A 72089-nucleotide genomic window follows, 5' to 3' on the forward strand; every position below is an offset into this window, starting at 1 on the left:
CAAGGACAGAGACTTAGACGTCTGCTGTGCGGAGTAAATCGACTTCCGGTTTCACTCCTCCAAGGCGCTTTCTTCCAGACTCTGCAGGGCTCCAGCTCCCTTTTCTTTCAACCACGTCGGCCTAAGTTATCGGCTACGACAACTGGGACAAGGTGTCCAATTGCAGTTTCCTCCTGTCAGGAACAGATGGCACGGGAGACTCCCCCGGGGGGGCATAGTCCTAAAAGGAGTTCACGAACTCTAGGATTGCAGGTTTTTTCGCTGGGAGGATGCTTAAGGTTACTCATCCGAATGACAGCTTCCCGATGCCCATTCCCGCACAATCTCTGTGAGTAGCCAAGGATATCGCGCCTGCCGTCTCTGTCAGCGAATTCAGTGTCTCTGAACCTCTATGCCATAGCATCAGCAGAGTTGCCCGGTTGGGCAGAATGATCCATACCTTAGGCGAAGGTCTTCCTTAGGATCATCGACGGCTTCACCCCCGGCCCCCCTCAGTCGATCCTTTCTTGTAAGGAAGGATCTGAGAGGGGATGTCCATAGTCGACCTCTCAGCCCTGATCAAGTTTGTCGTACAAACTTCGGCCAGCGTAGACCAGCAGAATCGATCAGACTGGTAACGAGGCGACAGGACTCCTTTAACCCTGGATCGGAAGGACGGGTACTTTCAGTTTCCATTCCATCCATCTTCCAGGGTGCTCGTCGAATTCAGCCTAAACTGCAAGTATTCCTGCTTATGATGCAGTGTGGCTATCCCGCCGTGGCATAGCAGGTTTGTTTCCCCAGAGAACTCTCCCTGCCTTCCTCTTGGCCGCTCAGGTGCAGACTTCCGCCTCCTCTGCTGTTTGGAGGGCTGGTCAACTCCAGTAGGCTCGGGTTTCGACCTTCTTCAGCGCCGGGAAAAGCTTCCGAATGCTGACCATGAGTGTGGGCTCATGGTATTTTGCTTGGAGCCTTCTCTTCCTCTGCCTCAACATCTGGAGTATCTGGCCATGATATTGAGTCAACCGCCTTACCACGTTGGAAACCCCGCTTCTCGTCCGTCCAGCGAGGTTAAGCAACGTCGGTACTTGGATGGGTGACCACCTGGGGACGCCAGATTCTGTTACCACATCCTCCGAGCCTTCCTTTCGGTTCACCGTGGCAAGACTGAGGAGAGTCGCAGTACCTGTTCTCAGTCAAGCAGAGTTTTCAGCCCTACCTTGGAACGTTTCCTAGTTCTTCTTTCTTCATTGACCCGTTTATAGTCCGAACGGTCGCCTCAGGATAAGTTCCATGTGGGGCGATCCAAGTTCCGGTGGCTTCAGGCAATGTTTAACCGGACTCCCTGGCCCTATGGGACCAGCGGAACTATTAAACCTACAATGGGTGTTGACCTATGGAGCCTCTTGATGGTAGTGGATATTCTCGTCCTTTCCCCACATTCTTGATGCGGTTCTCGGACTCGTCAAAGGAAAGGGGGGGGGGGGCATGTTCCGGTCCAGGCCTATGGTCAAGACCTGAAGGATACCTCTCCATCATTCAGGCAGGCTTAAGGGCCTTAGTCTGGCCCCTCTTCAGATCCTACCGCTCCTGCCAAGTCGCCCCGTTGCGTGTCGACTTCATGCTAACCAGCAGGGGACGCATTTTCACACCTTCACATCTTGCAGTAGAGATATCGGGATGATTGAGATTCTCTCAATTCCACCATCGGCTCTCTCATTCCAGGCAGGGGAATGTTTCTCTCAGACTATCCGAGCAGAGCCTCATAGAGAGAGTGTACCTAGGGGTCTTTGACCTTGGGTAACCAGCAAGTGCTGGTCTGGGGGACCTGATCGCGACAGCTTGGAACCTCAAGCTTCCGCTAGTTTTCCCCCCAGTCTCAGACCCCGAGACTCTGGCAAGATGCATTCCGGTGATGGTGGGACAACTTCGACGCCTGCGTCTTCCCTCCTTTTTGTCTGCGGACAATGGGTCTCAACAAAACCAGGTTGTCTGTCAACCTTTCAATGGGAGAGCTCCACTGGGACTATGTGCAGAACGGTTTCTGGACCCTCTGCTTCCCCTGACGGAACTCCCGGGAGAGCTTCTCCCACGGCGCAGACTACTCAAGCAACCACACTGCGACATCTCTCCCGAACCGGGGCGTCGCTTCGGCTTCATGCCTGGAGACACTACGCTTCCTCCTCTAGAAGAGACAACCCGCTACAGTCGCGGTACGGAGGTCGCGTCATCTGCGATAGTCATCCACAGGGGTCTCCCAGGCAAAGTGAAGAGTCTAAGGCGGTTGGTGCCGTGGGAGATATACTTCTTCCCGTGAGGCCTCTTCTCCAGCAATAACGGTCTTATTGCCTTTCGGCGGGAGGAAACTCCTTTCCGCTCTTGGCAATGAAGCCTGTCGCTCAGCCTTTCCCTGACCTTCAGGCTTAAAGGAATAACTTTTTCCTGCCCGCTGGATCTATCCTCGCTCATGCGAAGCTACGATCGTCCCTGCCCTAGTCGGAGGAAGACCTCCAACTTGGAGCATGGCTCGGACTTTTAGTCCTTTAAGAGATCTTCTCAAGACCCTTTTACGACAGGCCTCGGATTGTATTCCGCCCTGGGTCTTCTGCTCACTCTGGCCACGGCCAGTGTGTAAGCAATCTTCTTGGTCTCTTACTACTCCCCCCCTTTCTAAGGAAGAGGGGAAGGCAACATTCAGGCTCGCTCCTGAGTTGTTGGCTAGACTCAGAATCTGTGGGTCCCGACCCTTCGGTCCGATTCATTCAAGATTTTGAGTCTCCATTCTGTGTGTTATGTCCCAAGACCTTCTCTTTCTTGCCAGTACAGGAATCGAGAGGTTAGCGCTGGGAACAGCTGCAGTTTGGCCTCAGTTGCAGCCGATTTGGGAACACAAGGAGGACATGGGGGGAGAGTCACCAGTATACCTCTTCAGCCCGGACTCAAGGACATTCATCTCGACCTGTCTTCAGACCCTCCCCCGTCACGTCGCCCTACAGCACGATGTTGGATACATCGCAACGTCCCTCGCCTTCGAGTAATACTACTCTGTGACGCAGGTGCTACAAGCTGGAGTCTGGAAGCGTCTGATGACCTTCGCAGCCCGCTTCCTGCAGGGCGTGACCCACAGGAGTCTCGATACGTTTTCTATCGCTCTGTGGTGGCTACACAACAGCTGGTCTAACCTCAGGCTCCTTTTTGGACAGGTAGCAGAAGGTTGAGGGCATTGTTATCAGGTTTTAGTCTGCATGAACGAAAGAAGTATGTCTGGCCCTTACTTCTTTCTTCATCATCCCCTCTACGGGGAAGCAGCATCCTGGTCTCTGCATAGCTGACCTCGAACCTCTGCAGGTAAACCATGCTTCCTTGTGTTCCGAGTATTGAGTCAATACTGTCGCGTCCCCCATACCCTGACGAGGTGGTATTGGGAACGTCTTAACCCAGAGTTCCTTCTGGAACTCCAGGTCAACTGCCTAAGACGGGTCACACTTCTTCCTTCACACACAAGCTTACGTAGGCCACATGGTTCCTTGCGGTGCAAGGAACTTGTGAGGTGCAGGGACTCCTTTTCTCGAGTGCGACTCACTCGGATTCTGAGTCCCCGGGTAAAGCCAAAGCCAGTATGGCTGGGGACTTTCCACCCTTCCTAAGGGATAAGTCACCCTTTGTAAATAGCGTGGTTTGTATTTCGGTTACGGAACAAATGACAAATTCGAAGATAATTTGTATTTTTCCTAACCATACAAACCTTAGCTATTTACACATATTTGCCCGCCAGCCCTGTCCCCCAAGACAAGTCCTACCTCTAAGTGAAAGTGAGTATTCACCTGTGTGTGAGGGGGAGGAGGGGTAGCTAGCTACCACTCCCCTACCCCCCCGCTAACTAGCGCGGGGGTAATACACCCTCGTTAAATTCTAATGGCTCGCCATTTCAGCTACGCTAAAAGTAATAACCCTTTGTAAATAGCTAAGGTTTGTATGGTTAGGAAAAATACAAATTATCTTCGAATTTGTCATATCTTTATCACAGAACATGGATGGATGTATGTTAACCAAGACCAAGAATACTGCATATAATGATTTAAGCAAGTACAAAGCTGGTTCTCTTTTGAATCTTAAAAAGAAGAAGGTGCTTCCATTGTACAGAAAGCATAGGAGTACTGTATGTGAAATGCAGAGGATGAAGGATTGTTTTGTACGAGTGACACTGGGAGAAATACATCGCTGCTCATGGGTAAGAGAAGTTATTTTGCTGCTAATTTCTATTGGGATACATAGTTAAGTAATTGATTAACTGTTATGATATGGAAGAAATTTTAAGCCAACACATTATCAGAGTACATCAAAGTCTATTGTAAGAGAAATTAATTATTTATATAAAGAACGTTCTATAATCTGAAAATCATAATTCTCTATAGATAATGTCTTGAGTATTTAGATTTTGAAACAGAAATACTTTAAACTTTTCCTAATTATCTGCACTCAAACCAGGTATTTGTTCCGTAACCGAAATACAAACCACGCTATTTACAAAGGGTTATTACTTTTAGCATAGCTGAAATGGCGAGCCATTAGAATTTAACAAGGGTGTATTACCCCCCGCGCTAGTTAGCGGGGGGGGTAGGGGAGTGGTAGCTAGCTACCCCTCCTCCCCCTCACACACAGGTGAATACTCACTTTCACTTTTGGCTCGGACTGTGACAGACGTCTCTGTCTTGGTCCTCGCTTGGCAGCCATTGTCTGTTTTGTCTTTACTTAATCGCTTACTTTTCTTTTACTCAATATATATGTAAACATGTTTTCATGTTTGTATATATATTTGAGTATAGAAATAAGTAAGTTTCCTTTTCAGATGTGTGTGTGTAGTGTACGATATGTACGTGGAGGCCTCGGCAGTTAGGCCACCACGGCGTATTTTATGGGTGGCGATCGAGTTTGACTTATGTCTTTCTCTCTCTCTCTCTCTCTTGAGGTCGTTCACCCTTTTACTACGTGTTACTACGCCCTTGTAGCCTAGCTTCCTTTCCGTGTGGGGGGTTGCTACGCGTACGTTTGTATCAATTAGTTATGAATCTAATTGTAGTTGTTTTTTTTCAGCTTGTAGAACGATTCCTTTCAGGGTTTTCGTTCTTTCTTTAGTGTTCATTCATTTTTTTAATTACATAATTACATAGTTACATAATTATAATTGTTATAATTCTGTTTTGGTTACAGCTCTCCTTCCGCGAGTGTAAGTGGTTGTGAGGGCACGTGCCTGTTGTGTAATTCTTGTTCCTTTCCCTCGGGATTCCTCTTCGGAGCCTTCCCGGGGGAATGAATGTGTACTAATATTATTTGTTTTATTTTTTTTTTACAGTTACCGATCTAGTTCGTTTCTGTAATATAGCAACGGTGTGAGCTGTCTGGTTGAGTCCTGGGGATTCGGCTGTTGCTGCCTCCCCCCTTGTATTTTCGTCAGGGGCGTGTCTCCTTCTACTGGTAGTACTCCCGTGTCGACGGACAGCTCTCCAGTTCATTTTAGAACAGTCAGGAGGCTTGCCTCCTTGGGCGGATAACTTTCCTTCCGAGGGAAGTTTTTCCTGTCCAGGCTTGAGTTTTTCCCCTTTTGGGGGGTTCTTCTCTTGCCTTTTTTTCGTGCGACTATGCTCTTGGTGCTGAGCGGTCGCACCTGCAGTTTCGCTCAAGGGACTGGGCAACTGCAGGAGCTCCTCTTCGGAAGATTGCTCCTTTTAGGTCACTGGCTGACCAGTCTCTTCCTCGAAGTGTTTCTCTTTCGTTCGCGAGAGAGTACACTCATAGAGACTCCTCTTCGGAGGTTTCTTCTGTTGCTGTTGCTGTTGGCCTCCCTCGCCGTAAGGCCCTCCGTCCGCCTCGTCGTAAGGGCCTCTCATCTCCCTATAAGGGTGCTTGAGGCGCCCTTTTGGATCTCCGTTTGCAGCCTACACTCCTTTTTTCTCGATCTTCCGCCTTGGTGCAGATGGACAGCAGTCTGATCTCGTCTTCCGACGGGCAACGGTCTTCCCGACGGACAACGGTCTGCCCGATGGACAGCGGTCTTCCGACGGACATCAGTCTCCCGGCGGACAACGATTCCTTCGGGGCAAAGGGTTGCCCCCACGGGGGTTCTTCCCTTGCGTGTCAGGGTTTCCCTGCGCGCCCTTCTGCTCATCAGCGCTCTCCTGTTCGTCAGCGCTTTCAAGATGATCTTCCCTGCGGTTCCTGTTACGTGCCCTGTGCGCCCACGTTCGCCCTCGCGATCTAGAACTTCGGTTCAGGTCGGGGTCAAGGACTTCTTCTTTGCGCAGGCTTCCACGCGTAGCCTTCTGCTCGTCAGCGATCATCAGCTCGCCAGCGATCATCAGCTCGTCAGCGATCATCAGCTCGCCAGCGATCTCCGGATCACCCACGTGTGTTACAGCTGGCACGCCAACGTTCTCCAACACTTTTGAAGGAACATGGTTCGCCAGCTACTAGCTCACCTGCGCATGCTGATCGCCATCGCGCGACCCTCAACTGCGGATGCTGATCACCATCGCGCGACCCTCAACTGCGGATGCTGATCACCATCGCGCGACCCTCAACTGCGGATGCTGATCGCCATCGCGCGACCCTCAACTGCGGATGCTGATCGCCATCGCGCGACCCTCAACTGCAGATGCTGATTACGCATGCTGCTCCTCATCGCACAACCCTGAACGATCGCCCTCCTGCGGATGCTGATCACCATCGCACCCTTTCACGCGATCATTCACCTGCGCATGCTGCTCGCCATCGCACAACCCTGCACGATTGCCCGCTTACGCATGCTGCTCTTCATCGCACAACCCTGAACGATCGCCCTCCTGCGGATGCTGATCACCATCGCACCTTTTCACGCGATCATTCACCTGCGCATGCTGCTCGCCATCGCACAACCCTGCACGATCGCCCGCTTACGCATGCTGCTCCTCATCGCACAACCCTGAACGATCGCCCTCCTGCGGATGCTGATCACCATCGCACCCTTTCACGCGATCATTCACCTGCGCATGCTGCTCGCCATCGCACAACCCTGCACGATTGCCCGCTTACGCATGCTGCTCCTCATCGCACAACCCTGAACGATCGCCCTCCTGCGGATGCTGATCACCATCGCACCCTTTCACGCGATCATTCACCTACACATGCTGCTCGCCATCGCTTACCATCACGCGGTCATTATCGCCAGCGATCTTCTTCACCTACGCGGCAGCACGATCCCTCGCCGTCACGCCATCGCTTGCGTTCGTCGCCTCGGACACGTGTTCATTTACCTGCCCACTCGCCTGCGCGATCGCTCGCCTGCGCGCCCGCGCGATCGCTCGCCCGCGCGATCGCTCGCCCGCGCGATCGCTCGCCCGCTCGCCTGCGCGCCCGCGCGACCATTCGCCTTTGCGCAACCGTTCGCCTTTGCGCAACCGTTCGCCTTTGCGCAACCGTTCGCCTTTGCGCAACCGTTCGCCTTTGCGCAACCGTTCGCCCTCGCGCGACCATAGTTCGCGGCGAATTCCACAGCCGGTGGTAGCAGCAGGGACGCGTGCTCCTAGACGGCACTCGGGATCACCTCCATCCAAGCACAGGTTGGTAGTGCAGGACGAAGACAGGTCAGTACAGCATTCTTCCCCACCTTCTTTTCAGGCAGGTACCGTCGGGTCCACTCCAAAGGATCGCCCGATCCCTTTCACCTTAGCGAGGATTTCGGACTCTGTGTCCTTGGAGCAGCAGACATGGTTTGGTCCGCTGGCACGGGCGTTAATGAGGGTTATGAAACCAGTACTCGCCGGCCAGGGTAACAAACCAGCGGCTGTCTCTCCTACGCTGAAGAGAAAGAGAGGAGTGGACTTCGTGGTGACTTCCCCTAGGGCGAAGTTGGTTCCCAAGAGGTCGGTCTCGAGGGTCCCTTCTCCTGTACGAGTACTCTCTCCTTCTCCTGCCTTGGAAGGATTTTTGGCGGGGGGGCTTTCCGTTCAAGATTTCTCCATCGGACAAGGGGTGACTGCTTACCTCTTCCTCTGGGAGCTTACCAGGTTCTTTCCCTCCTCGGTTACGGCCCGAGGTTTGGTTCAAGGAAGCTACAGGAAGATCAAGGGTACTTTCCTCCTCTCGAGCTCAGACACCTTGGCCTTTCGTCGTTAAGTATCTACTTGCGGACAAGCTCGATGTTGTACCATCTGGACGCGCTGACTGAAGGCTTCCTTCGGGTGTCTCATCTGTGGAGGTCGACGACCTCAGACACCCTTCCATCCTTGAGAAGAGTTTTGTCTGTGCCCAAGGACAGAGACTTAGACAGCTGCTGTGCGGAGTAAATCGACTTCCGGTTTCACTCCTCCAAGGCGCTTTCTTCCAGACTCTGCAGGGCTCCAGCGCCCTTTTCTTTCAACCACGTCGGCCTAAGTTATCGGCTACGACAACTGGGACAAGGTGTCCAATTGCAGTTTCCTCCTGTCAGGAACAGATGGCACGGGAGACTCCCCCGGGGGGGCATAGTCCTAAAAGGAGTTCACGAACTCTAGGATTGCAGGTTTTTCGCTGGGAGGATGCTTAAGGTTACTCATCCGAATGACAGCTTCCCGATGCCCATTCCCGCACAATCTCTGTGAGTAGCCAAGGATATCGCGCCTGCCGTCTCTGTCAGCGAATTCAGTGTCTCTGAACCTCTATGCCATAGCGTCAGCAGAGTTGCCCGGTTGGGCAGAATGATCCATACCTTAGGCGAAGGTCTTCCTTAGGATCATCGACGGCTTCACCCCCGGCCCCCTCAGTCGATCCTTTCTTGTAAGGAAGGATCTGAGAGGGGATGTCCATAGTCGACCTCTCAGTCCTGATCAAGTTTGTCGAACAAACTTCGGCCAGCGTAGACCAGCAGAATCGATCAGACTGGTAACGAGGCGACAGGACTCCTTTAACCCTGGATCGGAAGGACGGGTACTTTCAGTTTCCATTCCATCCATCTTCCAGGGTGCTCGTCGAATTCAGCCTAGACTGCAAGTATTCCTGCTTATGATGCAGTGTGGCTATCCCGCCGTGGCATAGCAGGTTTGTTTCCCCAGAGAACTCTCCCTGCCTTCCTCTTGGCCGCTCAGGTGCAGGCTTCCGCCTCCTCTGCTGTTTGGAGGGCTGGTCAACTCCGGTAGGCTCGGGTTTCGACCTTCTTCAGCGCCGGGACTAGCTTCCGGAATGTGACCATGAGTGTGGGCTCATGGTATTTTGCTTGGAGCCTTCTCTTCCTCTGCCTCAACATCTGGAGTATCTGGCCATGATTTTGAGTCAACCGCCTTACCACATTGGAAACCCCGCTTCTCGTCCGTCCAGCGAGGTTAAGCAACGTCGGTACTTGGATGGGTGACCACCTGGGGACGCCAGATTCTGTTACCGCATCCTCCGAGCCTTCCTTTCGGTTGACTGTGGCAAGACTGAGGAGAGTCGCAGTACCTGTTCTCAGTCAAGCAGAGCTTTCAGCCCTACCTTGGAACGTTTCCTAGTTCTTCTTTCCTCATTGACCCGTCTATAGTCCGAACGGTCGCCTCAGGATAAGTTCCATGTGGGGCGATCCAAGTCCCGGTGGCTTCAGGCAATGTTTAACCGGACTCCCTGGCCCTATGGGACCAGCGGAACTATTAAACCTGCAATGGGTGTTGACCTATGGAGCCTCTTGATGGTAGTGGATATTCTCGTCCTTTCCCCACATTCTTGATGCAGTTCTCGGACTCGTCAAAGGAAAGGGGGGGGGGCATGTTCCGGTCCAGGCCTATGGTCAAGACCTGAAGGATACCTCTCCATCATTCAGGCAGGCTTAAGGGCCTTAGTCTGGCCCCTCTTCAGATCCTACAGCTCCTGCCAAGTCGCCCCGTTGCGCGTCGACTTCATTCTAACCAGCAGGGGACGCATTTTCACACCTTCACATCTTGTAGTAGAGATACTGGGATGATTGAGATTCTCTCAATTCCACCATCGACTCTCTCATTCCAGGCAGGGGAATGTCTCTCTCAGACTATCCGAGCAGAGCCTCATAGAGAGAGTGTACCTAGGGGTCTTTGACCTTGGGTAACCAGCAAGTGCTGGTCTGGGGGACCTGATCGCAACACCTTGGAACCTCAAGCTTCCACTAGTCTTACCCCCAGTCTCAGACCCCGAGACTCTGGCAAGATGCATTCCGGTGATGGTGGGACAACTTCGACGCCTGCGTCTTCCCTCCTTTTTGTCTGCGGACAATGGGTCTCAACAAAACCAGGTTGTCTGTCAACCTTTCAATGGGAGAGCTCCACTGGGACTATGCGCAGAACGGTTTCTGGACCCTCTGCTTCCCCTGACGGAACTCCCGGGAGAGCTTCTCCCACGGCGCAGACTACTCAAGCAACCACACTGCGACATCTCTCCCGAACCGGGGCGTCGCTTCGGCTTCATGCCTGGAGACACTACGCTTCCTCCTCTAGAAGAGACAACCCGCTACAGTCGCGGTACGGAAGTCGCGTCATCTGCGATAGTCATCCACAGGGGTCTCCCAGGCAAAGTGAAGAGTCTAAGGTGGTGGGTGCCGTGGGAGATATACCTCTTCCCGTGAGGCCTCTTCTCCAGCAATAACGGTCTTATTGCCTTTCGGCGGGAGGAAGCTCCTTTCCGCTCTCGGCAATGAAGCCTGTCGCTCAGCCTTTCCCTGACCTTCAGGCTTAAAGGAATAACTTTCCTGCCCGCTGGATCTATCCTCGCTCATGCGAAGCTAGGATCGTCCCTGCCCTAGTCGGAGGAAGACCTCCAACTTGGAGCATGGCTCGGACTTTTAGTCCTTTAAGAGATCTTCTCAAGACCCTTTTACGACAGGCCTCGGATTGTATTCCGCCTTGGGTCTTCTGCTCACTCTGGCCACGGCCAGTGTGTAAGCAATCTTCTTGGTCTCTTACTACTCCCCCCTTTCTAAGGAAGAGGGGAAGGCAACATTCAGGCTCGCTCCTGAGTTGTTGGCTAGACTCAGAATCTGAGGGTCCCGACCCTTCGGTCCGATTCATTCAAGATTTCGAGTCTCCATTCTGTGTGTTATGTCCCAAGACCTTCTCTTTCTTGCCAGTAAGGAATCGAGAGGTTAGCGCTGGGAACAGCTGCAGTTTGGCCTCAGTTGCAGCCGATTTGGGAACACATGGAGGACATGGGGGGAGAGTCACCAGTATACCTCTTCAGCCCGGACTCGAGTACATTCATCTCGACCTGTCTTCAAACCCTCCCCCGTCACGTCGCCCTACAGCACGATGTTGGATACATCGCAACGTCCTCGCCTTCGAGTAATACTACTCTGTGACGCAGGTGCTACAAGCTGGAGTCTGGAAGCGTCTGATGACCTTCGCAGCCCGCTTCCTGCAGGGCGTGACCCACAGGAGTCTCGATACGTTTTCTATCGCTCTGTGGTGGCTACACAACAGCTGGTCTAACCTCAGGCTCCTTTTTGGACAGGTAGCAGAAGGTTGAGGGCATTGTTATCAGGTTTTAGTCTGCATGAACGAAAGAAGTATGTCTGGCCCTTACTTCTTTCTTCATCATCCCCTCTACGGGGAAGCAGCATCCTGGTCTCTGCATAGCTGACCTCGAACCTCTGCAGGTAAACCATGCTTCCTTGTGTTCCGAGTATTGAGTCAATACTGTCGCGTCCCCCATACCCTGACGAGGTGGTATTGGGAACGTCCTAACCCAGAGTTCCTTCTGGAACTCCAGGTCAACTGCCTAAGACGGGTCACACTTCTTCCTTCACACACAAGCTTACGTAGGCCACATGGTTCCTTGCGGAGCAAGGAACTTGTGAGGTGCAGGGACTCCTTTTCTCGAGTGCGACTCACTCGGATTCTGAGTCCCCGGGTAAAGCCAAAGCCAGTATGGCTGGGGACTTTCCACCCTTCCTAAGGGATAAGTCACCCTTTGTAAATAGCGTGGTTTGTATTTCGGTTACGGAACAAATGACAAATTCGAAGATAATTTGTATTTTTCCTAACCATACAAACCTTAGCTATTTACACATATTTGCCCGCCAGCCCTGTCCCCCAAGACAAGTCCTACCTCTAAGTGAAAGTGAGTATTCACGTGTGTGTGAGGGGGAGGAGGGGTAGCTAGCTACCACTCCCCTACCCCCCCGCTAACTAGCGCGGGGGGTAATACACCCTCGTTAAATTCTAATGGCTCGCCATTTCAGCTACGCTAAAAGTAATAACCCTTTGTAAATAGCTAAGGTTTGTATGGTTAGGAAAAATACAAATTATCTTCGAATTTGTCATATTTTATAATTTAGCACTAGAAGTAAATTAGTTATGTATTTCATCAGAAAATATTTCCAATTTTTAAAATATTCTTTATTCATTTATTTTCTCCTTATCAAGGATCTCGGTGGTTGAAGGACTTGCGATATTAGACATGGCTTATTCAGTCTTGACACTTTTCAGTGAATGAATTACGTACTTTTAAATGTTGTTGTCTTGAATTTCTTCCAAAATATGATAATCCCTTGTCAAGTACCTACCAATGTTTTACAAAAACTATCTTGACCAGTTCTACATTCAAATGGGAAATCAGCTTTTTTGACATTTTTCAGTTTGGTGAGTGATAAACTTTGGAACTTTTTTCCCATAGTCAGATTTCATGACTCATTACCTTCTGCCCTTCTAAGTGCAGTTTCTCAATTCCCTTATGATTAAACAAGTTTTGTATTTCTTTTTTAGAGTATTGGGTTATATACAGTATACTATCAGCCTCTACTTAAGAGTTGTTTAAAGTATTACTTCTTAATTGTAACTGTGAAGTGAAGGCGTCTTAGATTAAGGACTACAGTACCTACCTTTTGGAGATGAAAGGTGTTGTGTCTTCCCTTTATCTTGAGTTGATTTATGTTTATGCATTTTAGTTTTCTGTACTTAATGCCCTTTTGATGTGTTTTTCACTTTCTTTTGTTTATGTAGGATCACCACATGGTTATAGCTCAATTGAATTTTCTACAGTGCAATGTTTTGCTGCATAATAAATGTATAAAAGCCTTAAAGGTAAACTACAGGGGAAATCATGTTCCCAAAAATTGTACTCCAATTATGTTATTAGATTTGCCGAGGTAAGTTTTCTTGATTTTTCACTAATAGGAAATCAAGGTAGTAGGTGGATAAGGGCACCAGCCACCTGTTGAGATACTACCTTGAGAGGGTAATTGGGACCTTTGACGGGCCAGGCAGTACTATATTGGATCCCTCCCTCTGGTTACAGCTCATTTTTCCTTTGCCTGCACATACACCGAATAGTCTGGCCTATTCTTTCCACATTTTCCTGCCCGCATACACCTGGCAACACTGAGATTACCAAAAAAAGTCTCCTTCGCTCAAGGTGTTAACTACTACAACGCATTTCTTCAGTGGCTACTTTCCTCTTGGTAAGGGTAGAAGAGACGTTTTAGCTATGTAAAGCAGCTTTTCTAGGAGAAGGACACTCTAAAATCAAACCATGTTCTCTATTCGTGGGTAGTGCCAAAGCCTCTTTACCATGGTCCTCCACTGTCTTCGGGTAGAATTCTCTTGCTTAAGGGTACACTTGGGCACACTATTCTGTCTTGTATCTCTTCCTTGGTTTTTTTTTTTAATTTTTATAGTTTCTTAAATTTTTTTTACTATTCTTGAAATATTTTATTTGATTGTTTATTACTTCCTTTGTAGTTTAATTACAGTATTTCCTTATTTCCTTTCCTCACTGAGAAATTTTTCCCTGTTGGAGCCCTTGGGCTTATAGCATCCTTCTTTTCCAACTAGGGTTGTAGCTTAGCCAGTAATGATAATGATAGTGTGTGTAGAAGACCAGTTAGTATGCTATAAGAGTTGAGCTCCTACCCTCGTAAGTAGTACTGTAGGTAGGCACTCTTTTTTTCGTTTTACAGTAGTCACCAAATTCTGATAGCCATGTCTGAGAAACTTGAACTGTATTTTTTAAATATTTAACTTAGCCGGTAAATATATAATAGCTGCAACTCTGTTGCTCGACAGACACATACATAAAAAACTCGCCAGCGATCGCTATGCAGGTTGCGGGTGTGCCCACCAGCGCCAACTGTCGGCCAGATACCACTCGATGTATACAAAACTTTCAATTTCTTCTCTGTCGACGTGTCGACAAGACGTACTTTACTCGCTGTTGAACCTGGAGTTTTTCCCATCATATTTGGTGAAGTACTTTAATTTGGTTTGAGCTTTCGCAGTACAGGTGCTTTTCTTCAAATAAATCCTTGAACTCTTTTTTGAATCGGATTAATTGTTGATGACTTAGATCGTTTTTGGAATTTTCCCTTGACTAATTCAAAATGGCTGACCCTTCTCAAGTTCCCAAGTTTCGAAAGTGCAATGCTAGGGACTGTCATAGGCGTCTTCCAAAGGCTTCTCTCGACCCTCACACTGTTTGTTCCAATTGTCGGGGTAAAACCTGTCAATTGGAAGATCGGTGTGAGGAATGCGTGGGCCTTTCGGAATTCGATTTTATCGAATTTGATAAATATACACGCAGACTAGAGAGAGATAGGGTAAGGAGAAGTTCTTCTAGGTCGGTAGATTTTTCCTCTCCACATGCCCCTGAACCTATTCCTTCCCCTGTAGTGGTTGTTCCTAACCCCCCTCCTAGCACTCAGGAACCGTTGATGGCAGACATGATGCGTGCTATTCATGCCTTGGGGGAGAGAGTTGAGTCTTTAGCAAGTGACCGAAATCAACTCATGGCGGACGTAAAGGAACTCAAGTGCCAAAGTGCCACGAAGGATAGTGTCAAAGTGCCTAGTGTTACGCAAAGTGTTGTGAACAGTGTTGCGCTCGAGGGTTCGTCTGTTCATGCCTGTCGTCCTCCTAGTCCGGGACCTCTTGCAAGCTCCCAAGCCCAGGGGAGAAGCAATGTCGTACGACTCATGGGTTCGAGAGGCCTTGATCAGCGATCAGACGTTCCCTCTAAGGTATCAGGCGTATCTCTCCAAGATCGCCCCTACCTAAGTAAGACGAGAGAGCCCATTTTTACCTCGTCGTCCGAAGGTGTTTCACGTAAGAAACCTTGGACCAAGGTCTCCAGACCTTTAAAGCGTAAGTCGGTCCCTTCAGGACAAGTCCAACGTCCCGGATGTAGCCACTGGGACAGTTCGGACCCGTTGCCGTCATCTGATGACTGCTCGCCGCCTAAGAGAGGCAAAGTTGTGCCGTCTCATTCGTTAACCCCGTCTGTTACCTCACCTGCTTCCGTAGACCCTAAATGGGTGTTACTGCAAGACATGCAGTCCAAGCTTGCGTCCTTGATGGAGGACTACAACGCCGAGAAGGTTACCGTTGAACCTACGAGCCTTCAGCCATCCAAGCGTTCTGTTGTGCGTCCTGTTGACGTGGATGTAGCTTTCTCGCGTCAACCAGTTGGGGTGGTACCTCCACCGATGCGACCCAGTGTGGATTTCCAGCCGCACGTTGACGTTAGGCAACGCACTGATGCGATTGGTGACGTTCAGGACGTTCATCAACCATCAGAGTTGACTTGTTTTGACGCGGTGCGTCAACCTCCGCAACCCGGTATGGTGTTGACTGCACAACCCAGACGGTCTAAACAGTCTCGGGTGGACGCTGTGCGTCCTCGCGCACCTGATATTGTTGACAGTTCCCAGACTGTTCAGCAGTTCCAGCCCTCTTAATGAGAGAATGCCTTGATGAAGTCATTGAGCTTCAGCACGGCATTTCATTCCCGTGCTGAAACTTGGTGACGGGCAAGAGGGCTCTCGAACTTGGGGAAATTGCTCCCCCAGTTCGAATCTAAATTTCTCTCTTTCATCTTTTTCTAACTCTTTATATGGCTTCAACCTTCTCCTAATATTATAAACTTTCCTTCATGTTGCTGTCCCAACCCTATGAGTAAAATTTCCCATATGTATGTGTATATATTTACATATATATGTGTGTTTATTATTTTTTTTCTCTTTTTATGGCATGGATGTTTCTACATCTATTATTGCCACTTGGGCGGATGTTTCTACATCCGGTATTGCTGCCTGCTTTGATGAATGGGAAGGGTGTCACGGTTGGGAGGTGTTTGTGCTCAAAGCTATATGTGAGAGTATTGGATGATCTCAGCCATCCCGAAGATGGTTTGGACCTTTTTGGCGGAACTATTCTCAAGTGTTGGGTCTTCGGAATCCAGGGGGATCCAACGCTTGGGGTAGGACTCTCGGCTTTTGGCCGGAAGCCCGTCATTACAGATATGGGGAGGATGATTCCATAGTTTCTTGGTCTCAGTCCTAACAGGCGGGTTCAGCTTACACCTGTGCCTCTATATCTGTTTTGATGCTATCCTTCGGGTAGGGTATGGAGTGGACCATCTGGGAAGTATACTCTCACTGTGCCGGTAGTGGAGAGTGTAAATCTCCTTCCCAACATGTGATGCCTTAATGTTCTCAAGCAGGTAAATCAAACTTCAAAAAATCACTCTTCTCTCTTCTTTTTTTATGATGGAATCTTGTGAAAATAACCCCACCTCCCCTGGATATGCTGACTCGCCCCCGGCACTGTTGACGACCTCTGGCAATTCATTTAAAGAAAACTCCGTTGACGACGTAGGAACTAAAAAGGACTATTCTTTAAACACTCGGAAAAAGGGTAATTTGGGCAACACAGGAAAACTGAAAGTCCTGCACGTTACCCAAATCCCTTTAGAAGCTAATTATGATGTGCTACATAAAATATTTGAGTGTTACGGATCAATAAATGAAATTAGAATGAAACTTCAAGATGATAATTGGGAATCTTGGTTATCATTTAATTGTCACGAGGAAGCATTTAATGCAAGCTGTAACATTGTTGATATTAAAGTAGGTAATATGAATGTTAAGGGTGCTCTGTGTGATGGGGCACCTAAAGATCTGGATGTCTACAGACCAGCAGACTGGGCTGATAAAGATATAGAGGCAGATATACCATCCCAAAGAAAGCCAAAACCACCAATGTGGCTTCTTGCTCAATCTGTAGGAGGTACGGAAAATTATTTCAAGATATGCAAATTTCTTCAGAGGAAGGTAGGTACGATCGCACCTGGAGATATATCTCGATTTGGGAAGAAAAGTTTCTTGATAAAGGCCAAGTCATACACACAGTCTGTTATACTGTCTAATTTGAAGACAGTAAATGATGATATAAAATTGGACATCAAACCCCATCTAAACTTTAGCTATGGAAGGGGAGGGGTTTTTAATAGGGATCTGTATGAATTTACTGAAGAGGAGATATTGGCCATGTGTCCCCTATCAGTGTGGAAAGTACATAAAGTACCTGGAACATCAATGATTGTTCTTACTTTCCAGGATGCTGATGTACCTTTCCACATAGACATAGAAAACGAAAGGATCAGAGTTCAACCTTTTAAGCAGAAGCCACTGCAATGTTATAATTGCTTTAAATTTGGACATCATTCCAAAGTTTGCAATAATGAAAAAATTTGTAATACTTGCTCCAAAATTTATCATGGGGATTGTACACTTGAGGCAAGGTGCTTAAACTGCAACTCTAATCATAAATCTAATGATAGGAGCTGCCAGTTTTATAAGTTAGAAGAGGCTGCCCTCAATAAATCAATTATTGAACATGTAAGCGTGGGGCATGCCAAGAGATTATTAAATAAATCTAATACTTATGCAAAAACATTAAAAACAGGAGAAAAAGTTCCTCGGGAATCATCTCACCCACCTACTACTGTAGGTAGTTCTCGAAAAAGGAATTCACAATCTATTGATAAAGTGCTGCATAAGACAAGAACATCTCCTCCTAAAGATTTATCATTGAGTATCAACAAAAAGACATTGCCCACCACTATCAAACCTTTGTCCCCCATTACAAAGGATAGTACTAACCTCTCCCAGGCCATATCCTTGCCTGATTTAATGGAGATTCCACCTGACACCAAGTTATCAGGTGTACCTGTAGTGGGGAAGGTACAAAAACCTGGTAACTTGCAACCTATTAATCGTAAAAGAGAGAGACCTCCATCTCTCTCACCCCCTTCCATAAGAAATACTAGAATTATGACATCAAATAAATATGATGTTTTGTCTGTTGATGTTGGCGATCAACCAGAAGACAATTTAAATAAATCAGAAATTCAAGTTGAGGTCCACCATCCCCCTCAACAAATATATAAAAAAGATACAAAGAAAAACTCCAATGTAAAACCCAACATAACAAGACCATCTCTGAAGAAACCTACAAGTAATAATGTTAGATTAAAAACTGCTAATTGGAAGACCTCACCCAAGACGTCTTCCAGAAATAATCCATAGTTTTCTCCTCCATTTTGCAATGGAACTGTCAGGGTTTGAGGGCGAAATATGAAGAACTTAAGCTCCTAATTCATGAGCATTCCCCCATAATAGTATGCCTACAGGAAAGTATGCTTGATTCTAACACTCCTAGTCCTCGAGAGTATGTTAGCTATAGAACACCATATAATCAACAAGCAGGGAGCCATGGCGGAAGTCTCATGTACATTCGTCGAGATGTTCCCCAAATACCCATGTCTATACGTACAACCCTGCAGGCAGTTGTTGTACAAATTGATATAGGGAGAAAATATACAATATGCTCTCTGTACTTACCTCCAAATGATGATATTTTATATGATGATTTAGTAGAAGTTATTCAACAACTCCCTCAACCTTTTCTCTTACTGGGAGATATGAATGGTAGACATCCTTTATGGGGTGATGTTTTGGCCAACACAAGGGGCAATATTATCTCATCAATTGTGGAGAATGAGGATGTGGGGCTCCTTAATACAGGAGAGCCCACGCACTTCCATGTTCAGACAGGTACTTTGTCATGCATTGACCTTTCAATTGCAAGCTCTAACTGCCTTCTTGATTTTGATTGGAGGACATTAGATGATTGGCATACTAGTGATCATGCACCAATCATTATAAACACCAACAAGGGTCCACCTTTGCAAAGATCGCCACGTTGGAATCTAGACAAGGCAGACTGGGTTAAATTTTCTGAGCTAAGTGAAATTGAAGGGAGAGCAGAACAGTTTGAAAGTATTGATGATGCCATAGACCTGCTGAATGGAACTCTTCATACAGCAGGAGTCAATTCAATTCCCAAAACAACAGGATTATTCAAACGACGACCAGTCCCGTGGTGGTCTTCAGAACTAACTGCACTCCACAGAGCCACAAGAAGATCTCTAACACGATTGCGTAGACTCCGAACTGATGAGAATTTAATTATGTACAAGAAATGTAGAGCACAGTTCCGTCGTGCCATGAAAGAAGCAAGGCGCCAGTCATGGATGTCTTTTGTTTCCTCCATTAACAGTAGAACACCACCATCTTCTGTGTGGAGGAAAGTAAAAAAGATAGCTGGCAAATTCACCCCCAACCCACCACCAGTGTTGAAGGTGAATGGCCAGTATGTAACTGAAGCAAATGAAGTTAGCAATGCCCTGGCTAATCATTTTTCAAATGTATCCAGCAAGTGTGAAGGAGCCCCTGGTCACCAGTATAGGAGCACTGAAGAAAAGAAAATTTTAAATTTTGCAACAAGAAGGGAAGAGTCGTATAATTCTCCTTTCACTGAAAGAGAATTTGATTCCGCACTTGCTCATTGCAACGATACAGCCCCTGGACCCGATGGAATTCCATATGCAATGATTAAACATGTACATTTTAATACAAAGCTATTTATTTTAAGTATTATTAATAGAATATGGCATGATCATAGCTACCCAAGTGTTTGGGAACTAGCCATTATTTTAGCCTTTTTAAAACCCGGTAAAGACAAGTTTTTAGCAGCAAACTATCGTCCTATTGCATTGACATCTTGTTTATGTAAAATCATGGAGAAGATGGTCAATGCAAGGCTGATATGGTACCTTGAAAAGAAAGGTATTTTATCACCGATTCAATGTGGATTCCGAAAAATGCACTCAACGACTGATGTGTTGATACGACTTGAGTCATCTATTTGTGAAGCCTTTGCTTCCAAACAGCACCATGTTACAGTATTTTTTGACCTTGAAAAGGCATATGATACCACATGGAGATATGGTATTCTTAAAACCATTCATGAATTGGGATTGAGAGGAGAGCTGCCACTATTTGTTCAGGCATTTCTTTCACATAGAGTTTTTCAAGTGAGAGTGGGGGAAACTCTATCAGAGAGTAAGTGCCAGGAAGAAGGAGTTCCTCAGGGTAGTGTGCTGAGTGTAACCCTTTTTGCACTAGCAATTAATGGGATATCCTCAGCCATTCCCCAGGATGTTCTCTCAACACTATTTGTGGATGATCTCTCAATATCATTTGCTGGCACTAGAATGGCAATGGTTGAGAGAAAAATCCAACTCTCTATTGATAAAATTATCCAGTGGGCTGACATGAATGGATTTAAGTTCTCGACAAGTAAAACTACCATTGTCCATTTTTGTCGTATCCGGGGAGTACATCCAGACCCGGATATATACATTAAAGGTCAACGGATACCATGTGTATCGGAAACCAAATTTTTAGGTTTGATATTTGACTGTAGACTTACATGGGTTTCTCACCTAAAAGCGCTAAAAGCTAAATGTGTTGAAGCTCTGAATATCTTAAAAGTATTGTCCCATACATCATGGGGGGCAGACCGCAATACTATTTTAAAATTATACAAGGCCTTGATTTTTTCCAAAATTAGTTATGGTTGTGAGGTATATTCTTCAGCCACCCCAAGCCGGTTAAAAATATTAGACTCTATACATCATGCAGGTATTAGATTATCTACTGGAGCTTTTAAAACCTCGCCTATCCCAAGTCTCCTTGTTGATGCTGGAGAGTTACCTCTAGACCTTTACCGAATGTCTTCCATTCTTCGGTATTGGTTTAGAATGCAAAGACTCCCTAGCTCTCTAGCCTTTCAGACTGCAAGCCTTGTAAGACACGCATCATACTTTGAGTTGCACCCAAAATTTCCTCAACCTTATGGCTTTCGGGTGAAACGATTTTTAAATAGTCTGGATATAATTAGAAATAAGGTACTTCCATTCAAGTTATCATCAACGCCTCCATGGAAATTACCTGACATATCTTTTTGTAAATACTTTATTGGAGTTAAGAAGAATATGACTGACTTAGAATCCAGGTCTCTTTTTATGGAACATGTCGAAGAACATAGGGGATCGACTTTTATATATACTGATGGCTCCAAATCTGATGCTGGCGTTGGATTTGGAGTACATAGTAATGATTTTAATTGTAGAGGTGCACTTCCTCTAACAGCTTCCATATTTACTGCCGAACTGTATGGCATATTAACCGCTATTGAGAAAATAGCTTTGGAAAAGGAGGGTAATTTTACAATTTTTAGTGATGCAAGGAGTGTTCTTCAAGCTTTAGAAGTTTTTAATTCTAGTAACCCTCTAGTTTTAAAGATTTTAGAATGGCTTTTTATTATTGGACGGAAAGGTATAACTGTTCGATTTTGTTGGGTTCCAGCACATGTAGGTGTGTCTGGGAATGAGAAGGCAGATTTACTGGCGAAGAATGCGGCATCCGAGTTGCTACCAAGGAGGTATCCCATTCCATGTAACGATCTCCTACCTTACATCAAGAAATTGGTTTGTGATAAATGGCAACAGCACTGGGACAGTCAAGACGGCAATAAAATGAGGGAAGTAACAAATATCATATCACCTTGGAGGTATAACATGATTCCCCGAAAATGGGAGACGACTCTTTGTCGTCTCCGTATTGGTCACACACGGTTGACACACGAGTTTCTGCTGAAGGGCCAACACCAACCGTACTGCGAGGACTGCTTAGTACCTTTAACAGTGAGGCATTTGTTGACCGAATGCCCTAATTTTACTAACTTAAGAAATAGATATCTGTTCGAGGCTCGAGGTGAGGATGGCAGGTTTATCCTTGCCAAGATTCTTGGACATGATGTGTCTTACTATGCGAGCGGAATTTTTAGATTTATTTCAGAAGCAGGTCTTCTGAAAACTCTATAACTATTTTGATGACTTCTTAATTTTTATGGTTTTAATCGAATTCTCTTTTAATTTTCATATACAGTAAATGGTATCGGCGTCAATGACCTTAGATGTCAGGATGCCAGAAAACTTTCAATCAATCAATCAATCAGCAGTTCCAGGACGCTGCGTCCGGCTCCGTCACGTATGCACCTGTGCGACCGGACTCTGCGAGTCAAACGTTGCCTACTCCGTTGCCGTTTTCTCATCAGTTATCGGATGAGGAACAGTCAGATGAGGACGTTGCTGAACCACAGCATGAGGATCAGCCTTCAGAACTAGATGAGCCTAAAGAAGTTCAACCATCCTTGGACTTTAGAAAAGTCATGGCTGTTTTTAAAGAGTTGTTCCCTGACCACTTTATTTCTGTGGCTCCTCGTTCGCCGCCGTCAGAGTTTGTCTTAGGCGTTCCTGCTACCATGCCTGCCTTTACTAAACTCGTTCTCTCTCGCTCATCCAAGAGAGCTTTACGGATGTTAGGCGATTGGTTAGAGACCAAGAGGAGTTTAGGGAAGACAGCATTTGCCTTCCCCCCATCTAAACTCTCATCTAGATCGAGCGTCTGGTATGCCACGGGAGAAGTTCTCGGCTTGGGAGTTCCTGCCTCTGCCCAGGGCGACTTCTCAAGTCTTGTAGACTCTCCCCGCCGCCTTGCCATGAGACGCTCGAAGATTTGTTGGTCACCCTCGGACCTGGACCACCTTCTTAAAGGCATTTTTAGGGCGTTTGAAGTCTTTAACTTCCTGGACTGGTGTTTAGGAGCCCTGAGTAGGAAAATCTCTTCTGCCGATAGGGATGTTTCCTTACTCATTATGTCCTGCATGGACAAGGCCGTCCGTGATGGGTCCAACGAGCTTGCCGCTTCATTCACGTCCGGAGTCCTTAAGAAACGAGAGTCTCTGTGCTCGTTTCTGTCAGCAGGAGTGACGCCATGCCAAAGATCCGAGCTACTCTTTGCGCCCTTGTCTAAGTGCTTGTTTCCTGAAGTCTTGGTTAAGGAAATTGCCTTGTCTTTAGTGCAGAAGGACACCCACGATCTAGTTGCGTCCTCGGCTCGCAAAGCTCCCCCTTTGCCTGCCTTGTCTGCCAGACCTAGGATGGACACTCCTGCGTCCAGGTTTATCCCGCCCTTTCGTGGCAGAGCCTCCAGCAGGGGAGGTGTTCGTGCCGAAGGGAAGAGAGGGAAGAGGAAAGGATCCAAGTCCTCTAAGGGCAGAGTCTGACTGCCCGCAACTTCAGACAGCAGTAGGTGCCAGACTCAAGAACTTCTGGCAAGCCTGGGAGAAGAGAGGCGCAGATCAACAATCTGTGAGGTTGCTCAGAGAGGGGTACAAAATCCCTTTTGTACGCAGACCTCCTCTAGCGACGTCCCCCATCGATCTCTCTCCCAGGTACCGAGAGGAAGAAAAGAGACGAGCCCTGAAACTGGAAGTGTCTCTTTTGCTAGAGAAGGGAGCGGTGGTCAAAGTCTCGGACCTTCAATCACCGGGGTTTTACAACCGTCTCTTCCTAGTATCAAAGAAGACAGGAGGTTGGAGACCGGTGCTAGACGTCAGTGCTCTGAATGTCTTTGTCACAAAGACGAAGTTTACCATGGAGACCACAAAGTCAGTCCTAGCAGCGGTCAGAAAGGAAGACTGGATGGTCTCTCTAGACCTAAGGGACGCCTACTTCCACATCCCCATTCACTCAGACTCCCAACCTTTTCTGAGATTCGTCTTCGACGATGTGGTGTACCAGTTTCGGGCCCTGTGCTTTGGCCTAAGCACAGCTCCTCTCGTGTTTACGAGGCTTATGAGGAATGTGGCAAAATTCCTCCATTTATCGGACATCCGAGCCTCCCTTTATTTGGACGACTGGCTTCTCAGAGCCTCTTCCAGTCATCGCTGTCTGAAGGATCTCAATTGGACTCTAGATCTGACCAAGGAATTGGGACTCCTAGTCAACTTGGAAAAGTCACAGCTGGTCCCATCCCAAACTATTCTGTATTTAGGGATGGAGATTCACAGTCAAGTTTTTCGGGCTTTTCCGTCGGCCCCCAGAATAGATCAAGCCCTGCTCTCCATCCAGAAGATGCTGATGAAAGAACGCTGCTCAGTCAGGCTTTGGATGAGTCTGGTAGGAACGCTGTCATCCCTGGAGCAATTTGTCTCGCTAGGAAGGCTACACCTCCGACCTCTTCAATTCCACCTGGCTTTTCACTGGAAAAAGGACAAGACGCTAGAGGCGGTCTCGATCCCGATTTCCGAAAAGATCAAGTCTTGTCTGACTTGGTGGAAGGACAATATCAGCCTACGAGAGGGTCTTCCCCTGGCAGTTCAGAAACCCAACCACGTTCTCTTCTCGGACGCATCGGACTTGGGCTGGGGCGCGACGCTGGACGGTCGGGAATGCTCAGGTCTGTGGAACTCGAGTCAGAGGAGCATGCATATCAACAGCAAGGAGCTTTTGGCGGTTCATCTGGCCTTGATAAGCTTCGAGAATCTCCTTCGAGGCAAGGTGGTGGAGGTCAACTCGGACAACACCACGGCCTTGGCGTACATTTCCAAACAGGGAGGTACCCACTCACTGACTCTGTACGAGATCGCAAGGGACCTGCTCATCTGGTCAAAAGATCGAGGCATCTCCCTAGTAACGAGGTTCATCCAGGGCGACTTGAATGTCCTAGCAGATTGTCTCAGTCGGAAAGGTCAGGTAATTCCAACCGAATGGACCCTTCACAAGGATGTGTGCAAGAGACTTTGGGCGACTTGGGGTCAACCCACCATAGATCTCTTTGCAACCTCGCTGACCAAGAGGCTTCCAATCTATTGCTCTCCAGTCCCAGACCCAGCAGCAATACATATAGATGCCTTCCTCCTAGATTGGTCACATCTAGATCTTTACGCATTCCCACCATTCAAGATTGTCAACAAGGTACTGCAGAAATTCGCCTCTCACGAAGGGACAAGGTTGACGTTAGTTGCTCCCCTCTGGCCCGCGAGAGAATGGTTCACCGAGGTACTTCGATGGCTAGTAGACGTTCCCAGAAGTCTTCCTCTAAGAGTAGACCTTCTACGTCAGCCACACGTAAAGAAGGTACACCAAAGCCTCCACGCTCTTCGTCTGACTGCCTTCAGACTATCGAAAGACACTCGAGAGCTAGAGGCTTTTCGAAGGAGGCAGCCAGTGCGATTGCCAGAGCAAGGAGAGCGTCTACCATTAGAGTCTACCAATCGAAGTGGGAAGTCTTCCGAGACTGGTGCAAGTCAGTTTCCGTATCCTCGACCAGTACCTCTGTAGCCCAAATAGCTGATTTTCTCTTATACCTGAGAAAAGTACGATCCCTTTCAGCTCCTACTACTATCAAGGGCTACAGAAGCATGTTGGCCTCGGTCTTCCGGCATAGAGGCTTAGATCTTTCCAACAATAAAGATCTGCAAGACCTCCTTAAGTCTTTTGAGACCTCTAAGGAACGTCGTTTGGCTACACCTGGGTGGAATTTAGATGTGGTCCTAAGATTCCTCATGTCAGACAGGTTTGAGCCTTTACATTCAGCCTCCCTGAAAGATCTCACTCTTAAGACTCTTTTCCTGGTATGCTTAGCCTCGGCTAAAAGAGTCAGTGAGCTTCATGCCTTCAGCAAGAACATCGGGTTTTCGTCAGAAAAAGCTACTTGTTCTCTGCAGCTTGGTTTCCTAGCCAAAAATGAGCTACCTTCTCGTCCTTGGCCTAAATCTTTCGATATTCCTAGCTTATCGGAGATCGTAGGCAATGAACTAGAAAGAGTATTATGCCCTGTTAGAGCTCTTAAGTTCTACTTAACTCGTACTAAACCTTTACGAGGCCAATCTGAAGCGTTATGGTGTTCGGTTAAGAAACCATCCTTGCCTATGTCAAAGAATGCTTTGTCATATTTTATCAGATTGTTAATACGAGAAGCTCATTCACACTTGAGTGAGGAAGACCGATCTTTGCTTAAGGTTAAGACGCACGAGGTTAGAGCTGTAGCAACTTCCGTGGCCTTTAAGCAAAATAGATCTCTGCAAAGTATAATGGACGCAACCTATTGGAGAAGCAAGTCAGTGTTCGCGTCATTTTACTTGAAAGATGTCCAGACTCTTTACGAGAACTGCTACACACTGGGACCATTCGTAGCAGCGAGTGCAGTAGTGGGTGAGGGCTCAACCACTACAATTCCCTAATTCCATATCCTTTTAATCTGTCTCTTGAAATGTTTTAATGTTGTTTTTTATGGGTTGTCCGGAAGGCTAAGAAGCCTTTCGCATCCTGGTTGATTTGGCGGGTGGTCAAAGTCATTTCTTGAGAGCGCCCAGATTAGGGGTTTGATGAGGTCCTGTTGTATGGGTTGCAGCCCTTGATACTTCAGCTCCTGGGAGTCTGTCAGCATCCTAAGAGGATCGCTGGGCTCCGTAAGGAAGACGTACTTACAAGGCAGAGTAATCGTCTAAGTCGACTTCCTTACCAGGTACCTATTTATTTTGGTTTTGTTATATTGATAACTGTCAAAATGAAAAAACTCTTAGCTTATATGATGTAAACATATTTAACTGGTCTCTACCCACCTCCTTGGGTGTGAATCAGCTATTATATATTCACCGGCTAAGTTAAATATTTAAAAATGATATTTTAATTATAAAATAAATTTTTGAATATACTTACCCGGTGAATATATAAATTAAACGACCCTCCCTTCCTCCCCAATAGAGACGCAGTGGGATGAGAAGAAATTGAAGGTTTTGTTTACATCGAGAGTGGTATCTGGCCGACAGTTGGCGCTGGTGGGCACATCCGCAACCTGCATAGCGATCGCTGGCGAGTTTTTTATGTATGTGTCTGTCGAGCAACAGAGTTGCAGCTATTATATATTCACCGGGTAAGTATATTCAAAAATTTATTTTATAATTAAAATATATCTTTTTTGGTATTGAGCATTCTTTCTTACTCCTTTTGGTAGCCAAAGCCAACATATTGTGAGCCTTGCATTCAGCTTATATTCCTGGGAGTATGTACTGTACAGTTCAGGAATTTTTCGTAAGATATAGAATGCAATGATGATATTCATCCATCTACATTTTTGCTTTTCATTGTCCGTTATTTGCCTCTTGCTATAGTTCCCTTGTTAACAGTAATCCCCTTTAGTTGTCTTTACCTTTGGGATGCCACTTCTTTGAGGGAATCACTATTTCAGATTCTTATAGGCAATTTTAACCCTTTTACCCCCAAAGGACGTACTGGTACGTTTCACAAAAGCTATCCCCTTACCCCCATGGACGTACCGGTACTGTACGTCCTTGCAAAAAAAATGCTATTAAAATTTGTTTTTTTTTTCATATTTTTGAGAATTTTTTGAGAAAATTCAGGCATTTTCCAAGAGAATGAGACCAACCTGACCTTTCTATGACAAATATTTAGGCTGTTAAAGCAATTTAAAAAAAATATACTGCAAAGTGTGCTGGGAAAAAAATAACCCCCTGGGGGTTAAGGGTTGGAAATTTCCAAATAGCCTGTGGGTTAAAGGGTTAACCTTTAGATGTCCATATATCTAAGAGCATCATTGTGGTTACATTCCAACATCCTGACTGCAACTTGAATGGTATAAATACTGTACAGTACAATGAAGTGCACCTCGTGTAACTTTATTTCTTCTTTCATTATTTTCTCGCCAATCTTCCAAGACTCCTGCTAGTCGTGTGATCACTGTGGTAACTCTTCAGAGATTTAGATGGATAATAGTAAAGGAAAGAAGACAGCCATCAGCATACTAGATTTTGAATGAAGCCAAAGCCTTGACCAGTGAGCAATGAAGAACAAAAATTCTTCCTAGTTTTTAATTTCTAGCCCTTTGTTTGTTAGGTGAAGTATTTGCTGTGACTTTGAAACTAGAATGCTAATAGAATATATTATCAATTCGTAAACACACACTAGGTACAGTCAAGAAACACCGCTTAATTTACAAAATTCCTAATTTTAGAGATAATTTCCCTGTCGCTTTCTCAATAAAGGCTAAATTAAAGCTGTGGTATGCATACTATGAAGCTCAGATATTGACGTAAAGAGTATCAATTTTGTTTGTAATGATTTTCTGTTATGTGCATGAGTGCTCTAGGATTGCATTATTTTCTCTAATTGTTTGTCATGGTTTCTAATTAGAGAGTATTTCAGGCAAAAGTAATGATCACATTAATTGTTACAAAAGAGTGTGGTCAGAAGAAGAGAAGTATCTATTCATCAACGTCCTAGAAAAGAAAGCAGCGTTTCTAACCCCGTAAAAATTCTAAGAACGTTGAGGAAGTACTCAGTAGTGATGATGAGCAACAAGACCACGGTGGATGAAGCGATTGTATGTTACTCACTGGATTTGACTTGATGCTGGTGAACTACACTTCTGAGCTCCATTCTTTAGAATCTAGAAAAGTATCTCCTCCATCTTCCCTTGACAAGGAGGAGGATGGCAGAATATATGTTAGCACATTTATCTTCATACACCTGTTATATTAATCTAGACTGCTCTCCCTTCCTTTGACCATGTACCAATCTTGTACAGGCCAGGCCCTATCAGATTATTAATCCTTATGATTGACGGATAGGGGTTTGCTGGAGTTGATCTCCTTTGCTCCTTTATGGGACCAGGTAGACTGACACTTCCAGGAAAAAAAAAAAAAAAAAAAAAAAAACCAGTTCATTTATTGGGGGACTTCCAACCCACTAAGTAGTGAGTCTTCTTATTTTAGAGGATGAAAGGTTTGTACACTCATAGGAACAAACAAAAAATGTTAAAAGTAATTTGCATTTTTCCTATGTATAGAAACATGGGGTATTTAAAGTTAAACTTCCTACCTCAACCACTCCAAAGGTCAAAAGTAAAGTCTTAGAAACCTGTTGCTAACTGACTCGTTAACAAAGTCATCGTGCAGCCATTCCAATGCCACTAAAAGTATTTCTCTATTTAAAAAACTTTTTTGGGCTCAAGCCATGGCGTCCTGATGGAAGGTTCCTTTTTGGTAGCTTCCTTGGGTATAAGACTACTAAGATATTCCCAGAGAATTTAACCACAGGTTATCACAGAATTCTAACTTCTGGAGCGAGTATCTCAAAGGTTTCCCTTTAAGACATCGTAATACAACAGGGGACGCGCATATCTTCACCCCGAACAGAGTTAATGCTTCGGTGTGTAAGGACTGAGAATAGCTGGGAGCCGTTCCACAGCTAATCTCACTCGTGGCTACTACTGATACTCGAGACGTAAACAAACGGACGCCATTGCTCTGATGACGTCACGCCCGTCTTCATCCTTTGTTTAGTAGCTGCCCTACTTAGACGGATTTTCCCTGTGTTAACTTTATCGTTTTGCATCTTCGTTATGTCGTTACCTTCAGCCTCGCCTTCTTCTGGAAAGTTGAGTACAAGGTTCCAGTATTGTTTAATTAAGCTCTGGCCGTAAAGTAAATATTACTTTTCGAGATAATTGCTGTTTTGTGGCAGAGCTGTGCCTCTACCGGACCCGCCATTTTATGGCGTCGTTGTTGTTATGCATGCCTTATTTAGTTAGCCACAACAACGTTTTCCGGCCTTATTTACTAATCGATTACATTAGTTTATTTAGTCTTCATAGCTAGGAACTTTTATATCGTGTTTAGACGCTTATTATCGGTCATCGATTGACCTCATACCAGTCGGCTACTATAGCCCCCAGGCCAGGAGCCTACATACAAGTGTTCATGCATGATTTATTAGTGATCCTAGACTAAGTTATGAAGATAGTGGCATTATTTTACAATACTTTTGACAGTGATGCAAATGTTTTCGCCTTCAGGGACCATATAGGGGATAGGCTAGTCAGTGACTCTTTCTAGCCTAACCTACTGGTAGGACCCCTATATGCTTCCTTCATCCCCTGCCTTGGCATTCCCTCTAATTAGCCTTGATTCCTTTTCTGAGTAAAGGGATCAATTGTCTAATAGAGTATATATCGCCTCTCTGTCCTCCCTAAGGGAATGAACCTCCTTTAGGGTTGCGTCAGAGAGTGAGGTTAGGCTAGCCCTACCTCTATGGCTAGGATAGTCTATGACTTTCCTGCGATAGCGATATGTCTTCTTCCTTTCCTAGTTCAGGACTCTTAGCCCTGCTCTAGGTTGGGTTAGGAAGGTTTCTCTGTTCCATGCTGAAACTGTACTCTTGCACCGTTTTTAGCTGATCGGCCTGATCTTAGGTTAGGGAGTGTCCTCCCTTTCCCTAGTGGCCGCTCTGGTACAGAAACCCTTCCTTGGAAGACTTCTCTCTTCTCCCTCCCCACCTATCTCTCGTATAGCCTAGCCTATGCTTAGGTTAGTTTATACCCATCTGTCCCCTGTCCTACAACTCCTCCTTAGGGTGGAATAGTAGGGCTACCCGAACTTCCATTGCAGTCCGCTCTGGTACATATACCTTCATAGTGTCCTATAAGGTTAGCTGCTAGAATAGCTCTGCATATGGGAGTCTCCCCCCCCCCCCTTTGGGTGTTCCCTAGCCCTCCCTTGGGCTACCTTGCTCCCGGTCCTTAGTGACCCCTGCTCCTGGATGTTAGAGCCTGCCTCTATCATGGGTACACCCTCTCAGGGAAGGGGGGGATGTCTGGAGTCCTGACGGTACTTCCTGCATCCCTTCCCTCCTCCCCCCTGTCTCTCTCCCTATCCGGGTGCCGGTCTCTTGCCGCCTCTACTGTCGGCAATTCCTGCCTCCTACTTTGGTGACTCTCCCTAACCTTGCCGCCAGCCCCCGTGTACCGAGGGACTGCCGGCTACTACCGGCGGCTCTCCTCCTCCTAGCTTGTCGTCCGCTCGCCGGTCGGCCGCCGGAGTGCCGGCATCTACTGCCGGCAAACCGGTACAGCTTTAACCATCCTTATCCCAGTCACCAATCCGGCATCCTCCGACTGCCGGAGCCGCCGCTCCCTGCCGGCGTGCCGCCGTTGTGCCGGCGGCCGCCATCCTGGTATTTGACTGATTTTGAACATTGTTTGTCCTAATGCCAGAAACTCTGCTGGAGCGAGCTCCGGCATGCCGGCGGCTTGCCGGATGCCCCCGGAGGCGTCAAGAATACTTGCACCCCCTTCCTGTAGCTATCATATGACAATGATAGCCCTATATCGCAAACAGATAGGCTATTTCTACTATTAAGATCAGTACCTTGGTACTGCTCTGTTAGTGATCATGCTGTCTCTTTGCATTCTTCTAATTCCAGCATGCTATGTGCATCTTAGCACGGCTGGTTGCCAGAAGCAGTTACCTTTAAAAGAGGCCTTCTAGCCCCTAACTTGGGACCGAATGATCTCGGTCCCAATCTTGCCCTTGGATTTTTCCACGGAATTCCAAAATACTATGGAGCTCTAAGGAAGTATATCCGATGCCTTCGGTCACTCGGATTATCCAGGGACCAAGCTTATGGTAACCAGCCGGGCGAGATGCATGGAGCATGTTCTCCTTTACTATTTCATTCTCTATGCATCACACCTTTCATTAAGTTAAAATTAATAATTAATATTAACTTAGTTTAAGAGCCATTCTTATGACTCCCCCATACTCATTTTCTCTTTCTTCCACAGGAGGAGCAGATGAAGTGTGATTTCGCCTTCTGCGCTGTGAAACGCCCGCAGTTTTACGGGCATACGGCTTGCAGGACTCACGCCCCTTGTGCAGACAAGAAAGGGGATTTGAAGTTTTGGAATCCACTGAACTGTACGGTCTGTCAGGCTCACCTAGTTGAGGCCTTCCATAACCCTCCCTCAGCGGAGATTAGAGACATTTCTCGTGAAAAGCTGCGCAAGTGGGTGCGTGGCTTCCAGAAAAATGCTACCGGACCGTACCTGGCCACCGAAGAACTGAGGTCACTGTTGTTCCCTAAGGCCTCCCCTGATTCAGTGGTACCCAAAGACGTGATCCCCACTGTCCAAATTACGGTGGAACCTGATGTAGTCATGGCTCAGTCCATGCACGAGTGCCGTTTGGATTCCGAAGATGACGAACAGATTTCGGATGTCTCGGAAGATACGGAGAAAACGCTTATGGCTCAAGGAGCCGAAGAGGACGAAGACAAGGTGGAATACGCCGAGTCAGAGCAAGAGGTCGCTCCCCCGTCCATCCCCCCTCCTACTCCTACACCGACGGAAATGTCTATTCCGTCTACCTCCTCGACTCCGGATCCTTCTTCTTCCACTCAAGAATTGATCCGATTGATTAGAGCCGTCATGGACGACAGGCTGAAGGAGAACCAGGAGTCCATCAGGTCTATGATAGGATCCAGAGAACCGAAGAGGATTTCGGTCAAGGATCTCCCCGCTTGCTCTCATGCCAACCCGTGGAGGTATGCAGAGCATATGGTTATTGCGACCGGCAGGATCTTTGTCAGTGATAAGATCGGCACGGTCCCTTTGGAAGATGTGGAGTTCTTCCCAAACTTTGAGGCCTACCCGGACTGTTACGTCCGGCTTCGTTCCGAACCTGCCTCGAAGGAAGAGACCGAACCTAGGAAGAGATAGTGTTCGATCTCGCAAAGGCCCAGGCTATGCTAGCCTCCGCATTCAAGAGTAGAGGCTTTACCTGCTCTAAGCTTCCCGCCTTGAGCAAGAAGCACCCTACTTACGTTGCACCTGAAACTGCGGTTCTTCCATTCTTGGAAAAGGCCTTAGCTGCATGCCTTAAAGCGGCGGATGAAGGGAAACCCTGCCCTGCATTGGAGGAGTGCAGACCCTTCTCCATAGTGACCCCCCCTGACGCTCGACACTGGAAAGATGTTCAACATACTTTCGTCGTGGGAAGGCTCGATCCTGACGTCGCCGGACGTCAGTTTAATGAAGACCTCCCTAAGCTCAACGATCACCTCCTTCGTCGGGAACAAGATACGAAGGAGAGGCTTGCGGCATCCCTATCTCATCAAGTCCAACTTGAAGTTATGGCCTGTGACACTAGAGTACCAGACCACTACATGGTACTCTCCAAATCCCACTTATTGACTGTAATGAAGGACTTGTACCACTTCATAAAGGCTCGAAGAGCCTGTCGTGAATTCGTGTTTGCCGGTGCCACCGTGAAACACGAACCCCGGAGGCTGATTTCCTCCAACATCTGGGGAAAACACCTCTTTCCTTCTGACCTTGTGAAGGAAATCACTGACAGAGCCGCCACGGAGAATAGGAACCTTCTCCACAAGTGGGGCATGTCCAGGAAAAGGAAACCCTCTCAGGACGACGGACCTCAGCCTAAGAGGAAATCCCAAAAGCCAAAACCCCAGCAACGTCAGCAAAGACGTCAGTTTCCGGGACCCGCTACCTCCCAAGTGGTTGCCCAACCACAACAGACCTTTCAATTGGTCCCCCAACCGGTGTTGTCACAGTCACCGGTCTTCACCCCTGCCTTTGAGCAACAATCAACTACCTTTCGTGCCAAAGGTAGAGGCTCATTCAGGGGTGCAAGCAAAGACGCATCTCGCCGTCCCTCCAGAGGTAGAGGAGGAAAGGGAGCTAGCGGCCGAGGCAGCAAGTCCTCGGGACACCAGAAGCAATGAAGTGCTTCCGGTGGGAGGAAGACTCCGCCAATTCCAGGATCGTTGGACCTTCGATCCCTGGGCGCACAGCATCGTCAAGAAAGGTCTAGGCTGGAGTTGGACTCAACCACCCCCAATCTTCCAGCAATTCTTCCAACAATCAACCCCCCTTCTGGAAGAATATGTTCTAGACCTCTTGAACAAGAAGGTGATAAGGAAGGTAAAGTCCACCAGGTTCCAAGGGAGACTGTTTTGTGTCCCCAAGAAGGACTCAGACAAACTCAGAGTCATTCTGGACTTATCCCCCCTCAACAAGTTCATAGCGAACAACAAATTCAAGATGCTGACGCTTCAACAAATAAGGACCCTTCTGCCTCAAGGTTCCTACACGGTCTCTATAGACCTGGCGGATGCCTACTGGCACGTTCCAATGAACCATCACGCTTCCTCCTACCTAGGATTTCGACTCCAAAGGAAAAGCTACGCCTTCCGGGCCATGCCCTTCGGCCTCAACGTGGCCCCTCGGATCTTCACAAAACTGGCGGATGCCATAGTACAACAACTCCGCCTAAGAAACGTCCAGGTGATGGCCTACCTCGACGACTGGCTAGTCTGGGCTCCATCGCCCGAAGAGTGTGCAAATTCTTGCAACGAAGTTACCCAGTACCTAGAACACCTGGGATTCAAGATCAACGAGAAAAAATCTCGCCTCTCTCCGGCTCAGAAGTTTCAGTGGTTGGGAATCCACTGGAATCTTCAGTCACACCGCCTTTCCATCCCCCAGAAGAAAAGGAAGGAAATAGCAGGGTCTGTCAAGCGACTACTGAAATCCAAACGCATTTCAAGACGACAGCAGGAACGAGTTCTAGGCTCTCTACAGTTCGCCTCAGTGACAAACCCAGTGCTTCGTGCACAGCTAAAGGATGCCGCGGGAGTCTGGAGACGCTCGGCATCAATCGCTCGAAGAGACCTCAAGAGACGGCTTCCAAACAGACTGCGACGCCTCCTAAAGCCGTGGTCGGAAGAAAAGGCCCTGAAAAGGTCCATTCCTCTCCAACACCCTCCTCCATCACTCAACATCCACACGGATGCCTCACTGGAAGGTTGGGGAGGTCACTCCCACCAGAAACAGGTTCAAGGTACCTGGTCTCCCCTGTTCAAGACGTTCCACATAAACATCTTGGAGGCCATGGCGGTCCTTCTAACACTAAAGAAGTTATCCCCGCCGCCCTCGATCCACATCCGTCTAACCCTAGACAACTCGGTGGTAGTTCGTTGTCTCAATCGCCAAGGCTCAAGATCGCCCCAGATAAATCAGGTGCTTCTCCCAATCTTCCGTCTGGCAGAGAAGAAGAAGTGGCACCTGTCTGCAGTTCACCTACAAGGATTCCGCAACGTGACAGCGGATGCTCTATCTCGGACAAACCCGATAGAGTCGGAATGGTCTCTAGACGCAAGATCGTTCTCCTTCATCTCTCACCAAGTCCCAGAACTTCAGATAGATCTCTTTGCAACGAGCGACAACAATCAACTTCCTCTGTACGTAGCCCCGTACGAGGACCCCAAAGCAGAAGCAGTGGATGCTATGTCACTGGACTGGAACAGATGGTCCAAGATCTACCTGTTCCCTCCCACCAACCTTCTGTTGAAAGTCCTCTCCAAACTGAGAACCTTCAAAGGGACAGCGGCCCTAGTGGCTCCCAAGTGGCCCCGGAGCAACTGGTACCCCCTGGTCCTGGAGCTGCAGCCCAAGCTGATCCCTCTCCCGGGCCCAGTTCTCTCTCAACAAGTACAGAAGTCGACTGTCTTCGCTTCATCATCGAAAATCAAGGACCTTCATCTCATGATTTTCTCTCCCTTGCCGCAAAGAAGAGGTTTGGGATCTCAAAGAAAAGTCTAGACTTCCTAGAGGAATACAAGACCGAATCCACGAGACGGCAATATGAATCATCCTGGAGGAAATGGGTCTCCTTTGTCAAGACAAAAAATCCTAAAGAAATCACGATTGATTTCTGTATGTCCTTCTTTATTCACCTTCATGGACAGGGATTAGCAGCCAATACGATATCAACCTGCAAATCAGCCTTGACTAGACCAATTCTATATGCTTTCCAAATTGATCTGTCCAACGACATCTTCAACAAACTACCAAAAGCATGTGCTCGCCTACGTCCAGCACCCCCACCGAAACCGATCTCCTGGTCACTAGACAAGGTACTCCATTTCGCCTCCAACTTGGACAATGATTCATGCCCCCTCAAGGATCTGACTCAGAAAGTTATATTTTTATTTGCTCTCGCTTCGGGAGCTCGAGTCAGCGAAATAGTGGCATTATCAAGAGAAGAAGGACACATCCTGTTTACCGATTCAGGAGAAGTGACCCTCTCCCCTGATCCGACGTTTCTCGCTAAAAATGAATTACCCACCAAAAGATGGGGCCCTTGGAGAATATGCCCCCTGAAGGAGGATGTCTCTCTATGTCCAGTAGAGAGCCTCAAGGTCTATCTTCGCAGAACTTCAAACTTTGGTGGAGGCCAACTCTTCAAAGGAGAAACATCGGGCAGCGACCTGTCACTGAAACAATTAAGAGCGAAAATCACCTACTTCATTCGCAGAGCGGATCCGAACAGTACACCCGCTGGTCATGATCCTAGAAAAGTGGCATCATCTCTGAATTTCTTTCAGAGCATGGACTTTGAAAGCCTTAAAAACTTCACGGGCTGGAAGTCCTCGCGAGTTTTCTTTAAACATTATGCGAAACAAGTGCACGAAGTCAAACATTTTGTGGTAGCCGCAGGTAGTGTTATGAAACCTGCACCTAACTCTGCGTAGAACAGTGAGTTACTTGGGACTCTAACTCTTCGGGTGCCTATGTTGACCCTCGAGCGATTCATAGTGATGTTGAAAAACACTTAGTGCTTTTATAACTGTTCTTATCCCAGGTGAAATGTCATAGTGTCACACAAGTGCCGCATGCCTTGAGCATGACGTGTTTTAATTAAAGACTTGCGTTCCTCGAGAACGAGTACCTACTAATAATCCTGAAATTCCCTTTCAGATTCAAGAGCAAGCCTTTATTTCTATGTACATTATAATTACTGTAAATGAACTTTACTTTTTGCTGTAAATTAATCAATTTCTGCATTTGTGAAATAAAATTTCTATTTTATTACTTGTGCGTCTCTATCAGCTCCTACTTACTATGAAATACATACCTGTCATAGTTTTATTTATTCCTCCTTTCTTATGGTTATGAAGAATTTAAGATGTCTAATCCTAAATTATATTCACCCTGATTAAGTAAGGTTCCTACACGAATACTTACTTTTAATAACCAAGAGATGAACTCTATACACAGTGTCCAACCACCACTATTCTAATTTCAGAATGTTCCTATACAAATACCAAACATTCAGCTTCATCTCTAAGTTCTTCAAGTTCTTCTATCAGGATGAATAGCCCTTCAATACCACTTTGACGTCGGCATAGCCCATGGGAACTTCACTGCCAAGGGGGGCAGGATACTTCTTCCCTATGGTTCTTTATCTAAGATTACTTTGCTGTTTTGTCAATGCCTAGGCACTTAATACTAGGGGAAAATCTACCACGATACATTGATTCTCTGGTACTCTTCCATCAGGACGCCATGGCTTGAGCCCAAAAAACGGATTTTGAGCGAAGCGAAAAATCTATTTTTGGGTGAGATAGCCATGGCGTCCTGATGGACCCTCCCTACTACTTCGTCCAGTTTTGTTCCCACCCTGTGCTACTGTATCATGGTGATGGGCAGCAACTGGCTTCAGGATGAAGACGGGCGTGACGTCATCAGAGCAATGGCGTCCGTTTGTTTACGTCTCGAGTATCAGTAGTAGCCACGAGTGAGATTAGCTGTGGAACGGCTCCCAGCTATTCTCAGTCCTTACACACCGAAGCATTAACTCTGTTCGGGGTGAAGATAGCTATGTGGCGCGTTCAGACATGCGCGTCCCCTGTTGTATTACGATGTCTTAAAGGGAAACCTTTGAGATACTCGCTCCAGAAGTTAGAATTCTGTGATAACCTGTGGTTAAATTCTCTGGGAATATCTTAGTAGTCTTATACCCAAGGAAGCTACCAAAAAGGAACCTTCCATCAGGACGCCATGGCTATCTCACCCAAAAATAGATTTTTCGCTTCGCTCAAAATCCGTTTTGTATAACTAGGAAGAATGTAAATTACTTTTTTAAGATTTTATATTTCTTTGAATTCTATACTTTAGCATTTACATAGTGTATATGTTATTCCTAGGCTAGACACTGTTAGGCCTCGATACTGTGGTAACCCAATTTAGGCTAGCATAAGTTAGTAGATTACTCGTGCCTATTAACACTTCAGACCTTATTCTAACCCCTTTTTAATTATTAGAGCCAATATGGATGTGATTGCTGTACTGCCAAACCTCTTAACTTATATTGTACTTCACAGTTCACACGGCAACTTGGAGAATTTCTTCCCATTGCGCATGTGGCTGAATGGCTTCCCATGCCCCAAGGCCAAGTCTTATTGCCAAAATTTGTTAATCCAATTAATCTTAGTAAAGAAGGGTTAAAGATTTACCAAAGAATTTCCTAGTAGGAGGATAAAGATTGGACAGGTAAACTCAAAAATAAAACTTAATTGCTATTTGTTCCAACACGGAGTACTTAACTCGAACTACTTTCTTATGAGTATCTGGGATCTCCTCCCTAACCGACCAAGAATTTTGCGTAGTTCCCCCTATCTCCGTTTTCCCTTGTCGGGTCCCTCCGTGGCGGATGGATACTCGCCCTGAGGCGACCTGGGGTCAGCGCGCGAGAGCACGCTACTAGGTCTGTGTCGCCAGTAAACATCTGGTCGCGGCGTAGATAACATCTCGCCGCTCTCTCTCACATCCCGTCCGACCCACCTTTGTGTTCCACATGCTCCCTTTGTGCTTTCCCATTTACATCCTTTCCTTGTGTTACTTGTGTTGCTATATTCTAATCTCCTCCCCATATTTATCAGTGCAAATGAAGGTTTCCTTCTATGAAGAAGCCAGCATGTATATCACTGGCACTTATCTTCTCTACTGAGAACTGTTTATCAAATAGCCAAACACCACTGAATGACCAGGTTTCCTGCAGAATTACAATTCCTCCTTTTATAGTGTTATTTCTAGCTATTACATAAAGAACTTTTTTCTTCATAAAGCCATGGTCAGTACAGTATGCTATGAAGTATAGATGTTGGATAAAGTTTTTTTCTATTTTTATTACACTATGCTTCTGTAATTTAGAAGTATTTTGGCAATAGGAAAACTTCATCGTATCGCTGCCCTAAAAAGTTTTGAAAGTATTGAAGATGGTTTTTAATATTTTCATATTGAAGTGTTTTTAATATTTTCATATTGAAGTGTTTTTAATAGTTTTATATTTTTCTTTTGACTTTGTATAATAATGAATGAAAAGGGGTAATGTTGTGTGAAAAAATTTAAGTAGTTTAGTAGAGTATTTCTGAATTATTTTGGAGTAAAATAAGATAACATCTTTCAGGTTTTGGCACCAATCATGGAGTTACATAGAGATGGAAGAGTCTTCAGTTTCTGGGGTATTGAATTTGAAAAAAAAAAAAATATTGTATAGCAATGAGAGGAAAATGTTCCAGTTTTCAAGAAAACGCTGTTGTCGATGATAAGAAATAATATCCATTTTGTGTAAGTTTTACGGTTCTAACACCTGAAGAATTTTCAGTACACTTTGGTTTGCCAGCCAGGTGAGATGCCACAATATTTTTATTCAGAAAAGTTTTTTATTGGTCTTGGGAAACAAGTGAGAATATTAATAATTAATATTTATATTGAATTATATGTGGAAATTTTTAGGCTCAAGCCATGTCGTCCTGATGGAAGGTTCCTATAAGTAGCTTCCTAAGGGATATTTGAGTACTGTTTACAGTGATATTCCCAGAGAATTTACCTTTAGGTCTCCAGAATTCTAACTCCTGGCGCGAATATCCTTAAAATTTCTCTTAAGGATATCGCATAAATCAGGGGACATATATCTTGATACGACACAGCAATCTTCACCCCGATTAGCGTTTTCGCTTCGAGGGGGAAAGTGGCAAAAATAGAAGGGGAGCCGTTATCAAGGTACCCTTCCTCCCATACTACTACTGAGTATCTAGATGGCGCTGTATGTCAACCCAGCGCGCTATTCCTATTGTTGTAGCGGTTTCGCAGAGTGATTTTCCCTGTTGCTCTTTCGTTTACACTACTTTTTGTGTTTATCATGCAATATCCAGCCTCTTCTGCCTCTGGAAAGTTGAATATTTGATCTTTACAGTGTATAAATTTTTAGCTCCTGCCTCACAGTGAGATTAGATTAATTTTAAGTGTTGGAGCTTCGCCTTCACTGGAGCCGCCATGGGCGCTGTCGTTCATAACGTATGTGTTATTTAGTTAGCCCTGAACGACTTTCCCGGTCTTAATAGCGTGAATATTTACGAAGCTATTCAGTTAGAATATTTTAGGGAGTTAGATATTATGTCGATTGTATTCTTTAGAGTTTCGGGGATTTAGGTAACCGAACCTCACCGCGCTAGGCTTCCTAGCCTACGCGCTTTAGTTTACCTTCATGCATAATATAGAACGATATTCTTATTTGTAATAGCATTTAAATATGAAGCTATTTAGGCAATTTATACTTGTAAGATATATTGATTGCATATATTTCCTCTTCTCATCGATCGTATTCGAAAGAGTTTCAGCGATTAAGGTAACCCTTGTGTATCGTTTTATCAATTCAGGCGGAGATAGATATCTCCCAGAATTATTATATAAATCAATACTCATCTCCAGTGGAGATTTAAGGGTAATCCCTCCTTCCCTATAAGTGCACCCATAGGCTACAACCCTATCTTGGTCTTGCCATGAGTAGACACTCCGGCTTGACAAGGCTAGTGTTTTCTGTCTCTTTCCCTTGCCGGCAGATAGCCGACTTTGGGTTTTCGACAGAACCTCAGAGTATTCAGTCTTTAGCCGGTGGCAGGCCAGCAGGGTGAGTAGTCACTCCCCTGCTGGCTCTCAGCTGCCGGCATAGGAGGCTAGACCTCCCTAGGCCACACTTGAGGTGGTTGTATGATGCTGCCACCTTCTCCCCTGCAGTCTAGAAGACTAGTCCTGTGCTGGCAGACCCTAGGCTGAAGAATAGACATTCTTCTGCCGCCTAGGATGGCGCCGGCACTGAAACGATGTTTCTCCCTTGTTGAGAGGGGGCAGCAAGCCTGCCGCCTCTTCCTAACTCTATTTCGGCAGACCCTAGGCTGAGGAATAGATATTCCTCTGGCGGCGCCGATATTGAAACAAAGTTTCTTCTTTGTGTGGTAGGGCCGGCAACCCTGCCGTCTGATCTTACACTTTATACAGGACCCTTTTCCCTACCCCCTCTGTCCTTTAGTAATGGCCTAGCCATCATAATTCTTTTGCCGTCATCCTGCAAGCTCACCGCTTGCCGGCGGTTTGTGGGGCCGGTCGGGCCTCCTACAATAGCACCTGTTTAGTCGCTCAGTCTTCCCTTATGGACGCAAGGCTCCGTGAAAAGCTGTGCAGGCTTCCGGTGGGAGACCCTTATTCTGTAGAGTGATCTTCAGTCCCCTCTTGAACTGCCATCTACATACCCCAGTGACCGGCAACGGTTTGTGTGAAGGGATGGAAGCCTGAATGACCCTTCCATTTGAACCCTCTTTCTGGAGGAAAGCAGTAAGATTAAGTACTTACACCTTTATTTATTGTTAACAAACATTCCTTTAGGTATCCCTTCACTCCATGCTTTCTCTCTCTCTCTGTCAGCTAATGCCGCCAGGTATTAACCCAGCCGGCAACATGCTGGCTGGGCCGGTGTCGTCAGATACTAATCCAAAGCCGGCTGGGCCGGTGCCGCCAGTACTACCCCACGCCGGCTGGATTGTGCCGCCGGGTGCTAGCTTAGCCGGCAACATGCAGGCTAAACTACAGTATATGATTATACAGTAGCCAGTATATTTGCAGTATAGATCATACTGCAGACAGAAAACTATGGTAAATATTATACAGTAGTTATTTTCCAACATATCCTTGTGTATCCAGTTATACAGTATATTGAAGGAAAAGATTTCTTTCAAGAGACTCATAGATGATCAGTTACCATTTACCCACATTTTTGGGCTCAGGCCATGTCGCCCTGATGGAAGGTTCCTTTAAGTAGCTTCCTAGGGTATATTTGACTGCAGTGATATTCCCAGATAATTTAACTTAAGGTCTCCAGAATTCTAACTCCTGGCACGAATATCCTTAAAGTTTCCTTTAGGAATATCGCATAATATCAGGGGACGTATTCTTGACACGCCACATAGCAATCTGCACCCCGCATAGCGTTTACGCTTCGAGGGGGAAAAGTAGCAAAATAAGAGAGGAGCCGTTAATAAGGTCCCCTTCCTCCGTTACTATTTGAGTTCTCAGATGGCGCCACCATCGCCGCCATCTTTATTCCTTTTTCTGTAGCGAACTCGCTCGGTGATTTTCCCGGTAGCTCTCTCAGTTTTTTGGATTTATCATGCATTCTCCAGCTTCTTCTTCCTCTGGAAAGTTGAGTATTTGATCCTTACATTGTATAAATTTAGCTCTGGCCGTAAAGTGAAAATTAAAGTCAAAATTAAGTTAAATTTTGGCAGAGCTATTGCCTGAACTGGAGGCGTCTTCGGCGCTGTCGTTCATAACGCATGTGTTATTTAGTTAGTCAGAACGACTTTCCCGGTATAATAGCATAAATGAAATTAGCTATTTAGTCTTCATTGCTAGGAATTAATTATATTATGCCGATTGTATTCGCTTAAGCTTTGGCGATTGAGGTAGCCGATCTTGTTTACGCTAGGCTTCTTAGCCTAGGCGTTCTAGTGTACTTTCATGCATGATATAATAAGCTTTCCTGGTGTTATTAAATTTAAATGAAGATATTAGGCAATTTATACATGTATGATACTGTATATCGATTGGATATAATATTTCCTCTTCTGAGATAGTATACGAGAGAGCTTCGTCGAGTTAGGTAGTCGATCTCACTGTCATTAGGCTAATAGCCTATTGGCTTTAGTATACTTTCATACATACTCCCTAGTTACCTTTATTTATAGGGTAATCCCTCCTTCCCTCTGAGTGTAGCCTCCGGCTACAACCCTAGTTGGTCTGCCTCGAGTTTTCATTCAGGCAAGACTAGCCTAGGGTTTTTCTGCCCCTCCCTTAGCTGCAGATGGTAAGCTTTGGGTTTAGGTCAGAACCTCAGAGTACACAGTCTTGTGCTGGCAGCTGATCGGTAGGGTGAATGAGTTCCCCTGTTGATTTATGTTGTCTACATAGGAGGCCTAGCCTCCCTAGATTTGCACTTGAAGGGGTCATGTGATTTACCCCGTTCTCCCTGTGGTCTAGTAGGCTAGTCCTGTGCTTGCAGACCCTAGGCTGAAGACTCTTAGTAGGGTTCTCAATGGGTTTACCGACCCAGAGATACCTCCTCGGGAAGGCAAGGACACGATTTTAAACCGTGTCTTTGACACCCAGAAACGCTCAAAGACCAGTGCAGCCTTCCCCTGGTCTCAAGGGTTGAAGGGTGCCGGGGCTAAGATCACCCTACAGCTCTCCGAGTTTGCCTCCTTCAACCATTCCGGCTCTACCAACAAGCTCCTCCCACCTCCTCGTGTACGACAGAGGAGGTACTTTGAGATCCTGGGGGAGCCCAGTCCAGCTCTTCCTCTTTACCACTCTCTGGAAGAGCTAACTAAGAGGATCTCTCTTGAGAGACTCTCCAGCCGGCAGGTCTCTTTCTTGGCGGCTGAAATCCTTAATCAGAAAAAGGTCACAAAGTATGCTATGCAGGCTACTTCGTGGCTGGATATCTAGTTAGGGACCTTGGGAATCCTGGTACGAACCGTTGATTTCTCCAAGGAACCTACCAGGAAGGCAATGGAGACTTTCCTTCTCTCAGGCATTCGCACGATCGAGCTTCTTGCCCACCAAGTTTCGAACTTGTGGGCAAACACCATCTTGAAACGTCGAGATGCGGTGTCTGAGAGATTCAACCATCAAGTCCCCAACGTCGAGATAACTAGTCTCAGACATTCCTCTCTAAAGGGAGCCCACCTATTTGAGCCTAAGGACATGGAACATGCTGGTGAGAGGTGGAGGAAGTCTCATCAGGACTCCTCCTCCATGGGGCTTTGAGATCCAAGCCGTATAAACCTCCAGCTCCTCAGCAGTCCCCTCCAACCAAGACCACAACAACGAAGACAGTGGTGTCTAAGAAGCCCTTTCCTGCCAAGGACAGGAAAGGCACTAAGTCCTCCAGGGGAGGGAAGAATCCTAGAGGGAGCAGCCGAGCCCGCAAATGCTAGGATAGGTACTCCCCCTGCTTCTCCACCAGTGGGGGGATGCCTATAAAATTTCTCAGACAGGTGGAAGGAACTTGGGGCCGAACCCTGGACAATCTCCATGATTCATCTAGGGCATCGCGTCCTGTTCATAACATCTCTCCCTCTCCTGACCAGGAATCCAGTGTCAATAGACTCCTTTGCCATGGGATCAGCAAAGGGGCCGGCCCTTCGGACAGAAGTCCAGACCCTGATGAAAAAGGGCGCTCTCCAGGAGGTCCTCGACGGGTCCCCGGGCTTCTTCAGTCGACTCTTTCTTGTAAGAAAGGCGTCTGGAGCCTGGAGACCAGTCATCGACCTCTCAGCCCTGAACAAGTTTGTCAAGCAAACTCTGTTCAGCATAGAGATGGCAAACATGGTCAGACTAGCGGTAAGACCACAGGACTTTGTGTACACTGGACCTAAAGGATGTGTACTTCCAGATCCCAGTCCATCCGTCTTCAAGGAAGTACTTAAGATTCAGCCTAGATAACAGGAAATACCAGTTGAAGGTGCTGTGCTTCGGTCTTTCCACAGCACCTCATATTTTCACCAGAGTGTTTGCCCTAGTGTCATCTTGTGCACACAGGATTGGCATCTGTCTCCTTCGCTATCTGGACGACTGGCTAATCCTAGCAGACTTGGTGTCGTCAACCCTTCTTCAACACCGAGACAAACTTCTGAGACTTTGCCAAGATCTGGGTATCATGGTAAATCTCAAGAAGTCATCCCTGCTTCCTACACAGAGACTGGTATACCTAGGCATGATATTAGACACCAATCTCCACAAAGCCTTCCCATCAGACGACAGAATAGCAAGGCTGAGGAAGGTCGCAAGACCCTTCTTCAGACGAGGAGAACTCCCAGTCCAGACGTGGTTACGTCTCCTCGGTCAGCTTTCATCACTGGCCCATCTAGTTCCCAATGGTCGCCTCAGGATGAGATCCCTCCAATGGCAACTCAAGTCCCGGTGGAATCAGAGTCTCGATTCCCCGGACATCCGGATCCCCATGGGATCAGCGGAACTGACAGACCTCTAGTGGTGGGTGTCAGACGAGAATCTATGAAAGTGAGTGGATCTTCTCGTCCTCCCCCCGGATTTGATGCTGTTCTCGGACGCTTCAAAAAAAGGGTGGGGGCCCCACGTGCGGCACCACACGACCTCAGGCCTCTGGTCAGAGTCAGAACAGTACCTCCACATAAATCTCCTAGAGATGAAGGCCGTCTTTATAGCCCTTCAACAGTTCCAACAGTTTCTGGCGGGCCACTCAGTGGTGGTGATGAGCGACAACACCACAGTAGTGGCTTACATCATCAACAAGCAAGGAGGTACTTTTTCACAGCACCTATCCCATCTAGCAGTAGAGATACTGAGATGGGTCAAGATCCACTCGATACCACTATCGGCACTCTTCATTCCGGGCAAAAGGAATGTGCTCGCCGACAACCTGAGCAGAGCATCTCAGATAGTGAATACCGAGTGGTCTTTGGATCATCTAGTAGCCAACAAAGTCCTGACTTTATGGGGTTTTCCGACAGTGGACCTCTTCGCAACGGCCCAGAACTTCAGGCTCCCGTTGTATTGTTCCCCAGTCCCAGACCACAAGGCTCTCTGGCAAGATAGATTCCAACAATGGTGGGACAGCATTGACGTTTACGCCTTTCCCCCATTCTGTCTGATGAGGAGGGTACTCAACAAGACCAGAACATCGGTCAACCTTTCAATGACCCTCATAGCTCCGCTATGGCATCACGCAGAATGGTTTCCGGACCTTCTGCAACTCCTAACGGAGCCAACAAGAGAACTCCCTCCACGACACTTTCTACTCAAACAACCACATGCCAACATATTCCACAAAGCCGTAGCTTCGCTACGACTTCACGCCTGGAGACTATCTAGCATCTCCTCTCTCAGAGAGGATTTTTGCAAAGTCATCAGCAGCAGTCTACCAGGCAAAGTGGAAAGTCTACTGTGGTTGGTGTTGTGGAAGGGGTATCTCTCCTCTCAATGCCACTATTCCAGCAATAGCGGAGTTCCTCGTATATGTGCGTGGAGAAATGCGCATGTCAGTCTCGGCAGTAAAAGGCTATCGCTCAGCCTTAAGCCTCTCCTTTAGACTGAAAGGAATGGACATTTCTTCATCGCTAGAACTTTCCTTACTCATACGGAGTTATGAACTTACCTCTCCTCAGTCTGAAGTGAGACCTCCCTCATGGAACATGGTTTGAGTTCTCAGGTCTCTTAAGAGACCTCCCTATGAACCATTACGCCAGGCAACAGATCGCCACCTGACTTGGAAGACTGTTCCTGCTAGCTTTGGCTTCAGCCAAACGAGTCAGTGAACTTATGGTCTCTCATACGACATCACCTATTCAAGGGGATGGGGAGAGGTAACGTTCAGCTTCATCCATGAGTTTATTGCTAAGACTGAGAACCCGGGAGTAGCGGATCCACGATTCGACTCCTTCCGGATTTCGAGTCTTTGTTCTGTAACAGATGACCCTGATCATCTCTTACTCTGCCCAGTGAGGAGTTTGAGGCTGTACCTTAAGAGAACAGCCGCAGCCCGTCCTCGTGTGCCTGCACTCTTCGTCAGCACAGGAAGGACCAAGAGGAGGGTCACCAAGAACACTATATCAGCTTGGATTCACAAGATCATAGACCATGCTCTGAATCCAGACCTAGAGCTCATGATGTCAGGGGCGTAGCTACATCCCTGGCATTCAAGAGAAATTTCTCAGTGACGCAGGTTCCTCAAGCTGGGGTATGGAAACGTCAAACTACGTTCACATCCCACTACCTGCAAGACGTGACCCACAGGAGACTCGATGCGTTCTCTATCGGTCCTGTGGTGGCTGCACAATAGCTGGTTTAAAACCTCAAGCTCCTTATTGGACAAGTAGCAGAAGGTTGAAGGCATTGTTACCCGGTTTTAGTCTGCGTGAATGAAAAGGTTTGACTGGCTCTTATTCTTTTCTTCATCCTCCCCTCTCTTGGGGAAAGCAGCGTCCTGGGTTCTCTGCACAAGCTGACCTCAAACCACTGCAGGTAAACCATGCTCCCTTGTGTACCTGGTATTAAAACTAATACTGTTGTGTCCCCATACCCTAGCGAGGTGGTACAGTATTGGGAAAATCTTGGTTACAACAGTTTTTCCTTCTAAGAGACTTGGAATAACAACCTGGACGGTCACAGTTCTATATATCTCAACACACAGCTTGCGTAGGCTGCGGACCTTGCAAGGTTTTTGCAAGGTAAAGCCAAAAGCCAGATTAGCAGGGACGTCCACTCTTCCTAATGGGTGAGTCACCCCTAATAAATAACGTGGTTTGTATTCCAGTTACGGAACAAGTGACAAATTCGTCGACAATTTGTATTTTTCCTAACTATACAAACCTTAGCTATTTATACAAACTTGCCCGCCAGCCCTATCCCCCTTGAAGTCCTACCTCCAAGCAAAGTGAGCTACATCACAGGTGTGTGAGTGGGAGGGGTAGCAAACTACCCTCCTCTACCTCCCCCGCTAACTAGTGGTGTGGGTAGTTAAACCTCTCTAAACTTCAATAGCTCGTCATTTCAGCTATGCCGAAAGTAATACCCCTAATAAATAGCTAAGGTTTGTATAGTTAGGAAAAATACAAATTATCTACGAATTTGTCATATTTACAGAATAAGGAATACTGTATTTATAAGAGTTGTAGGTGAGTTTCTTTTAAAATGTTGATAAAAGTGAACAAGTGTTACACGGTCTCTTTTCTTACAATTTAAAATGGGCCTAAATGAGACTTACCTTGAAGAAAATCTTGCAACTGATTAGGAATCTGAAAGCAAAAGTTTTTATATACATAAAGGTTACATAAACAAATCCGTTGAATATTGAAATTCAGCATTTGTTAACATTGATATTTCGTTATTGAACATTTTACTAATTCATATTAGTCAATTTCAAAGAAAGAATAATAGAGGATACTGTATTATAATAAACTAATTCATGATAATACTTACTTACTGTACTTTACTTACTTTGATGGCTGCTTTTCCAGTCCCATACAGCAGGAGAACCCCACTCTTTACAGGACCTCCGCTGTCGTTTTACCTTATTCGTTCAGAGTATTTAACGTTTCACGTCTCGTATTCTTCATTTACTGTTAAATCGTCGCTGTCCAAAGACTCATAAGAAAGTCTTCAGTTTCCTCTTGAAAGCCTTAATGTCTTCAATCATTCGAATGTTTTGTGGGAGCTCATTATATAGTCTCCGGGCTGTATATTGAAAGGCTTTAGAGCCTCAAGTAGACATACAGTATATCTAGGTTCCAACTATTCTCGTGTCGAAACGATTTGTTGGCTGCGCAATATGTAGCAATTCTCTTAAGTATTTTGGACGCCCGGTTCTGATAACTTGGTGGGTTATTGTACATATTTCAAATTCAATCCTCGCTTTAATCAGCAGCCAGTGTAAATCAATTAGTATAGGGGTGATCCTTTCTCTAGGTTACTTCCATATTGAGAAGTCTTGAGTTTTCTAATATTTTAAATGTTACTCTTTCAATTTTAAACTCCTTATAATTTCTAGACAATTTTTGCATACCAATTAATATCCTAATTTCCATTTTTTAAAGCTTATTTCAATCAGAGAATGCTATATTTAGCAAGTTCGAGAATCAAATCTGATTTGTTTATATGAAATATTAATTATTCCTTCAGATCACATAATCAAACATTTTTTAAACCGAATGTTACATTCATGTGTGGTTGTTTATATTAATTTCATGAAAGAATAGCTATGAAAAGCAAATTTTTTGCTATAATCTCATCTAATAACAGTTTTTATATGATCTTTTATTATATGTTTCAGTTTGCCTAGCAAAGCCATTTATTTGTCTTAAATTGTAAAAGGAGTAATTCTTAAAATATTTCTTTCAGGATACAGTTGCTCGTTTGAGATTAACAAATGATTGACGGCAGATATGTTCTCGTGCACAAGTGGAATTTAGGATATGTTACTTCAAGGGAAAAAAATGCACGCCATGGTTTTGTGTGTGGAGAGAATCAATAATTTGAAAATTTCTAACGTAGATCTGTTTACAGTGAGGCTCTAAGCACCCTGATTGTCTAATTAATCTGCTAAAGTTAGCTGTTTGGAATTCAACTGCAAAACTAACATTTTTCTATAAGTCCTGAAATCTGTTACTGTCTGAGCAATATACAGTAGTTTTCACTTTACATTATATGGATTGTTTTAACTAACATGAACGCCACTGTCAATTCTTTATTTGAAAATTTCAACAAAGGACTGCGTAAAATTAAGTTATACTTTCTTTGAAATTTGTAATATCACTGAATCACCACATCTCCAACTTTGATCACCATCTCATTCTTTAGCTATTTTGGGTCATACAGTACTAAATTTACCCCTTTAACCCCCAGACTATTTGGAAATTTCCAACCCTTAACCCCCAAGGGGTTATTTTTTTCCCAGCACATTTTGCAGTATATTTTTTTTAAATTGCTCTAACAGCCTTAATTTTTGTCATAGAGATGTCAGGTTGGTCTCATTCTCTTGGAAAATGCCTGAATTTTATCAAAAAATTATCAAAAATATAAAAAAAATAATTTTTATAACATTTTTTTGCAAGGACGTACCGGTACGTCCATGGGGGTAAAGGGATGGCTTTTGTGAAACGTACCAGTACGTCCTTTGGGGGTAAAAGGGTTACTAGAAGCTTCAATATCAAGTCTCACTTTTACTGATATATTGCCATTAATTGGAAATTTTACTTAAATAATTTTTTTTTTGTACTTTTGTATAATAATGTGAGTAATACAGTATCTTGTTTTATCAAGACTATAGAAAATGTCATATAGTTTTCAGTTGTTTGCCACTTTATTCAAATTTTATTTGGCGACAATGCTTGTATGTACAATTGGTCATAGTAGTTATAAATCAGAAAACATATCGGCTGGATCTTTTGGTACTAATATTAAATGTCTATTTTTTCATAAACAAACATTGTGATATCTCAGGCAGATTTTCTATTATTTTCAGAAAATGGCATAGAAAATGTTCAATCTAATTGGTATATGGTATAATATAGGCTGTTTAAAATTATATTTTATTGCAAGTTCAGATATTTGATCTTAACTTGACTTAATATATTTTGTCTCTCAAAGTTCAACTTATGACCAGTTTCTAAATGAGGTGAGGTCCTACTGGTTGAAGGTTTTTACTTATACAGTGATGTCTATTCTTCGTTGTATTTCTTTCATGCTGTGCTCTTGGTGGCACCTGTGGATATTGGACTAAGACTGATGGATTGGAAAGCTACTCAAAAATTGTAGATTTCCTGCCCGGTGTTTTAGCCTATGATTAAATAAGGGTTCTATCCTTACTTTCCATTAGACTTTTCCTATTCTGTAAATATCTGTTGGTCATAAAGCTTTGCCTTTAATCAGAACACATCTTATGCACCTTGATGACATAAAACCTATGACAATTGTTATGGTTTTTCAGAATTCTCTGCTTAGATACTTCTTTCTTTTTAGAATAACCAAGTTTCAAAAGCAGTAATTTAGTCTCCCTTTTTCTGCTTTTTTTATGTGAAGCTAACTCATGTATTTAAATAATTTAGAGAATTCCATGTGATATACATTATTTGGTTAGATCATAATTCTTACCTTATTTTAATTGACTGGTGTGAATGTACAGGGGGTTAACTTTGCTAAGCTATCAAGTTTTATTTTGTTAGTAACTGATTATATACGGAGGTTCTGTCCAGAAAGTTATTATCTTTGAGAATCTATAGTCTGATACTTTAACAAAGTTTTCTGAAGTCTCTTTTCATAGATCTTGGTAAAAGTTTATTTTTTACACATACATACATATACCAAGGCACTTCCCCCAATTTTGGGGGGTAGCCGACATCAACAAATGAAACAAAAACAATAAAGGGGACCTCTACTCTCTACGTTCCTCCCAGCCTAACAAGGGACTCAACCGAGTTCAGCTGGTGCTTTGAAGTGTTGGAAATACTAGCATTTTAAGAGTTAAGGCTTTCTACAAATTTCAAAGGATATCGAGCTAGAAAGTTTATTCCTAAATAAGTCCTGAAACAGGATAATGCAGACTTCCTTAAAATTTATTTTGTTCCAACACAAATACTTACCTCGAATTACTTTCTTAGGAGTAGTCACTTGGTGACCTCTTTCTCGACCAAGGTTTTTGGCGCAGTTATCCCCCACTCCGTCCTCCCTATAGGCCTACCCCCGCCGCCAAAGAATGCGCCCGAGGGCAGGATTAGGACAGGTCACTGCTTCTCTGGGCCATTCTCCTCATTAAGTTCTTGGTCGTGAGGTGTTCAACACCTCACTCTGTCTCTCGATCCTTTGTGCGCTTTTAGAGTTCCACGTGTTCCCAGCGTGGGGACGTGTTTTTTCGCAGTGTGCTTCCCAAGTGTTCCTGTGCGTTCACTTTTCAACCGTGTCCTTACCCGGTGTTTAATTCATTTCCTTAGTGCTTGTGTCGTGCGTTGTGTGCGTTATGGAACAGTATTCCTTGATTTTCTTCAAGGAATTAATAGCTGAAAGGACCAATTTTTACATAAATCATTCTTCCTCCCCTTATCCTCGGTGTTAGCCGTGTAGGGGCAGCTTATGTTCCCCTTCAACCACGTGTCAGGACTACTGGTCCTGGAATGTAGTGCAGTGAGTGCACTTCGGCACCAAAAGGAAGAATACATCCAAGAGGCTCATAGGAAGACGAGCCTCTCCTCGCCAACTTAATTCCCGATGCCTCGTCGAATAGAGATTCTTATACAGCCGTCTTCCCCTACCCAGAGTAGGGGACGAGGTAAGTCAGTTGCGGGGAAGTGCCCATTGCTCTTCCCCAAGAGTTTGAGTGGGTGCGGTATAGCACCAAGAAGAAGTAGGCGATGAAGGGTTCGCCTAAGAAGACTAGCGCCGGGCGTCCCGCCTGATAGAGCTTCCCTACCACCCTCTCCTACCCAGAGTAGGAGACGAGGTTGGTTATTGTGAAGAAGATAACTCTTAAGTAGTAGTTCGAGGTAAGTACTACTTTCGAGAGTGTGTGGGGAGACGGAGTCCTGGTGCAAGCAGGCCACGTCTCCTCTGATGACCCCATGTGGGGGAAAATGTCCCTAATTCTTCTCCAGTCTCTTAGCGTATTTTTCAGTCTCTTCTGCAGCCGAGGGCCTCGCCGAGAAGGAGCCTCCCAGGTCTGTATTGCAGCGTTCCCCGGACCGACAACCCAGGGTTTTTTCTCACCACGAAGGCCATCCTCCAGACGCAGATATAACCCTCGCAGGGAGAAATGCGAGAAGGCCTCTTCAGGCAGGCGTAAGACCGCGAAGCTTCCGGTTCACCCCGCCAACGGGTGTAACCGAGCTTCTTTACGGGCAGCCTGGCCGAATCAGCACAGCTGGTTCGGCCCTTGGACTTAAAAGGAATGGTTCCCTCCGTCGGGTCAGCCCACGAGGATCCGCGTCCGCGTCCCCCGGAGAGAATACACGAACAGTAGTCCTCGACGGTACGGCGTTGCCGGTTCTGACCCCGAACCTGGTGCGGAGCTCCCCGCCGAAGAAAACCGGTACCACCGCAAGGGAGTGCCTGGTATTCCAGAGCCGAAGCGCCCGGGTAGTGCCCGGTGACCCGGCGCCTCGAGATCAAGCGGTAGGAAGGACTCTACAGGTAAGCGTAAGTCCCCGAAGCCTCCGGTTAACCCCGAACCAGCCCGGCTGGTGCGGCCTTCGGGTCAGAAGGAACGGTTATCGCTGTCGGGTCAGCCCACGGGAACCGCATCCTCGGCACCCAGAGCCTTGGGCCGACGAGAGTCCCCGCTGAACCAGCGTTGCTTGCGCTAACCCAGGCCCCTGGTGCGGACGTCCCTGCAGATGAAATCCAGTACCTCGGCAGGACGGCGCCCCTGGCCCCAAAGAGCTAGACGTCCAGTCGGCGTGCCCGGTAACCCAGCTCCCCGGCCCCAAGCCGGGTCCTCGGCTGACGGAGAGGAGCGCTCCCTGACGGAGGACTCCGTCTATAGGAGAGTGGTTAGCCTTTGCAGAGGACACCACAAGTACCGGAACCTGCAACTACGGATGTAGTTTCCTGGAAGTCAAGCCTTTTTGAGGATCATGCAGACTCCTTACAACCTAAGACGTCCCTAGCACTTCCTCTACCCGAGGTCTAGTCCTAGAGCAGGATTATGTCGGCAAGGTAGTGGCCAGCACTGCCGGGGTCCCCCAACCTTTAAGGGGGGGTCAGCAGGACATCCTTAGTCAAGGCGTTTCAGACAGTAGAGCCTCTTCAGCCCCAGTCTGGTTCTCGCCAGCAGGAGCCTCCATGATGGAGAAAATGTCGAGGGACTTAGTAAACGTCCCCTCTAGGCTGGACTGGTGGGCTTACTCTTTGTGAGGTGTACAAGCCTCCTTTGACCCCGAGGACCCTGTCCAGCAAGGCCTTCAACCCTTAGGTTATTGACATATCAGTCTCTCGCACTAACAGCTAACTGGGTGTTCTGGAAGCGAGACACTGTTCTGGCGAAGGTGTCTTGGAAGGCACCAGACAGGGAGACGCGAGCCATTCGCAGCTTTCCCTTGTGGGGAGAGTCTCTGTTTCCTCGGAAGGAACTAGAAACCATAATGGAGAAGGTCTTGAAATAGAAGGAGACTAACGTCCCCAGACCTACGACTCCTAGGAGACCGCCCTATAAGAGGTGTGTCTCGGATAGTGCCGCGACACCCCAAGCATCTACCAGCACTACGAGGAGAGAAGCCCCCCTCTTCCTCCTGGTCCGCAACGCCTCAGCCCCTCCGCAGGGGAGCTCCAGCGCCCTCTAGCTCCTTCAGGTCTGGTTACCCCGCCTCTAGGGGAGACAGATCAGACCGCCCCTTTAGAAGAAGATAAGAGTGGGAAGCCCCCTATCCCCACCCAACCCTCGGGTTGGAGGATGACTCAGACGTCATTGGTAAGCATAGAGGGCTCAAAGAGCGGAACCTTGGACAGTGTCCTTACTAAAGAAGGGCTACGGACTTCCATTCCTAACGGAACCACCCACGCTTTTTCCGGCCAACCGGATAGAATGGCTAGGTCCCAAAGACCCGTTAAAGAGGACCGCCCTTCAAGAGGAGGTGTCGTCCATGCTAGAGAAGGGTACCATGGAAGAAATTCTTCTCCCAGGGCCAGGTGTCTACAGTCGCCTATTCCTGGTGGAAAAAGCGACCGGGGGGTGGAGACCGGTTATAGATCTGTCAGTTCTCAACAGGTTCGTCAAGAAGACGGACTTCAAAATGGACACGCAGAATTCAGTCCTGCTGCCCTTGAGGGAGAAAGATTGTAGGATGACCATCGACCCCAAGGACGCATACTTCCAGATTCCGATCCACACCTCGGGTCGGAAGTTCCTCCGGGTGAAATAGGGTTCCCAGATCCTGCAATTCAGGACCCCCTTTTTCTTGTTCTGTCAACAGCGCCCCAAGTGTTCACGAGAGTCCCCACGGCTGTCGCAGTGGGGGCGCTCGAACGAGGCATCCGCCTTATCAGATACCTGGACGCCTGGTGGCTTCTTCCCGCCTCAAAGGTCCTCTTGGAGGGACTAGGGAGAAGTCTCCTCCAGTTTTGCAAGGATCTGGGGAACTGAATCAACCCGAAGTAGTCAAATCTATCCCCTTCCACCGGAATGAACTACTGGGGAATAACATTAGACATTTTTCGGGGAGAATTTTTCCCTTCGGAGAATAAGATAAGAAACCTCAGGCTCATTAGTCAGCCGTTCCTGTCAGAACACCCCAGGAGGGCGGAAGACGGGCAGAGGCTGATAGGTCACCTGGTCTCACTGGAGAACCTAGTTCCCCAAGGGAGGGTAAGGCTCAGATCCGTCCAATGGAATCTCAGGAACCTCTGGTGACAGACGGGTTCGCAGCAGGTGCTAATCCCAGTCATTCCAGACAAGAGACCCTCCCTAGAATGGTGGCATTGCCAGTCGAACTCACTCAAGGGGACGTCCTTCAGGACCGGCCCTCCCGAGTTACTACTGTTCACAGACGCCTCCAACCAGAGATGGGGAGCCCTTCCCCTCGACGAAACGGCACGAGAGACCTGGTTGGAAGGGGAGAGGCAACTCCACACAATGTCCTGGAGTTGGAAGCAGTCCAGAAGGCGTGCCTACACTTCGCAAGTCTGCTAAAGGGGAACACCGTGGCGTGGATGAGCGACAACGCCACGGTAGTGGCATACATAAAGAAGCAGGGTACTTGTAATCGAAGGAGTTGTGCGATCTCACCATAGAGAATCTAGAGTGAGTGGAAGAAATCAAGGGGTGATGTTAGCAAGGTTCATTCCCGGGAAGTAAAACGTTCTGGCCGATGGCCTCAGCAGAATGGGCCACATAGTAGGGACAGAATGGCCCCTTCTCCCAGGAATAGCCAAACTCATCATGCAACGCTGGGGTTCCCCGGTGGTTGACCGCTTTGCAACAACCTCAACGCCCAACTCCCAGTCTATTGCTCCCCTGTACCAGACCCGAAAGCTTCCTTAGAAGACTCTTTTCAGCGCAAGTGGGACAATCTGTATGTGTACGCCTTTCCCCCCCTTTTCACGCTGATAAGACAAGTGCTCAGCAGAGTAAAGACGGCTCGAAACCTACAGATGACTTTGGTAGCGCCCTGGTGACTGGAGAGAGAGAGTGGTTCGCGGATCTAAAAGACCTATCGAGTCAACCGCCGTGGCCTCTGTCCGTCAGGTCAGACCTTCTGCACCAGCCCCACTTCTCAAGCTCCACGACAGGCCTCTCTCCCTACGTCTTCACGACTGAAGACTAAGAGCGGCTCCTGAAGAAAGAAGGATGTTCTTCCTCCACGGCTAAGAGAATGTCTCTATGCCTAAGAAGTCGCCAACCGCGGTCTTCCAGACAAAATGGACCTCCGTCGCGAAATGGTGCTCTGAGAGGCACATTAGACCTCTTAAGGCCTCTGTCCCAGACATGGCAGATTTTCCGGTGTTTTCTCAAGGACAAAGCGGAGATGTCAATCCCAGCCCTAAAAAGGGGTTCAGGCTGCCTTAGGCCAAGTCTTCCTCCTGAAGGGCATCGTCCTGGGGACCTCGAGACACATAGCGATGCTTGTCAAAAGCTTCGAGCAGTCTTACCCCCCTCAGGCGGGAAAGGGCCCCAGTGGGACTTAGGCAAGGTCCGGAAGATGGATGTGTCGCTCCCACTTTGAACACTTGAAAGATATCGTGAACAAAGATCTCACCCTCAAGGCCGTCTTCTTGCTGGCCTTGGCGTCCAATAAGAGAGTGGGAGAGACACATGGTTTGTCATTCGACTTCTCTCACTCCGACCAGGTATCAGGAACCTCTTCGTTTCCACAGGTGTTAATAGGAAGCAAGTTTCCGAGAACACCATTGCCTGCGGGCTGAGACAAGTCATCGCTAGAACCTATGAAGAGGATAAAATGGCAGTGCCAGGCACTCCCCGGACCCATGACATCAGGGGTCTGAGCACCCCCTTGCCCTTTGAGAGAAACATGGTGGTGAGGCAGATCCTACAGACAGGCACTTGGTCGCACCAGTCAACCTTTACTGCCCACTACCTCAAGGGTTATTCAAGGGAATCCTTGGACGGGTTCTCCATTGGGACAGTCATGGCCGCCCTCCGGGCTGTGTAGCGGTAAGGCCAGAGGCTGTACCCAACGATGAACACATTCTTCGCGACTACATCCGGAGGAAATCGTCAGAAGAATTTTTTAAGAGGTAAAATCTTAGGTAATAGCGTAAGGTTGCGCAGTTACCCTCACTCCCGAACTCTGATAGGCCCCCGCATTCCATAGCCCTCTAGGCCCTACGGGCCGAGTCAAGTGTCAGAATAGCACTCCCGCCTCCTAAAGTATAAGTCTCCTAAGAAAGTAATTCGAGGTAAGTATTTGTGTTGGAACAAATCAAAAATTTTAAGTAATTTTTATTTTTCCTAACATACTTACCGAGAATTACTTTCGGGTAATGGCCCTCCCTTCCGTCCCCGAGTGCCATCCTTCCATTGCCAAGTTGGGCTATACGACGAACTTAATGAGGAGAATGGCCCAGAGAAGCAGTGACCTGTCCTAATCCTGCCCTCGGGCGCATTCTTTGGCGGCGGGGGTAGGCCTATAGGGAGGACGGAGTGGGGGATAACTGCGCCAAAAACCTTGGTCGAGAAAGAGGTCACCAAGTGACTACTCCTAAGAAAGTAATTCTCGGTAAGTATGTTAGGAAAAATAAAAATTACTTAAAATTTTTGATTTTCTTTCAATAATAGGGTTATTGTGCTTTTATATGGAAAATATTGATCTCATTCAGATATGTAATGATGATTTCACAGCTTAGTTTCCTTTAGTTTTTCTGAAGGCTTCTTGTTGGTCTTGTCCTTAAAGAAAAGTGAAAATCATTTTGCTTCTGCGGTTACTGGAGAAAAGTATTGAAATTGAATTTGAATTTTAAATTTTATAGGGTTGTGGTAGCCTATTGGAAACGTCCCTGCCTGGAAATCTGCTGGACGGGAGATCGAGTCCCTCTCAGACTCCAGAGTTTTTTTTTGTGCATGCAACCTCACAATCCATGTGAGCTAAGGATGGGGGTTTTGGGCGAGTCTATAGGCATAGCTACCAGCTGAGTAATCAGCAGCCATTGCATAACCCTCCCTGGTCCTAGCGTGGGTGCTGATTATATATATATATGGCCAGTCTCTAGGATATTGTCCTGTCTCTAGGCCAATGTCACTCTCCCTTCCCTCTGCCATTCATGAGTGACCTTTAAATCTAGAGAATTAAATTGTTTGATTAAATCAATAGTAACCAATAACTTGTTCTTAATAATGGTATTACTTTCTCATGCCTGGTTTCCAGGATTATTCTTCCTAAGGATATCAGCATGTCTATGCTTTTCTGTTTTGGGACACTGGTCTTTACTGTCATTTAGAACACTTTTAGTGGCTTGTCTTAGGCACTCACTGGATAATGAAGTGATCTATACGTTATTTCTTCTTCTTCTTTGTCTACATCTTTTCCCACTTCTATGTGGGGTCGATGTTTCTGGTCAGCTTTCTCCATCTACCTCTGTCCCTTACCTCATCACCGGTTAATCCCTTTGATCGAAAGTCATCCTTGATACAGTCCACCCACCTTCGCTTTGGTCTCCCTCTCCTTCTCATTCCCTGTACCTCCATTTACATCACTCTCCTCCCAATATACTGTTCATATCTTCTCATGACATGACTATACCACCTCAGTCTACTTTCTTGGATCTTGTCTAATAGTTTTCTAACTCCTGTGGTACCCCTAATTACTTCATTCCGTATCTTATCTCTTCCTGTCACCCCATTATTAGGAGCACTATATTGCCTATGTATCTATTTAGAGCAATCTTTTGTTAATGGAGTTATCCAGTACATACCTTGGTCTAAGTAGGTATTTTGCGCACTCGTTGAATTGATCATTTTGTGTCGCTCATTGTTTATTTGCCTCTGTTCTAGAATTTTGTAAGTTCATTTGTCTCAATCTTGTTTTCAAGTTCCACTTTACTTGTCAATCTTTAGACACCAGAGTTATTCAGCATTGCTCTGTGAATTAATATCTAAAATCTTTTTAATTAGTGGATATAAGATTTAAACTTATTTCTAATAATTTTGCTTTTATCTTACGGGGGATATTTAAAAGAGAACTTCTGTATCAATGGAATTTAAGGTTCTGTATCAATAGAAATCAAGGTATGTTGCTCACATGCAGAACCTTAAAATTTTCTTCCTATACTATCTGCCAACTTATCATAAAACTGTCGAGAAATTTGCTTCATCCCCTTTGTTTCTTGAATAATATTTTGTAAAGTTCTTGAATATTGCTAAGGGAAAACCGTGTGTAATAATTAACTGTTTCTTTGCTTTTATTGAAAATATTACATTCCCCTTTTACAATTCTGTTTTCTAGGGATGAAAACAAACTAGAATCCTTTTGATTTATATGTTAAAGATAAAGAATAAAATGGTATCTTGTATTTCTTATTTTCTAATGTGCGAATAATTCTTGATTATTATTAGTCAAATTTCATCCCTATACGTGTGATTAATTTCTTAAATATTAGTCAAATGTCCCAATACCATGAATGAATAATTCTTAAATATTAGTCAAAATTTGTCTCAATTCCATTTGTGGTTGATTCTTAAATATTAGTCAAATTCTGTCCCAATACAATGTGTGAATAATTCTTAAATATTAGTCAAATTTTATCCCAATACATTGTCTTGATAAATTCTTTAACATTAGTTAAATTTTGTCCCAATACCACGTGTGAACAATTATTAAATATTAGTTAAATTTTGTCTCGATACCATGTTTGAGTAATTCTTAAATGCTAGTCGAAGTTCATCCCAATAGCCATCTCTCTCTCTCTCTCTCTCTCTCTCTCTCTCTCTCTCTCTCTCTCTCTCTCTCTCTCTCTCTCTCTCTCTCTCTCTCTCTCTCTTTTGTGGGGGGAGAGGCTACATCAATATACCTTGAAGAATAATGTGCCAATTCTTAAAAGTAAAAAATTTCATCCATATTTTCAAATAAGGTTGAATTATGAAGAAGTTCTCTTTTATTTCAACTTGATGCTCGCCTGCAATTTCAGATCTCCCACACCTCATCCTTGATCCTTCCTTTATCCCAAAATTGGAAATGTTAAAAAAAAAAAACAAAGAGACTTGCCTTGTATGGCTGATAAGTCTCCCACTGCCCCCCTCCTCTTTGAGCATCAGCATTTGCCTATTCATTTCTCACCACAAATGGGCTAAAGAGTCCATGAGATAGATCCAGATCTTAACTAGAGTGATCACTTGTTCTTTTAGACTGATATTGTATTCCCCATATACAGAAATTGTTCATTCTTTTACTGGTGTCTTGAGAGCTGTAGCTCAGTGTCTTAGTTTGAATATATTGTACTTGTCAAAAGCCGACAGTCTCTACTGGTAAACATATTGGACTTTAGTCTGCTTATTGATCCAGCTGTCTTGTCAGTTCAGGTTTTTATCCTGACAGCTAAAATTATGAAAAATTATGACTCTGTTATCCCATTATTGATTTGCTCAAAAGCCTCAAACTTTAAGTTTGTAATGTTTTATATCTTAGAATTGGGTATAAAAGATTTTTTTTAAATCATATATTTCAAAATCTTTAAAAAGCTTGTATTGTAGAAGGTTATAATGTTAAATGTCCAGGTTTTGGTACTATCATTTTCATTTCTAGCTAAGTTGTAAACATTTGTATCAATGACAAAAATATCAAATTTGTTATGAACTGTGTAAGTAGTGGAAAGTCTATCTAATGTAAAAGGATTGGGATTTAACGTGCTTCAGACACATTTATGCTCTTTTTGAAGTTTATGTATAGTTAATGGTAACTTATTTCAAAAATTTTCATAAAAAATTCAAGTTTAAACATACTTAAAATAGTGTATTAAAGATTAATGGTAAGTGTACTTAACGTAAGTGTTTCAAGAAATTAGGTGAGAGGGTCATTTTCAAGTCTTGCATTTCAGAGCTTTTTATTATGGCGAGATGTCTGGGCTCTCTGAAAAGGTGCACAGCTCGGTTCAGAAATTCCATTTTGTTTCTTGTCTCGTCTCGTTTGTGCCCTTGACATAAAGGAGGGATAAATAACACTTTAATCATTTTTAGATGAATCGTGTAATAAGTTATTGAATATCTTGTCGTTGACGCGAATGCTGCTCAGATATGTGTGTTTGTATTGTTTAAAGGGTGTGAAAACTGATTTGGTATGAAGAATAGGTTTATATATTATTGATAAAGAATCTTGTCAGGTTCGTATGTTTTAAGGGCAAAATTTACTGGATTTATGGCAGAGCTTTTTCATTTCATTACAATGGTCAAGGTATGAAAGTTCTATTTACATAAAATTGCTTCATTTGCGTATCCTCTTAGCTATGTTTTAAAGGTGCATTGATTTCTGGGTAGCTTTTTTAATTAATGCAATATTGATGTGCAAAAATAATCCTGTCTTTAAACAGTTTCCTTCCTTTAGGAAAGTTCATGAAATTTTAGGACACTTATTAGGATTTTTACACTTGAAAATTTCACAATACAGTAATAGGAATGTCATACTCAAAAGTTTGTTAATTATCTAAATCTAGATAATTTGTCATCTGCTTTACTACTTTTATAAATCCCTTAACTATTGTTATGGTTAGAATCTTAACAATGTATTGAAATTGTAAGATTATTAGATTATATACTGGATTTTAGGCAGGTTTATACATACATATACCAAGGCACTTCCCCCAATTTTGGGGGGTAGCCGACATCAACAAATGAAACAAAACAAAAAGGGGACCTCTACTCTCTATGTTCCTCCCAGCCTGACAAGGGACTCAACCGAGTTCAGCTGGTACCCAGTTTTTGGGTAGCCATTTTAGCTTTTGTTAGTTTGTTATATTTTACTGGCATTTTGGCCCATTTTTCTAGTAATCCATTAGATATCTGGTATATATTTATCATATTTGAAACTAGCAAGAACTTTGATTAGTATTGTAATGATTAAAATACTTCACACTCAGAACAGATAGTTATCAAAGTAATAATAAACGTTACTCGTTTATTTGTTGTGAGAAATTTACAAATTGTAGTATTGAAAGAGGGTACAATTTAAAATGTTACAGTACATTATTAGATGTTGTCTTTTAATGTCTCTCAAGGTTTTAATCTTACCAAAAACAAAGTACCCACTACTGACCTTGTAAGTAATTATTTCTGAGCCCATACCCTTCAAGGATACTATTGGTTTACTTGTTTGCCCTTAAGGGATCATCATAGCTAACTTAAGATGAGTAGTTTTAGTATTAAAGTGAAAATTATAAGATTAGATTAAAAATGATTGATGGAGCTACAAATGCAATTAAAATTAAGTATGAGAAATTGGATATTGCAAATCCTAGCTACCTCAGTGTTACTTTTTTGTTCCACGACAGTGAAATGGAGTAACTCACATCTCACTTTTCTCCATATCTCAAAAATCAGAACGGGGTAGTGTCATTAGTGCACCTTATAGGATTCTAGGTAGACGTTTACACTTAAGGGTCTAGGTAACATTCCACCAAGCCCTATCTTTATAGCCTTCAACTTTACCACCACCTTTCCTGCCTTCATTCTTCCATCTTATAGCTTTAATTTCAAAGTGCACCTGCATGGTTTTCCCTCGGTTGCCCTTGGGTGCTGAAATTCCTTACAGGCCCAAGCACTTGGTTACTATATATTTCTAGATTTAGTCCAATCTCACTTAAAAACTGCATGACCACAGGGTTCCCCATCAGAGGTTTTTTTTCTTTTTTTCCGTAATGAGATCAGTTATTTTTTAAGCCACTTTTAATCTTTTAAGATGGTTATTCATCGCACATCAGTATCGCAATATTATTAAAACCCAGTAAGTTTTGATCCTTGATATCAATGTCGGATTTAATTGTGATGAGACTATGCGAATATTAAATGTTATGACTTAGTGCTATGAAAGTGATAAGAATTCCACTGCAAGGAATGAGGAATTGCTGTGCTAGTATGGAGTGATTGGTTTGGTATTCTTATAGAGAAGTTAAGTCATTCTTTCAATAGAGCATGTCTCAAGGTGGACAAAGGGGGGTCAGTTTTTTTAGGTAGATTTTCCTTGAAGTCAGACTAAAAGGATTTTAGTTACAGCTTTTTTGTAAATCGGTATGAATTAGGATTGTAGGTTTTTCATGTAGAATTAGGGAGGGTTTTGCATTGTAATTTACCTAGCATAATTTCTGAACAAATCTTATTTAAGTATGTGAAAAGGTGAAAAATATCCTCTATCCATTTAGCAAGTACAACATTCAGTCATTCAGCCCATTGGCAAGCTTCAAACTCGAGTTTCTTCAAAAATCTATTTTACAAGATTGTAGAATTATCAGCTTCATTAGGCAGAGCATATAATAAGATTTGGTTTTTCAAATTTTTGAAATAGTCCATGTCATATTCTAAAAAATGTATGAGAGTAAAAAATCCACTTGAAGTTTTAGTATATTTCTAAATATAGATTTTCTGCAAGACCTTAAAAGTTTAGTTAGATTTCTATCAGGATATTCTTTAAAGAGCAAATTATTTTCTTGATTTTTAAAGTTTTGAGGTATTAATTATGTGATTTAACTGAGGAGAAAATTTCAGTCTTCATAAAGATTATTATTTGTCTTTTTGTTCTGAGATTCGAGTTTAATGCTTCACTCTTTATAAGTATATATTTTCCTAATAATAAACTTTTATAGAAGTTATAATTCCTGGTCCTGTGTTTTTGTATCACGAAAAAAGTTAAACTCTTTTTTTTATTCTGAATCAAAACACGTAATAAATTCTTCATTATTAAATGACATCATGATGGTGAATTGCTGGGTATTATAGATAATTAAGTAATTAATAATCTAAAGATATATTTCCCCTTGTTTGTACTTTTTAACCACCTTACATTGAAATGAATTTGGGAGCTCAGAGACGTTCGTGTTCTGAACAATACTAAAATTGTATCGGTTATTTAAAATCTGTTCATCTTGCTCCAGTTTTCAGTAGAGAATATCGTACTCTGTGAACGGGATTTCTGTCTGTCACTTGTGTCTGAGCTCATTCTGATAACTGTAAAAAGGCATTTTAGACTTCATTTCAGGTTGGGTTAATCTAAAGTCTGGTAAGGACAAAAATCTAGAAATTATCAAATTATTTTGTATATAAAAAAGCTTGATCATAACTATAGTGACCATAACTTGTAGTGATACATTGTCACACAGGACCTGCGTAAAAAAAACCACAATGAATTATAAATGGCAATCTTCTTTAATTATACCTTAGAGGATATATGCTCGTGACAGTATAGGAATTATGAGCAGAGAATAGTATAGTAAGAGATTATAAGGTGAGGAATGTATCATGAAAAATTGATTTGATAATAGAATATTGAAGGGTTTATATGCTGAGGATAGTATATTGAAGGAAAGGATAGTATCTAGTGGGGTTGAGTTTATTTAATTCCTTAGGTGCAGAAGACACTCCTATTTCTAAGAGTATTGGGGCATTGGTTGTAAGCTTAGATTTGTCGTTAAGAGTTATATCAACTTTGAATTAAAACGTAATCTACCTTAAACTGTAAGCAAACGTTCAATTAGAATCATGTTTTATAACTCTCTGTTTGCATGTAAAAAAAAAAGCCATTTTCAATAAGTTACTGTTTAAGAATAGTTTTGTTAGCTAAGTGTTTTGGGTTAAAATTGTTTTTTCTAAGGTGTGTATTTGACAACTTTATTACACAGCTAAAGTGATTCAGGTGTCCATGTGTAAGATGAATGCGTACTTCGGTCCGATCTGACTGTCTGCTGGGAGAAGTAGCAAGGATGGTCAGGGCAGTAGTCTTGCACATCTCTTCTCTTTTACCCGACTCAATCATGTACATGAAATGGGGCGAGACAGGGAGGCAGCGTGGCATTTGTGAATCTTGTCTGCTTTTGAGTGAGCTTCAGGTGTCTGTAGTAATGGATCGTTCTGAAATTGCACCAAGTCCTGAAAATGACATTTTACTTATAGATTTTTACTTTGTTTTCCATTCTATAATTATTAATGACATCTAATTATATAATTTCTAGTTTGAAAAATTAATGTAACTATATGTGGAATCTGCATGATTGTAATGTAAATAATGACAGCCTTTTACCACATAACTTCAGAAGAGCTCCAAACTATTCCTGGAGTCTTTAAATTACAATCCCAATATCATTGTTTGTAAAATTATCAATAAAACATTCGAAAAAAGAAGGAAAAGGAAAGCATTCAAGGGCCTAGTAACATTGCTTCCTCAGAAGAAAACTTCGCATTAATTTTCTGGTTACTAGGTGGGACAGGGGATGGCCTTGGTGGGCTTTCCTTTTCCTCCTTTTTTTTATTAATAATTTTATCTTTCTATTAGACAAAGCACTGCTTACTTACACAGTCATGAAATATGTAACCTCAAATGCTGAGCTTCAAGTGCACCAACAGTTAAATTGAAAAAAAAGATTGACTGATGAAAAACAGAAAGCATCTTGTCATATTGTGCACTATATTGGATGAAGGATGTCTCACTTAGGAGCCTTTCTTCCTCGAATCATGAGCTTAATGCATGACAAAAGTTTTCTGTGAATCTGGGGCATTTAAAGCTTTAAGGCAATGTGGTTCCATGAATTTGATAATTATGTCATTGACTTCATAGTGTTTGCATTTCCATTACATAACTAAATTGATAATTGAAACTTGTCATGTTTGACATACAATCTTCTACAATAAAAGTATTTAATGAATTTCTAAGTTTCTCTTCAACCATATTGTGTTAATGGGAAGTTTAATTACATATGTAAGCATACTTTCCTCCTTAAGATTTAAATCTAATACCTTTAAGATTAAATAACTTTCAGAGGCTTTTGAGGATTAGTTAATATTGGAAAACAAAGCCATTATTATTATGATTTTTGTCATGAAAAAACCTATTTGACAGACAGCTGGATCAAGAAGTGGCCTTTGATCCAAAATGAAATAAGAGAGCTCTGCCATCTTGACTTTGAATATATCATAAGACAATGGTACTGCTACTCATTCCCCCAGTAAGGGAGTGAACACACACCGATTGTGGGGTTCCACAGTATATCAGTCTAAATGGACAAGGGCTAGTTAGGAGAAAGGACTATTTCACAAGCCTCTTTGGCCCATTTTCATGGGGAATAAGTCATTTGCTGGTACAATAAGGGGGAGGGGGGCGGTTTGGGAGAATACTCTGTCATACGAGATTTAATATAGGGAGAATACTCTTGTCATTGCCTTTTCTTTTTTTGTCCCAGGTTTTTTCCATCCCATTTTCTTCATTCCATTTGTTTTGGGTGTAAAAGGGTAAACTAAAATAACTATTACTTCTTAAAATGCATTTTATTTTGGAATTCTTAAGATGTTACAATGTTTGAGTATGGTAAATATTTTTTATTATTGTACATATAATCTACATTATTTTATGGTAAATATATCTTATAACAGTTTAATGAATTTTGATTTATTTACAAGGTAGATTAAAAATATAATAATCACTTAAAATGGTTGTTACATTGATATATGAAACAAAGCAGCAGAGCTACTTTCTTTTTCGTGGAAAGCCAACACTGCTAACAGGCATCGGAATAAGTAAGAATTACAATCAAAGTGAGATACCATAATGAAGAGCATAAATGCCAACTATTCATTATTTCAAAATAAGCTAAAATTATGTTACAATTTTCTTTTAAATACATTACTTAAGGTCTATTGCATATTAGATGAAAATTTATGGAAGATACATTAGGGTCTTGAATGAGGATTTTAGAAAAAATAAGTGTAATATTGATTAAGTCAAGGTATATGGCCCAACATCTTGATAACAGTAATATGAGCATTGCTGATCACTTTATTCCTAATCTAGGTTCATAATGGTCACAGAGCTAGCTGACAGTTCATTCATGATAAGTAAAAGATTTGAATAGCTAATTATACTAAATTACTTCACTCTTAACAGAAATAAGACATCCTAAGTTGAGCACTTCTGGGGTTTGGCACTCTACAACCATTCCCTACACATCCTCATTATCTGCAGTAATCACTAAATCATCTGCATAAAGTAACTCTCGCAACTCTTTAATTCTAGTATCTGCAAATAACATCCATAAACACAAATATCAACGGGTTTAATGCTGACCCCTGGTGTAATCTCGACACTAATTTCAAAGGTGTGTTTCCCCAACAGCTGTTATTACTTTAGTCCTTGCTCTTTTGATCATCACTTCCACATTCTACCCAACTTCTCGGGTACTTTTCCCCTTCCTCAATCACCAAAACATCCCTTCTCTTGATATTCTATCTCTAGCCCGCTCTAATCTACAAAAGCAGTACTGTATAGCTTCTGGTTTCCCTCTAGCCTCTTTTCCTAAAGTTGCTTTACTATGATAATGACATTCACAGTCTCTCCCCCACCTCCTGAATCCATACTGCTGTTTCCCAATCTTTACGATGTCATATCTAGTACCCTAAAAAAAAAAAAAAAAAAAAAAAAAAAAAAAAAAACAACAACAACATTCTCTGATAGTTTAATTCCCCTGTAGTTACCACAATCCATACTACTAAACACTGACATCAAATGCCGCCCTTCTGCTTTTACTTAAATATAATAATGTAGTTATACCATTAGTACTAGTATGTCACTTATTTTTATTTTTGTAATAAATTATCATTCAGGCCCTCACTCCTGGATCCTAGTATTTTCATCCATAAATTTTCTTATGTAATTGACATTACTGAGTAACATCTATTAATTAGAAAACAAAATATTTGAAATTCTTATTATAACCAATGTACACAGATTATACAAGCATCTCAAGTCTAAGTTTTTAAAGATTATTGTTTGTATGTAATAAAATAGTAAATGACAAAATCTTATTTGAATATAAAATGCAACTGGTTTTAAGGATTTCACATCCGTCTCATAACAATTTTGAAATCAAAGCCTATTTAAATGAAATTAAACTTTAGATTTGGAAATCGATTCTACCTATAAAACCACCTTTTTATGGGTTTATAAGTTAATCTACATTTCTATTACAACTGAAAACTTGAACCACAATATAACCCTCTAAATCTGTAAATATTTTAAAAGTACTAACCTTTAAAATACTACAAAATACTAGTTAAAAGGAATCTCGCAAGCATTCACCAAATTGTTTTAAGTCGTCTATAATTTTTCTTTGAGCCTCCCTATAATTCCTAAATAACTAATCATACATACATACATACATATACCAAAGGCACTTCCCCCAATTTTGGGGGGTAGCCGACATCAACAAGAAACAAAACAAAAAAGGGGACCTCTACTCTCTACGTTCCTCCAGCCTAACCAGGGACTCAGCCAAGTTCAGCTGGTACTGCTAGGGTGCCACAGCCCAACCTCCCACATTTCCACCACCAGATGAAGCTTCATACTGCTGAGTCCCCTACTGCTGCTACCTCCGCGGTCATCTAAGGCACTGGAGGAAGCAGCAGGGCCTACCGGAACTGCGTCACAATCGCTCGCCATTCATTCCTATTTCTAGCACGCTCTCTTGCCTCTCTCACATCTATCCTATCACCCAGAGCTTTCGTCACACCATCCATCCACCCAAACCTTGGCCTTCCTCTTGTACTTCTCCCATCAACTCTTGCATTCATCACCTTCTTTAGCAGACAGCCATTTTCCATTCTCTCAACATGGCCAAACCACCTCAACACATTCATATCCACTCTAGCCGCTAACTCATTTCTTACACCCGTTCTCACCCTCACCACTTCGTTCCTAACCCTATCTACTCGAGATACACCAGCCATACTCCTCAGACACTTCATCTCAAACACATTCAATTTCTGTCTCTCCATCAATTTCATTCCCCACAACTCCGATCCATACATCACAGTTGGTACAATCACTTTCTCATATAGAACTCTCTTTACATTCATGCCCAACCCTCTATTTTTTACTACTCCCTTAACTGCCCCCAACACTTTGCAACCGTCATTGACTCTCTGACGTACATCTGCTTCCACTCCACCATTTGCTGCAACAACAGACCCCAAGTACTTAAACTGATCCACCTCTTCAAGTAACTCTCCATTCAACATGACATTCAACCTTGCACCACCTTCCCTTCTCGTACATCTCATAACCTTACTCTTACCCACATTAACTCTCAACTTCCTTCTCTCACACACCCTTCCAAATTCTGTCACTAGTCGGCCAAGCTTCTCTTCCGTGTCTGCTACCAGTACAGTATCATCCGCAAACAACAACTGATTTACCTCTCATTCATGATCATTCTCGTCTACCAGTTTTAATCCTCGTCCAAGCACTCGAGCATTCACCTCTCTCACCACTCCATCAACATTCAAGTTAAACAACCACGGCGACATCACACATCCCAGTCTCAGCCCCACTCTCACCGGAAACCAATCGCTCACTTCATTTCCTATTCTAACACATGCTTTACTACCTTTGTAGAAACTTTTCACTGCTTGCAACAACCTTCCACCAACTCCATATAACCTCATCACATTCCACATTGCTTCCCTATCAACTCTATCATATGCTTTCTCCAGATCCATAAACGCAACATACACCTCCTTACCTTTGGCTAAATATTTCTCGCATATCTGCCTAACTGTAAAAATCTGATTCATACAACCCCTACCTCTTCTAAAACCACCCTGTACTTCCAAGATTGCATTCTCTGTTTTATCCTTAATCCTATTAATCAGTACTCTACCATACACTTTTCCAACTACACTCAACAAACTAATACCTCTTGAATTACAACACTCATGCACATCTCTCTTACCCTTATATAGTGGTACAATACATGCACAAACCCAATCTACTGGTACCATTGACAACACATAACACATATTAAACAATCTCACCAACCATTCAAGTACAGTCACACCCCCTTCCTTCAACATCTCAGCTTTCACACCATCCATACCAGATGCTTTTCCTACTCTCGTTTCATCTAGTGCTCTCCTCACTTCCTCTCTTGTAATCTCTCTCTCATTCTCATCTCCCATCACTGGCACCTCAACACCTGGAACAGCAATTATATCTGCCTCCCTATCATCCTCAACATTTAGCAAACTTTCAAAATATTCCGCCCACCTTTTCCTTGCCTCCTCTCCTTTTAACAATCTTCCATTTCCATCTTTCATGACCGGATATTTTTACTTCGAATTAGTGCCTTAGGTGAAATTCTTAAATCCTTTAAAGTTCAAGTTGTTTATCAAGAATTTTACGTATTCAAGCATTCTCTTTACAAAATATTAATCTTAACCCTTACATTAGGTATAAAAAACCTAGTCTTTCAGGAAAATTGAAGATTTACTACCTTTACTCTCAAAAGCTTTTCTTTAAGAAATATTTTGTGAATGTTGTTTAAAAATACTTCACTGATGGTTTTCTTCTCTTAAGACTACCTTAACTCAAATTTAGCCACTTCTAATTTCATAAAATCTTCTAAATATAAATTTAATTTGTAAAATGCTCCAAACTACAACCATTACAGGTATTAACTATATAGGCTATATTACAAACTAGAGTATGAGGCAAGTAACTGCCTCCTTTTGTATAAAGAATATGCAAAGCTTAAAACCAGCATCTTTTGTGTAAAGAATATGTTAAGCTTAAAACCTGTAGTCAACAGATTTTAATCTTTTAATAGCAATTTTGTCATTTGAATGTTTTGAAAAATTCATGTTCACAGATTGATGAAAAACTAATATGATTGTCTACGACAAACAAGTATTTAGAATGGTATACATGACCAGATAATTAAAATGTTTCGAGAAAAAAAAAATTAATTTAATGAAAATTACTTAAACATTGGAAATGAAGTTTTGAGATTAAGCTTACAAACACCTTGGGAAACATTACAAAATCTAACCTTGCTATATTTTTTTCATTGTAAATATAACCTTTTGAGAGAGAGAGAGAGAGAGAGAGAGAGAGAGAGAGAGAGAGAGAGAGAGAGAGAGAGAGAGAGAGAGAGAGAGAGAGAGAGAGAGAGAATTATATTAGCCTTCTAACGCTTATAAATAATATTCAAGACCTTCAATACATTCATTCCCTTCACAAATATTCAAAATTATTCTATTCATGACTTTCCTTGCTTCCTGTTAAACATAATTGGATTAGTTGCTTACAAAAGATGTAAACCTATTCAAAAGCAAAATCTATACTCAGCTTACTTGGTTCTCTCTTTGTTTAACTGAAATATATGAAAAATAATTCTAGCTCGTAACAAATATAAAACTATTCAACAGCTGAAAAGGAGAACCTTTATACAGCATACTTGGTTCTTCCTTTAACTGAAATACAGTATATGAAATATAATTCTAGTACATTAGCTTTATAGGAAATTTTCAGTTAAGTAGAATGTCTTATTATTGCAAGAGGGAAGGAACTATGACTTTAGAAACACACAAGCCAAAACCATCTATTGATATTCCTTTTACTTCTCTAGTATATTCATAATACTAGTACAGTACTTATACACATGTTGACTGTAAGAATATGATAAGATATTCTCCACCACACCCTGAAAACAGAGTTTGTTCCGACACAGAGACTTACCTCGAAACACTTTCTTAGGAGGTTACTGGTAACTCCTCTCAAACGACAAGAGTTTTGTGTAGTTTACCCTACCCCCATTCTCTATAGTGACCTGATTAGCGGGAGAGAACGTGACCTGAGGGCAATGCCCGAGGTCGGCCGCGTGGCTTTGAGCTTGAACCGGCAGTAAGCTTTCTGGTCGCGTCGTGTGTGGTCGCGTCGTGTGTACACGACGCTCCTCAATTCTCTGTGCGACCCCCCTTTGTCTTTGATACCACGTGCTTCCCACATGGTCTGGATTCCTTAGCGAGTGTTTAGTGCCTTACCTACGTTCTTTTGATATCGCTCCCTTGTGCTTTCCTAGTGTTTTAGTGCTTTCCCTTTTGGCTTTCTTGTGTCTACGGTCCTTTGTGTTGTGCTATGGAGCACGCTCGCCCTTGTCCTGGGCCTAGAGCCGGTAAATCGTGTGGCGCTTTTCTGTCCAAGCCCGATGTAGACCTGCATACGTTGTGTACCTCATGTAGGGGTAAAGCCTGTTCGCCGTCGGACAAGTGTGCCGAATGTGACGATTGGAGTGAGGTCCAGTGGATGAAATTCGGCACCAAAAAGAAAAATACGTCGAAGAGGTCGCCTAGGAAGACTAGCTTATCTTCCCCTACAACTTCGGCAGGAGAAGGGTCAGGTAGAGTCCATCCTTCATCCCCTACCCAGAAGAGTAGGGGACGAGGTAAGTCCAGGGAGAACATGCTGTTGGCCCCTCTTTCCCAAGGGAGTGAGTTTGTTGGCAATTCTTCGTTTGCCAAGGCAGTTCAGGCGCCTGTAAGCGAGTGTAGTGGGGGTCCGAGGGACGAGGCTCTCTCACATAGGGGCCGCGTCTCGTCGGGGGACCCCATGTGGTCTAATAGTGTCCCATTTTCTTCGTCAGATTC

At 44.2% G+C, this 72089-nt stretch overlaps 1 long non-coding RNA gene across 2 annotated transcripts; it reads left to right on the plus strand.

The window, feature by feature from the left end:
• Positions 1–3984: 3984 nt before the first annotated feature.
• LOC137654729 (uncharacterized) lies at positions 3985–57073 on the plus strand. Of its 2 annotated transcripts, none has more exons than XR_011046703.1 (3): positions 3985–4210; positions 39081–39300; positions 48884–57073. It is a non-coding gene; the product is annotated as an uncharacterized lncRNA (long non-coding RNA). The 2 variants fall into 2 exon arrangements; XR_011046702.1 differs by having other exon boundaries at positions 39081–39241.
• Positions 57074–72089: the final 15016 nt, after the last annotated feature.

This window comes from Palaemon carinicauda, chromosome 15 (genome assembly GCF_036898095.1).
Source record: "Palaemon carinicauda isolate YSFRI2023 chromosome 15, ASM3689809v2, whole genome shotgun sequence".
Taxonomy (NCBI): Eukaryota; Metazoa; Arthropoda; class Malacostraca; order Decapoda; family Palaemonidae; genus Palaemon; species Palaemon carinicauda.